General features: G+C 43.5%; 3 protein-coding genes across 4 annotated transcripts; all 3 read left to right on the top strand.

Annotated features, from left to right (window-relative positions):
- Nucleotides 1-9,488: 9,488 nt before the first annotated feature.
- On the top strand, nucleotides 9,489-13,393 carry SRGN (serglycin). Its single transcript, XM_064145669.1, has 4 exons — nucleotides 9,489-9,538; nucleotides 10,758-10,888; nucleotides 12,738-12,885; nucleotides 13,042-13,393. Exons 2-4 carry the CDS (start codon nucleotides 10,798-10,800, stop codon nucleotides 13,253-13,255), a joined length of 453 nt encoding a protein of 150 aa, XP_064001739.1. The 5' UTR covers nucleotides 9,489-9,538; nucleotides 10,758-10,797; the 3' UTR covers nucleotides 13,256-13,393.
- Nucleotides 13,394-14,607: 1,214 nt separating this feature from the next.
- VPS26A (VPS26 retromer complex component A) lies at nucleotides 14,608-29,122 on the top strand. Its single transcript, XM_064145096.1, has 9 exons — nucleotides 14,608-14,689; nucleotides 17,778-17,927; nucleotides 19,596-19,671; nucleotides 22,395-22,551; nucleotides 23,295-23,459; nucleotides 24,270-24,376; nucleotides 25,802-25,870; nucleotides 26,415-26,557; nucleotides 27,359-29,122. Exons 1-9 carry the CDS (start codon nucleotides 14,687-14,689, stop codon nucleotides 27,470-27,472), a joined length of 984 nt encoding a protein of 327 aa, XP_064001166.1. The 5' UTR covers nucleotides 14,608-14,686; the 3' UTR covers nucleotides 27,473-29,122.
- A 312-nt stretch (nucleotides 29,123-29,434) lies between these two features.
- On the top strand, nucleotides 29,435-54,984 carry SUPV3L1 (Suv3 like RNA helicase). Of its 2 annotated transcripts, XM_064145094.1 has the most exons (15): nucleotides 29,435-29,615; nucleotides 34,978-35,055; nucleotides 35,337-35,444; nucleotides 37,548-37,662; nucleotides 39,374-39,542; nucleotides 41,117-41,228; nucleotides 43,285-43,362; nucleotides 46,077-46,168; nucleotides 47,109-47,289; nucleotides 47,687-47,780; nucleotides 48,820-49,039; nucleotides 49,411-49,491; nucleotides 51,718-51,894; nucleotides 53,911-54,059; nucleotides 54,429-54,984. In XM_064145094.1, the coding sequence occupies exons 3-15, from the start codon at nucleotides 35,381-35,383 to the stop codon at nucleotides 54,922-54,924; spliced, it is 2,028 nt and encodes a 675-aa protein (XP_064001164.1). In that variant the 5' UTR covers nucleotides 29,435-29,615; nucleotides 34,978-35,055; nucleotides 35,337-35,380; the 3' UTR covers nucleotides 54,925-54,984. The 2 variants fall into 2 exon arrangements, with proteins under 2 accessions (XP_064001164.1, XP_064001165.1); XM_064145095.1 differs by lacking the exons at nucleotides 29,435-29,615; nucleotides 34,978-35,055; nucleotides 35,337-35,444; nucleotides 37,548-37,662 and having other exon boundaries at nucleotides 39,520-39,546.
- Nucleotides 54,985-56,727: the final 1,743 nt, after the last annotated feature.

Genomic DNA, 56,727 nt, shown 5'->3' with positions numbered 1-56,727 from the left:
GGTCCTGGAAACAAGAGGCAGCAAAACTCAATACTAGCCCAGCTACCTATGCACAGAGTAAGGCAGAGAGCATGTGCAGATGCACATTTGTGTTTCTGTTTTACTAAATACATGTCCAGTCAGCCTTTAGGAGTTTCTTTTCTGCTGTCAGATGTTTAATTCAGTTTTCCTGTGGCCTGAAGATAAGGCATCCTGTACTTTACACAGTGAAACAGTTCTCAGCAGGCTATATTGTGCATCATTTTTGTCTATAATTTCAGCCAAAGCTGGTGTGCACTTTTAGCACAAACTCAACATCTGAAAGTTAGAATTCTGCTACTAGCTTTGCATTCAAATAGAAGGTGACAATGTGTGTTTGTGGGTTTTGTTTCTTCTGCACTTTAATATCTCACTCTTGCAGGCCTTTGAGCAAATTTTCTTAGAACAAGGATTGGATGGTGTGATGGTTTGGGTGTTCCCCACCCCCCCACTCTTTAGAAATCACCCAGACTAGTCTCAGTTAGCTCTGGGAATATAAATGAAGCTATTTATTTACAGCTAGCACAATATACAAGCAGATATTTACAGTATATACAGAAATATACAAGGTAAAAGGTAATACAGAAACAGAACTCCCCTCCCAGAAACCTGAGTCCCCAGGAGGGGCTCCCAACCATCCCTGCACCTTCCCCCTGCCCCTCTCAACCTTACCCCAGTCCTAAAGAAGAACAGAGGTTCAGCCAAGAGGTTATGAAGCAAAGGTGGGTTAGTCCAAATGGAAGGTGAGGTTAGGGAGATGCAGTTCAGTCAGAAGCCCAAGGCAGAGAGAGACAAAATGGTGAGAGTGTTACCTAATGTTTTCGTTTCTTCTTCAGCAAGACTCTGAGGGGAGTAGACATCACCACTGTTTTCCTTTCACAGCCTATGATCCAGTTCTTCCTCGCCAAAACATTCTAGCTAGCTTCAAACTAGCACAGATGGTCAAATCTAGTCTACTTGTAATTTGGGGAAGGGTAGATTGTGGGCTACCCCAGCATATAAATTATAATTGTTTTCTTTTTCCTGTCTTAGCCTTCAAATGCTGGTCTGAAGTGTTAAAAGGAAAGGCAGCACCAAGTGAAGTGTGGGGTGATGCATCCCTTTTAACCCTAAATTCATGGAAACCCTAGAGAGAACTTAGAAGACAGGTAGGAGAGGCTTTCATAGTTGTCAAGTTCCAGAAATCCAAGGGATTGGAGGCTTCTTGGCACATTGGTTGGTTGGTGCTCTCCTCTGGGGATATCCCAGAACACATCAGCTTTGCAGCTACCCTTGAAAGCTGCAGAATGATGTAAATACACTTCATATAAACACATATGGAGTTGCAGAAACCCATGATGCTGATTCTTTGGTTCCTCTAGTGAATGTTCAAAATTAAATGTGTTTTGTTACTGTGTTGGGCCAGATGCTCAGAGCAGCATTGTGCCTTTTTAAGGAAGCTTGGTGAATAATTCCTGCTTGTTCTATGATTCAAGAGAAGTAAGATTGTGTATTTAGTTTAAAAAAAAAGAAAAAGAGAAGGGGGTGGAGAGCTTTTTGGATTAGGCAGCAAAGCTCCCTTCAGGAATGTTGAGTTGAATGTGTGAGGTCAGGCATTTATTTCAAAGATTAATTAAAGATTAGGTTCATGTGAACTCCCTTTAACCTGCAGTTCTGTTCCTCTGTGTCTTAAAGCTGAAACCTCCTTTCTGCTCTGTTTTTTTTTCCTCCTTCCCCAGCATAGAGCAGTGAGGTTTACAAGAAACCTGTGATTGTCTAGAATTGGTGTTGAACTTGGAGGCTATGACCTCAGCCTACTTCTTCAGAGAGAGCATAATACTCGGTGGAAGTAATTTGGTTTGATTAAAAACTCTGCTGTGTTTTCAGTTGAAATGCTCTTCATTCTCATGCTGGCTAGGGGTGTGCTGCTATGTTATAAAATGGGTCAATTGAGAAGGTTCTGCTATGCCTAAATAATTCAGGAGAGGAGAAAGAAACTGGTACCTTGTCTTCTGTCTCTTCCTACAAGCTCTTCAAAGGAGGCTCACTTTTTTTTTTTCCCCATGAGGGGACCAGACTGAAGGAGCATGGTAGGAGGTGACAGCTGTGTCCTTTGTCATTCTTTCCTTTTAAGTGAAGTGAAATACTTTGGCAGAAGTGAGCACTCACTTCCCCTTTACAGCAGGAAAGCAGCTCCCTGGTGTTGCAAGGGAAGCAGCTAGTGGTGGTTCATGCCTTGGTGTGGCAAAAGCAAAAGTTCACTATGCTTAGTTGCCTTTGTTCGTTTGCCCAAAAGCTCCTCTGCTGGGGGTTTTGGTGCTGTCCCAGCACCAGCTCGTGTGGTCCCGGCAGAGCAGATGTCTATCTGCAGTGTGGAGATGCGTCAATGTATCAGCACAGCACTTGTGCTGAGTGTGATTGCTGCTGCACTTCCGGAAATACTGCAGGACCTTGATTAAACTCAGCATCAGACAACGAGAGATAAGACTGATCTTGTTCACATGTGGCCTTAAGCATCTCAGTTTAATTTGGTGTTTTCCTTTTGCTCAGCACTGAGAGTGTAATGATGAGCTTTACTTGTGTGTTTGTTTGAAAAGATTGAGATGGTTTGTGTTGCCCAGGTGTTTTCCTGGGAACTTTTCTTTGCAAGATGCCCAAAAATAGTCCTGTGAAGGAGGACTTAACTAAACTGACCAACTCCTCTGTGTAGCCCTGAAGTTACAGAGCTAAAGACTGTTATGTTAAAATCAAGTCCATGAAGTTGTGGTGAGCAGTGTTTATCAACCCTCTTTCCTTTCCAGTTGCAACATCTTTGGCTGTGAAACTTGCCACAAGTGACTAATGCCTGCTTTAAATTTGGGTTTAAAACTTCTATTATGTGCTTTCCAGAGACTCTGACCAAAGTACTTGCTAACACTTCTTACTTTTGCAGTTTGGTTGGTGGTTTGTATCTCTTCCTTGTTTCTAGTAGGTGTACAAACAGTGGTTTCCTGATGAGGACTATTCGTCTGGCTGCCTTTTTGCCAAAGCCATTGTTTGATTGTGTCTTGATGGCAAAAGGTCTGGCTCACGTGCCAGAGACACTGTTGGGCAGAGAGGATGCTAAACACAGCACATCTTACAAAAATATTACTTCAGAAGAGAAAATGTCTGTGATATAATTTCTTTAGAGTGACAGACAACAGTGTGGTCCCTTAAGGGCACAGAGCTTAATTCAGGTAGTTTTAGCAGTGCTTTAGATATGTAGGCTTTGGCAATAAGGTGGCCTTCCAGTATCTGAAGGGGGCCTACAAAAAAGCTGGGGAGGGGATCAGGGAGTGACAGGACTAGGGGGAATGGAGCAAAGCTGGAGGTGGGGAGATTCAGCCTGGATGTGAGGAGGAAGTTGTTCATCATGAGAGTGGTGAGAGCCTGGAATGAGTTGGCCAGAGAGGTGGTTGAGGCCCCATCCCTGGAGGTGTTTAAGGCCAGGCTGGATGAGGCTATGGCCAGGCTGGTCTTGGGTAGGGGGGTTGGAAGTAGATGGTCCTTGTGGTCCCTTCCAACCCTGACTGATTCTATAATTTAGTACACACAATGTACTTGAAGTCTTTCGACATGCTTATTGTCTGTAGAAGAGACTTAACTAGCTGGCATCAGAGGAAGATGTAAAGATTTCAGGTTCTGAGGTTTTGAATGCAGTTTTCTGCTGAAAAAGAGCAATTGGGTGAGTGTAAGATTGTGACGGGCGTGTGATGGAGTGAGCTGGTGTGAGTCACTGAATGCCGTAAAAGGAGTGCAAGTGCTGTCAGAGAGCTTCTCTGAGGTCTCAGGGTGAAATGTGTGGGACAAAATGAAAAAGAAGGAATTGAAAAGATGATTTCCTGTACACTAAGTGTCTTGGAGGAGAGCAAAAGCAAGTGCTTCTCAGGCAAGGAGTGTTGGCTGTGACATTCCTCCTGCTCTCTTGGAGCACATCTTCACATAGCCAGTGGGTTCAGCGAGCATTAGTTTCACAGCAGGCCATGAAGGGATGCAAACAGGTGGGCCCAGAGCCTCCTTCCACCAGAAAGCCAGGACCTTATAAATAACAGAGGTGGTGACATCCTAGATGTGGTATCTGGGACAGAAAAGGAGACAGAAATTGTGATGCTGGATTGAATTGCCAGCATGTTGTCTGCAGACAAGGAGGGGACAATAACAAACAAAAGTCTACCAGCAGTTTATTCTGAACACCTGCTGGTTTGTCCTGCGACAGCTAAGGCTGCTTAGTGCCACACAGTGGTTTCCATCTTAGCCATCCACATCTGGAACTTCTGGCAAATAAGTCCTTTTCAACTTCTCCATGCGCTATGCCTTAATATCTCCATATGGCACTGACCTGCTGGTGTTACCTAGAGCTCATGGAAAGACAGACTTTGCTCTCTGTACCATAATGGTAGTCTGAGTGCAAGGGTTTTGTGTCTTGCCTCCCTGGTCAGCCTGGCCTGGCCTCCCTGCTGCACTCTGTTGCAAAGGTTAGATGAGATGAATCCTGCCCCGGGCTTCATCTCTCCCTGCTGGCTGACCTCTGCCCCGGTCCTCTTCTGCACTGAAAGAGATGGGGAAAAAAAAGAGCTATTACAGAGCCTGTTTCTTTCAAGTATAAAACGGCAGAAGATGCTTTTTCCCCCCGTAATGCAAATTGTATTTTCTAAAAGGATGTGCTGATCTTGAAATCCCCTGTGTTGGCAGGGGCCAAGCAGCTTCATGGGCAGCACAGGCTGTCTGGAGAGACAGCAGTTCGGATCGGGCTGCTTTGTGCCACAGCAGCGTCCATCCCGAGATCAAGGCGCAGATCCTCCCAGACCAGCTCAGTGGGCTGCAGCGTGAAAGTCCTGCCAGGGGGAGGCTTTTCCTGCCTTTCCTCAGTTTTCTGTGTGCCACATCTCAAAACAAAAGGCTATTTCTACTAAAAATAATATGCTTAAAACTAGCTTTGGTTGATAAGAAATACAACAAAGACCCATTCCCTTTAAAGGTAATTTCACCTCTTGCTCTAACATCTTCTTGAAGATCACAAAACTCTGACTGTAGGTAAAGGATGGGTTAGCAGAGGCCTGAACAGCAGCTCTGCTCCACTTCAAGCAATAAGTGGATCTGGTTCATGGGGAAACCTCCACAGGAGCATCCTTACTTCCTGTTCTCTTCCTGAATTTTCTGATGTCCTTTCTCCCTGTACATGGTGTGAGGCTCTTATTCGACACCAGTAGTTAGTAATATGTTAGCACTCACAGAGGGAGTGGAGGAAAGGTGAGCTGCTTGGGCTGCTTTATGGGAGAAGAGCACAGCGTTGATCAAAAGCATCTCAAAGTTGCTGAGCAGCTCATTCATGAAGTTGTCCTGGGGTGAAGAAACCATCATATGGAAAGATAGCTGTGTCTAAAACTCAACTAACCAAGCCTGAACCCACTATGTATACAGCGGCACCAACTGGTTTCCAATGAAAACATGCTCCCAGAGTAGCAGTGGAGGAGCAGGGCACCAGGTTTTGCTCTTCAAACATCACTGTGTGTCCCCCCCTACTCCATGCTTTTCTCCTTAGTTAATTCCTGATTTCCCAACAAGCAGCTTTGTGAAGGAGACTCCCTCCTTACTTCATTGTGTGGGCCCTGCTTCCAATGAGAACTGGACACTTCCATCACTGGCCTGCTGTGGCTCTGGGATGAGGTTTTTTAAGAAGGATGGCTACAGAAATGGTCTCTCTAAGCAGAAACTGGAGCTAATCTTGCTGTATTGTGTCTTGAAGTTGTTGCTTTTAGTTTATCGTTATCCATGTGTCAGCCAAAACCTCCTGCTGCTCTGGGCTCCAGTATGTGGAAGCAGCATGCATCACACCTCCTAGAAGGAATGAAAGCTGGTTGTTTTTTTAACTCTTGAAGGATAGGCCCATTGCTTCCTTAACTTCTTTTTGGCAGAGGAAAGACTGCTGATGGGAAAATGCTGTTGGCAACTTCCTGCCAGTCATCAGCTCTATTGGACCTTGATGCAGCTGTGGTTTTCCAGTGAACACCTCTCCATGTGCACTTGTTGACCTTCTTCATGGGAACCTCCAAGGAGCTGCTGTTCTGTGTGATCTAGATGGCAGCGATTCTGCTGATTTTGATGTAATGCACATGAGTGTTAATGGTTTCTTAGCAAGATCTGAATCTTATCTTCATGGGCCAAGTCCTGATACGGCACTTGGAGGCGAGAGGTGGCAGCACAAGAGGCTGAGGGATGCCATGTTCTGTCCTGATGTATGTGCCATGGTGCTCTGTGTGTGCAGGCAAGCGTAGGGGCCAGGCACTGAGCTCAGACATGACTCAAGTTAAAGACTCATCTTTCCTTAGGGATGGATTTAGACATTCCCCCAGGTCAACCCAAATTTCCTTCCCTATGTTGCCAGCTCTCTGCTATTTTGATGCAGGATGCATTTTTGCTTTCAGTCCTCAAGGGTTGGTTGGCTGAACAAGAGCTTGTGGCAGAAAGCATCCTTAAATCTATCTGGGCTGCTGGCCTGGAATGGAGCTCAATTGCTGAGGGAGGTCTGAATGGCTTTGGGGTGTTTAACAGGACAGCCTGTGAGGAGTACTGAGGCGGATGTATGATTGATGTCTGAGTCTGATGGATCTCATCCCACTTGACAATGAGTCTTGGGGAAGAAACCTGTTTTGCCTTCCCGAAAGACAAGACAGGCAAAAAAGCCACACTCCTTGTGTTCAACCCAGCTGCCATTCAGATGCTCTCCTTTGCTTAATCTGGCTCTATTTTTCTTCTGTTGCCATTGTCTCCTCCTGTAACTTTTTTTTGTACTGGCTGCCCCCAGGCTGGTGACTTGCACAAAATATGTATTCCAAATTTCCCCTGTGGAGCACTACAGGCTGGGCCCAGTGCTTTGGGAAGTGTGTTGGTGAAGTGTGGGGTCCAGCCACAATCCAGCTCCCTCTGGAAAACCTGATCCCTGAAAGCAGAGTGAACCCACAGCAGTTAGTGTTTATCTGATTTCCAAGCTGTTATGAAGGAGAGGCTTCCTTATTTCTCCGCCACAGTTTGGATGGATATCACCTTGCCTGTGTGCCTTGCTGATAAACACCAGGACTGTGGATGCCTGTGCACCCATGGGAGCCCATCCTCATGCAAATTACTCCTGAAGCCAGATGGGAGGTAAAACAGCCCCAAGACTTACAGCTACAGAGCAGTTCTTCACTTAAAGTTTTTGAGTGTTTACTATAGCTTGAGAGCTGATTCCAGATTTTTCAGGCAGGTAAAGAAGAGGGTGTCTGATCAAGGGGCTGAATGCACAGTACTGAGGCAGTCCCCTTCTTCTGCCTGCCCTCTGCTCCCCATATTAATGCCTTAGAAAAATGAAAAGCTTTTAATCTGCTTTGCATGTGACTTGAAAATAATGCCAGTGCTTCAGTGTGGCAGTTGTAAGAAACTCTCCAGGAGTGAGCTGTGTTCCCAAATACCTGCTTCTTACTCATCTTCTTTTTTTATAGCTTACTCTGTTGGAGCATTTATTCTTCCAGTCTAAACACAAAGGATCTGCACAAGAGGAATATCATCCTGTGACTCTTCCTCAGAGGTTATGGGAGGTAGATTTGAGGTAGCTGATCTGAATGATTGTCCTTTCCTATGTGGACTTAAAATACCTGATTTTTAAAAACCCTCTTTCTCTTAAACTCTGATAGGGATGCAGTGGCACATTTCAAGGTTGGTGTTCCAATATAGTCGAGCTTATCTGCTGTTCCCTGTTTGAAAAAAAAAAAGTATGTTCATTTCCAGTGATTTGTGGCCTCTAGCTTGAAATGAACATTTTTATATTTGCCCTGTTTATTTGCATTTTACATCCCAAGTGGTTAACAGAGAAGAAAATTGCAGCTCTTTCCTGGCACATCCTATGACTCTCCCCAAAAGACAGGCTTTACTCTTTAAGACTTGCACATCCTCGTTTGCTTCAGATCCAGGTCTCCAGTATGACCTCAGCATTCGTAAGAAGGTGGAAAGCTCTTTACTTCCCAATCTCAGTGGGGTGTGGACACTGGCAGAATCTCAGAATCAACCAGACTGGAAGAGACCTCCAAGGTCATCCAGTCCAATCTATCACCCAGCCCTATCCAGTCAACTAGACCATGGCACTAAGTGCCTCAGCCAGGCTTTGCTTCAACACCTCCAAGGATGGTGACTCCAGCACCTCCCTGGGCAGCCCATTCCAATGCCAATCACTCTCTCCAGGAACTTCCTACTAACATCCAGCCTAGACCTCCCCTGCCACAACTTGAGACTCTGTCCCCTTGTTCTGTTGCTGCTTGCTTGGCAGAAGAGCTCAACTCTCACCTGGCTACAGCCTCCCTTCAGGTAGTTGTAGACAGCAATGAGGTCAGCCCTGAGCCTCCTCTTCTCCAGGCCAAACACCCCCAGCTCCCTCAGCCTCTCCTCACAGGGCTGTGTGCCAGACCCCTCACCAGCTTTGTTGCCCTTCTCTGCACACTTTCCAGTACTTCAACATCTCTCTTGAATTGAGGAGCCCAGAACTGGCCACAGCACTCAAGCTGTGGCCTGAGCAGTGCTGAGTACAGGGCCAGAAGAACCTCCCTTGTCCTACTGGCCACACTCTTCCTGATCCAGGCCAGGATGCCATTGGCTCTCCTGCCCACCTGGGCACACTGCTGCCTCATGTTCAGCTACTCTCTACCAGCACCCCCAGGTTCAGGACAGGAGGAGATAGGCTGATGCTCCCCACAGGTTTCTGGTCACCATTACACAGGTGTACGTGAGATGGGGGAGTGGAAAATTTGCTTCAGTCTTCCCATGGTTACCAATTGTGAAGCAATCTCATTTCCTGAGGCACGCTGCTGACACAGAAGGAAATAACAAAACCGTGAGGCAAAACTGCCAGCACTACATGTTCCCCCCCCTTGGCTGATGGTACCAGACAGATAACTTGGCTCTGTGAGAACTCCTGCCAGAAGTGTGTGTGTGGGGAGGGGTTGCTGCTCCCTCTCCTCCTGAGGATCCCTGGTCCTCCACGACCATGTGTCTAAGTGGGCACTGCTCCAGCCAGATTCTGTGAGGGTTCCAGTGAGGTAGAAAAAGCCTCAGCCTGGTGGGAAGGGCAAAAATTGCCAGCGAAGGGGTGCTTTCACACATGAGGGGGTGTTTGCATGTGCTGGAGGGGTGTGGAAGGGGTCAGCACGTACCCGTGACCAGTGGAAAATGAGAGGTATTACTGCAGGAAAGGCTTCTGCAGCCTTCAGTGGGTGGAAACTGCCTCCCCACACACATTCACCTATTGATGGTGAACACTGCTTTAAAAAAGAAACAGCAGAGCAGAGCTGATGCTAAAAATACAGAGTAGAAATGAGGCTGGCAGGAATAACCACTGCATGCGAGTCCTTCTGTGCCTGCTTGGTTTGAGATCTTTTCTTTCCTGTGCCAGAAAACTCCACGTGTAAAGGTTCATAATAAACACCACTGCCTCAGCCCAGCAGTAAATCCCAGACTGGAGAGGGAGCCTCTGGAGGGATTTCCTTCATCACAGGTGGGGTTTTGGTGAAGCACTGTGCCATGGGGAAAGTCACTACTCAGTCCAGACCCTCACTGGGGGTGTCTATGGACTTTCCATCTTACAAAGATAGATTCACCACAGAAAACTTAACACTATCAGCTGCAGAGGCATCGAAGGTGCCGGCAGCACACCAGGCCTGTGTGTCAGTCAGTGCCTGAGTTAATCCAGCAGCTAATGGTATGACTAAGAAAGCCCCAGCACTTAGAAAACCTTGTTGTTTGTAACTTTGCCTAAGCAAACTGAAGCTTGGTTTAATCACAACTGAAAGGTAAGTGAAAAATAAGAGCTGCCTGAAAGGCAGTTTCCATGTGTCTGGGGCTTTCAGGGCTTTCCAGACAGGTTCTTCACAGAGCTGTCCCAACCCTTTGCCACGTTCCCTGTGGCACTGGCATCACACGGCAACAGTCTGGCTGAGCAAACCCCCTGTACCCTTTCAGGAAGGAGCTGACACCTTTCTACCAGAATACATTCTCTAATTGAGAACACATTTCCCCCCCCCAATCCTTCTGTCAATATCTAAGATCCTGCTTTAAAAACAAAAACCCCAACCAACAAGCAAACAAAAACCCCACAAAAAAACCCAAACCTGCCACGAGATTCTGGAGATAATTTACTTTTGTGGAAGAAGCTTATTTCCTGCTGGTGAAATTTGCACTGATGCCAAGCAGCTAGCTCGTAACCCTCCCAGTGCACTGATGTGAGCTTGAGGTTGGGGAAAATCACTGCCAGTGCCAATGCGAAAACGCAGCTGACTGAAAGCTGGGGGATGTGGAGTGCTACTTTTCCTCTCTGGAACTGAAAGCTGGGGGACGTGGAGTGCTACTTTTCCTCTCTGGAACTGAAAGCTGGGGGACGTGGAGTGCTACTTTTCTTCTCTGGAGCAAGCAGCAAATACTCTGGAGCCCTCTGAGCATCAGGCAGATGCCTGAACGCAAGCTGCTGTCAGCACACGCCTTCAGTCGGGCTGGTTGGTCCTGAGTTTGCATTTCTCCTTGGGCAAAACTAAAGGTGGAGGCAGTGGGGAATGATTTGTTCTGGAGTGATGAGGGCCAGGAGGCCAGAGCAGTGTTTTTTTTCTGTACATGTCTCACCGCTATCAATCAGGAAGCAGTGACGCAGGTTAGGGGTTGGGTTTGAGGTTTTGGAAACCTTTTCTAAACGTCGATCTTCTCACCCTGTCCTGTTTCTGAAGTGTGAAGAAGCTGTGGTGAAGGCTGGTGGCGAGCAGGGAGATGCCAGCCAAAATGCAGCTCCTTATCAGATGTAACGGGAGGATTTTCCTGGCTGTTTGTTTAATCCTCTTTGTGGGATACACGGCACAAGGTAAAAACGGGGTGGTTGTTCTCTTGGAAATCCTCTCTCTGGGCTGTGCAGCTTAGACCACATAGGTAGCTTCTGAATGTTTTCAACTGCCCTTCTTCTAGGGGCGATGAGATCTACTTGGAAAACCTGTTCTGCTAACATTTCATTTTCTGGAGGGGGACTGCTAAGAAAAAGGTGCTTTTTGCAAGGGAAGCATTTCCATGTCCCTTTCCTAGCCCGGATGAGAAAAAGGCTTCACAAAACTTGTTGCTTTGTGTATTTTCAATCCCTCTATTTCAAGCTGTTATTTTTTTTATGTTAGCCATCCTTTCATGGTGGTCTGGTCACTACTGTAAGCCAGTGATGGAGTTACAAAGTCTGTGGTCCAGTCACTACTGTAAGTCAGTTATGGAGTTACAGACAAAGTCTGTAACAGCTCCCATGTCATAACAACTGCAGTCTGATTTCTTGAAGGGAGGCAGGAAAAGAACCTGGTTGTAAGTGTGAGGAAATTCAACGGTTTATTTGGTGCAACATTGCAACAGGCAGTGCTAAAACAGCTAAAAGGAAATGTTGATTCACCATGACACGTACCCTGTAGACTTGGGGGTTGCCAGACAGAAGTGTTTTTCAAACAGGTAATAATATAATTTGCCCCCCAGACCAAGGCAGTAATAGAGATAGGCTTTCATGATGCATCTACCACTCAGTGGCTGATCTTTGAGGGATTCCAGCTTGCTTTTTTTTTTGGGGGGGGTGTATTTTGTTTATTTGCAAATTGCACAGCTGCAGTTTATTCTGTTGCCACTCTTATTATTATTTAAAACCTTCTTAATAATATGCTAAGTGAAGAAAATAAGCAGGAGAAAAGGAATATGCTGTAAAAGAAGCAGGAAATGTATGCCCATGAGATCTTTTTTCTCTTGGAGTGTAGGAGGCAGCTGAAAGTCATCTAGTACATTATGGAAATATATAAGGCAATAGAGAAGTGTAATTACAGAAAGATATTCCCAAGAAACTCAGAAAAAAAATAGATTAAAGTGCCAGTAGGGAGAGATTGTGCCAGGAGGCTTCAGAATAAATTAATTATGTGAGGCTAAGAGGAAGGACAAAATGTGGCTGTTTTCATCTTTACTGTGTGATGGTTATTCTCTGCTTCTGGTAGTTGAATTTCAAGTGCTGCTTTTCAGTGACATCCCTAATCAAGGAGCTGGGGGGCTCCAGGACTGAAACCATGGGTTTGCACAACCCTGAGTCGTGTCTAGGAGATGTCTAAACTGTTTCCTCTGGTGATGTAATCCCCAAATCTGCTCCCAAGGCAGGAGGCTCTTGGCACACCTTGAGTTTCTCATCTCCCCACCAAAGCTCACCCCATGGAACTTCAAGGGGCTGAGTTGAGATATGCAAAGCCAAAGTGAACTTGGCTGTGATGCTTGCTGGAGGCAACAGAGAAAGGGATATCATGAGAGCAAGCTCTCTCTTCGGGTAGCTTGACCCCAGGAGATTTTGAGATACCTCCACCAGCTTCAGGAAGAACTACACATGGCCAATCCCACAGGTCCCATACGGATGTGTCATACCCTGAGCTGGGGATGGGTCCTGCTGTGACGTCAGTATGAGGCAGTGGTTTCCCCTTCTAGTGCCTATGGACTTCCTAGTGCTGTGTTTGAGATGCACTCAATGTCTCTGATAGCAAAGATGTCAGGATATCAGTGGTCATAAAAAAAAAAGGGAAAAGCCTTCAGGGTTTAGTTTTCAGCAGTTGAGCAATCAGGGCCACACAAATTACCTTATTCTGCTCCTTTAAGCCTTACCAGGTGCTCATAAAGTGAATAGATCCTAGCGAATAATACATGGCTGATTCATTCAGGTGCTCCAATGCAGAAGGCAAGGTACAAGAGAGTAAGGTGCCGACCCGATGCCTGGTCTGCTAACTGCATCGAAGAGCAGGGACCCTGGTTTCACATACCCGCCGGGGGAGCCAACAGGATCCTTCCTCCCATGGCAGACCCATCCCTGTAAGTTCATTCCCTGCACTGTTGTCATTAACAGTAGCACCCCAAAGTGTCTGGTAGTCATGTCTTGATGGCCCTGTCACGGTGTGGATCACCTGTGGGAACGTAAGGCTTCAGTGTGGTCACTTAAGGTGAGAAGTTTGCCACTCTGCCTTTCAGGATGAAGCAATACCAGGAGCTAAGCGACATATTCCCTCTCTCAGATGATGAGTCTGGCTCTGGGCCTGACGTGTCAGTGGAAGCAGAGCCAGCCTCTGGGTCGGGGTTTGGTGACAGCGATGGCCTCTCCAAGGCAAAGCCACCCACCTTCCTACAGGGTCTGCAGAATGGCAAACTGAAGCAAAAGCTAACGGAAGAGGATCTGCTGCTGTAGGACTTGAGACATCAGCCTCCTCATCGTAGTGGTGGTCTCCTTTGCCTCCTGCATCCTTTCCTGGGCTCCTGACTCAGCTCAATGGGCATGAAGTGGTTTTAAGCCAATCTAAATCAATAAAAACGTTGCCGTAATATCTGTATTGCTTTCACGCACTGAACCTCATCGCTGTTTGGTCTGAATTCACTCTTTTTGCAGCTGCCCCAATGGGGGGAGAACAGGTTTGGAGCCCTGCCTGGTCTGCGTGGGGGTTACTGTGCTTCAGGGGGTTATAAATTAACCACCTTATAGTAGAATTATTGCAGTTAGAAAAGACTCCTAAGATCCTGCCTGGACTGTGGGGGGGGGGAGGGGTTATTGTGCTCCAAGAGTAAGAAATCAACAACCTTGTAATAGAATTATTTCAGTGGGAAAAGACTCCTAAGATCATCGAGTCCAACCATCAACCTAACACCACCATGGGCATCAAACCATGTCCCCAAGTGCCAGGTCTACATGTTTTTTGAACACCTTCAGGGAAAGTACCTGCACCACCTTGCCGAGCAGCCTGCTCCAATCAATGCCTGACCACTTTTTCATTAAGTAATTTGTTCCTAATGTCCAGTATAAATCTCCCCAGGTGCAATGTGAAGCCATTTCCTCTTGTCCTATTGCTTGTTACCTGGGAGACTGACCTTCATCTCCCTACAACCTTTCAGGGCCAGCGCCAGAACGAGAGGACACAGCCTCAGGCTGCGCCAGGGGAGATTTAGGCTGGAGGTGAGGAGAAAGTTCTTCATGAGAGAGTCATTGGACACTGGAATGTGCTGCCCGGGGAGGTGGTGGAGTCGCCGTCCCTGAGGCTGTTCAAGGCAAGGCTGGACGTGGCACTTGGTGCCATGGTCTGGCCTTGAGCTCTGTGGTAAAGGGTTGGACTTGATGATCTGTGAGGTCTCTTCCAACCCTGATGATACTGTGACACTGTGAGGTCTCCTCTCAGCCTCCTCCAGATTAAACAATCAATCCTAGTTCGCTCAGCTGTCGTGGCGGCTGCGCTGCACCCTTCCAGGACTCAGCTAATCCCCGCAGGCCTCCCCGAGCGGCGGCTTCCCTCCTGCAGGGAGCTACAAGGCACCAACCGGTCCAAACCCAACGCCTTGTGCGACCACAGTCCCGCACCTCCCTTCATCACATAGCCCCTGCGCTGCCGCCTCCCTGCCGCTAGGCGGTGCCCTCCCGCCGAGTCGCGCATGCGTCTTCTGTCGCCCCGGGGCCGTCCCCTCGCCGGGCACCGAGGCGGCGGCGGCGGCGGGAAGGCGGAGGAGGGGCGGGTGGGGGGGCGAGTGTCGGGGGAGGTCACGTGCGGCAGGGGGCGTGGCGTGGCAGGCTGCGAGGTCACATGACAGGGGCGCGGGTCGGCAGGCGGCGGCGGAGGGGCAGCGGCAGCGCACCATGGTGAGTCTGGGCTGGGGAGCGGCCGCTGCCGCGCTGCTACCGGGCTGCTTCTCGCCGTTAACCGCCGCTCCGCGCGTGGCCGCCGGCCGCTTCTGGCCATGGCCCGGGCCGGACCGGACGGTGCTGCTCTCCTCTTCCTCTCCACCTGTAGCTCTACGCTATCGGTGAGGAGAGCCGCCGCCCCGCGGGGCGCGGTTTGCGCATCCGGTACAGCCGGTCGCCCCTCCTCTCGTTCCCCAGCTTGGCCGCCGAGCGCCCGGTGACACCACCTTCATCCCCTGCCTCACCAGTGGCCTGGCCGCCCCCTCCCCGGCCTGCGTCACGCTGCCCGCTGCGTCCGGGCCTGGCGGCGGGTGGGGTTGGGCCGGGGAGTGGGGAAGGAGGCGGTGGTGTGGGGCGGGCTGCGGAGAGACCTGGCGAAGCACCAAGAGCTGGGGTGTTTTCAGTGTAAAGGCTCGGGCCATTGCCCCGCTGCTCGCCCGTGGGTGCGTGTGCTCTCGCCAAGCGTGGGACTCCGCTTCCATCTTCCCTACCGAGCTGCTGTGGGGCGGCTTGGGGGTGGTGCCTGTGATATTCCTGGAGCCACCAGTGAATCTTCCAGCAGTCCCGTAAGGCAGCGCTTGACATGACAGCGGTCGGTAGTAATCTTTCAGGGCTGAGGAAACAGCGGCCCCTTTGTGCTCAGCAGGCTCGGCCTGGGCAAAGTGCTCCGTGTGCCGTGAGGTGTAGAGTGAAAAAAAAGCGTGGTTTAAAGGACCAGCTCGATCTTCGGGTTTCAGAAGTGTGTGCGCTCCCTAACGCGTGTCTCTGGCTCTGCTGGGCACGCAGAAGCTTTCTAGAGCTCCGGCTGAGGCAGGCACTTCGGCACCGTTTGTCCGCTGCTGGAGTCCTACAAGTCCTTTAGTGCAGCTGCAACACGTTAGGACTGAAGGCAGTTTGATTTCCGTCCCGGTGTAGCACAGTCTTCAGCGTCTCTTTCACGTGAATTCAAGAGCATAGGCTAGTGTTTTCCCGGTTTCTCAAAACCTTGGTTCGGTGTCTTTGTGTTTTTCTGAGGCTGTAAGTTAGCAAGCCATATGAAGGCTTCTTAAAATACTTCTTCTTTTGCGTAGTCTCCCCGCAGCATTATTTTCGATAGCAACTGGAGGAGACACCAGCTGTTAATTTCTTTATTCCATATGTTCCTGTCCTCTCTGAATGAGATCGTGGCTAATCTCTAAGGGGTGCAGTTGAAATATTCATAGGCAGTGCCTTGAGAAGGGATCTGTTAGCGACGCTCGGTCTGGCTGTTTTAAATGATGGTACGACTTCCTAATTCGGAAGGTAACTGTGAGAACATGTCACATAATGTTTACTTAAAGGTGACTAACTTAGCTGGGGGGAAAGAAGTATAAGGCTAAATGGAAGATTAGTACAGTTTCTAAGGAAGAAAAATGGGCATGCTCAAAAATACCTTCAGTGGCAGTTTGAGATAGTCTAAAGATTTGGAATTCTGATGGAAAATACCTTGAATGGCAGTTTGAGATAGTCTAAAGATTTGGAATTCTGTTGGAAAATACCTTGAATGGCAGTTTAAGATAGTCTAAAGATTTAGAATTCTGAATGGAACTTCCTTATTTCTCTCTTTTTCTCCCCAGGAGCCAAAAGTCAAGAATGACTGCAGTGTGCAGTGAAGTTGATATAAGTAGTTTTCAGTTAGAGTTAGGTATGTGTTTGTGGATTAAGCAGGGCCAATTGCTATCTGAACAAATACAGAGCTGGTTTAGTCTTGTATGAATTGCTGTTTCATAGCTCATATTTGCACCATGAAGACATGCTTGACTTGAAGAGGTAAGCAAAAAGTTACTCAGCAGTCCTGCTGCTAGGTAGTAGCATTCAGATCAAACTTTCTTCTGGGCTGTCTGTTACTGATGCTGTATTTTAAACTTCAGGGCCTCAGGACGTCTTCAAATAACCAATTTTTGATAATTGGTGAAGTGAGAACAGGTTTCCCACATAACAAATTCGTCTAGTTGAAACTGATGCTTTTGTGGAAAGCGTGGTTTAATTTCTCCCTCAAAAACCCAAGTCACGCTGAATTAGTGAAGCGTTGCCTGCTTTAGCACATCAAAGCAGATTAGTGCCTAATTCTCAGGAGAAAATGTTGGCTTTTGTACTAATCTTGCTGAGTTTCCCATAGAGCCACTAACATGTTTTGCAGCTTCTTGTAAGAAGTGTTTGTGTAAGGTCAAAGGATGATCTTGTGTTTGGTGCTAGTCAGAAGTTGGTGCCTAGGGAGTGCTGTTGTAAGGTGAGGACTAACATTTGATGCTTGTAATGGGTTGGTGCCTGGAGCAGTATTACAGGTAAACGTAATCCACTCTGTCTGATGGTGGAGTTGTGCAGCTAAGGTAGGTGATACCAAGAGCTGCTGCCTCCTGAACCTGCTGCTGCTCTCCATTTTTGGTGTAGGGTTCTCTTAGCAAGAGGCAGTGTGTGAGAAGTCCCTGTGCCCCTTCACCAACCAGGCTTTAGGCCTTGTGTCATGTCCCCAATTGCTTCCTTTTGCCCTGCATTATTTTTTCCTTACTATTGCTGTTCATGCAGTAAGTAATAGTGAGTATAAAGCAATACATGTGTGGTTTCGGGGCTTAATATCTCTAATCCTAAACCAGACAACACATTTGTTAAAAAGATCTGTGTTTTTCCTTTGAAGTGTGGTTTAAAAGCAATTAATTTTCCAAGTGAAATTGGTGACTGGAAACTTTGCAGTGACGGAAACCAAAGCTGGGTTTGCAACTGTAATGGTTTAAATGCTTGTTAGTGTTTTAGTGTAGTAGTAATAATGGTACTTATGCTGTATAATTTTTTTTTATAAGCAGGCTATTTTGCAAGAGCTGTCACTGCTTGTTACTGACCTGATTTCACTGATTTGCTAGATGAAACAACTGTCTTTTGTCATCACTGGTTCTTGAGTCTCTCATACATAATGGCTTTGTAACTTCCTGAGGGCACAAATGGTTTTTCTCTGATGTATAGCTGCAAGTAGATGCCACATTTAAACTGGAGCGTCCACTGTGTAGTAACTTAGTAATTCTTGTTGTTCCAGAATTTCCTTGGAGGCCTTTTTTCTCCTGTTTGTGAGATTGATGTTATTCTCAATGATGCAGAAACAAGAAAAACAGCAGAAATCAAAACAGAAGATGGTAAAGTAGAAAAACATTTTCTCTTCTATGATGGAGAATCTGTTTCAGGAAAGGTAATTGTATACTTTTTAAAATTACTTAATTGCTTTATGGATTTTAGCATGCAAATGTGTACAGGAGGGTAAATGACAAAAAAAATAAAAGCAAGAGCTGGAATTTCAGCTTGTATTATTCAAAGGCAAAAGAGTGTTTTCCTATATTTGATCTTTTTAAACATAGTCATTCAGGCAGCTGGTAATATGAGATGTTTTGAAGAGTAGCTGTCTATGTGTTTCTGGTCGTCTTGTATTTATAAATAAGCTTTTTGGTGCAGTTCTTCCACTACTTCTGGTAATACAACTATTCCAAACTGGATCCCCTTCCTTCCTCCTGAGTTCCAGAATCACAGCTCGGCCTGTAACAGTAATTCCTGACTGGTGAAGCCAACCTGCTTTGTATACCCTGAAGCTAAGTCTTGCATTTCATGTGCTTGAGTGGTTTCTGAAATTGCATCAGAGGAGCAACATATAAAGTTCAGGTGGCTGCTGAATCAACAGGAGTTTTTCTTGTTTGAGGAAAAAAGAGTTCAGAGTACCAAAGGGTTTTCTCTATTTTCAGTATTGCACCTAGGAGCTCCTTGCCACCACTCTGGTTTTCCCAGAGCCGTTCTTACTCTGAGTATTTCTGTCATGATTCACTTTTCCCTCAAAGAACATGAGCTAGGTTCTGATACTGACTTTTAAATGCTTGCTTCACTCTTGAGAGACCTGTTACAGTCAGTGGGTATCTTCCTGCCCTTAAGATTTCTTTCCGGGCTAAGGTCTTGGTTCTCTAGAAAGATCCATTCATGCATATGAAACTAGTCTCACAAGATGGGCATCAGACACAAGGGACTTGCTTTCATATATCACCAGTCCAAGTTCTTCTCATCTGTATTGGTGATGCCTGATGAGTTTTGGCTAACAAGCACAATGGGATGACATCTGAAAGACCAGTAATTTATTGGGCAGCTTCTTTCCATCTCTACCTTCTTTTTCACCACAAAAATGGGTTATTTGGTGGTTTCCTTCCTACTCTAATATGCTCTCCTATATTTTTTTAAAGTACAGGTATTACTCTGGTCATCATTACCTCATTAAAGAAAAGTATGTGCTTAATTACATGTTTCCATAGAGAGGAACCTTATGGAATCCTCTTTTGTGAGATGAGGTCTCTGTGAGAATCAAATTCACAAATGCAGGTCTCAATAGTAGATTTCATTATCTGTTATTTATCATTGACTTCTCTAATGCCAATACTTGTCTGTCTGTTGAGGAGGACTTAAATTCACTTGCAAGGAATGCATCTCAGAAATGTTCTTTTTTGGAATTCCAAATATGACTGTCAGAGGGTGCTTTGAAGCTCTGTGCTCTCAAAAATGGCAAGAGGGTCATGACTAGCTTATGTGAACTCTGCATAAGCTCTGTCTTGGGTTCCTAATTTTGTGACTCAGAAATTTCAAGCTTGGTTATTAATTTCAGTCTTGTAGATGATTAGATTCTTCTTAACTGCTATAATGGTGCCTTTGCTTAATTTCATGGTCAGCTATTTCATTTGGTTGCCTTCAAGCTCAGGCAGCACTATTCAGGAAAAAGTCTGTTTCCATAAGCATGTGATAATATATTTTCCTTTTTATGGTGTCATATTAGACTGAAAATGTTGGGGGGAAAAAATAACTGATAAGGGTTTTTTTGCCTTGGTAGGTGAACATCTCCTTTAAGCAGCTTGGAAAGAGACTAGAGCACCAAGGAATTAGAATTGAATTTGTAGGACAAATTGGTGAGTTTAAGCTATAATGTGGTTTATGGATGTTGGCACTTGTGACTGTCAGCGGTGTGCCTCAGGCATTGTAACCTCATTGGGTTAGCCATGACAAGTGCCAGATGATGATTATATTGTCCTTATTTTAACACAAATGATGTATTCATTTGTGGCAGTGAGAATGTCATTGGAAAGGAAGATGTATACATGTGAGAATTGGGATGGTTAGGATTCTGTCTGTCTCATGCTGGTTTAAAGCTTGATTAAGAACCAGTACAGATTACTGAAAACCAACTGTGGGCTTTAGTAGTGGATCTCAAAGAGAAGAGAGATAGAAAAGAAATTGAAGCAGCCTATAGCAAAATGCTACTACCTGAAGGGAGGCTGTAGCCAGGTAGGGGTTGTCTCTTGTCCCAGCCAAGCAGCAACAGAACAAGGGGACACAGTCTCAAGTTGTGCTGGGGGAGGTATAGGCTGGATGTTAGGAGGAAGTTCTTCATAGAGTGATTTGCCATTGGAATGGGCTGCCGAGGGAGGTGGTAGAATTCCTGTCCCTGGAGGTGTTCAAGAAAAGCCTGGATGAGGCACTTAGTGCCACGGTCTAACTGATTGGACAGGGCTGGGTGCTGGCTTGGACAGGATGATCTGGGAGGTCTCTTCCAACCTGGTTGATTCTATGATTCTAAAAATTCCTAGTGGCTGGTTTTCCAAAACCTAGCTTTATACTGTTAATGTAAACCAATACTGACACTTTGCAGGTGATCTGTGGGGTTTTAGCAAGACAATATTGTATTGACATGAAAAATTCTGTTACCTGTATCTAAGTCTGATTAGAGTCAAGCTATGAAAAATCTTTATCATGTCTAACTTCTTACCAGTTAAGGTAATTTGTGCACATGTAGGTTGGTGCTAAAATTCCTTCCCTGTCTGTTAGAGAACCATTTGCATCATTATCCCCCTTGGAAGTAATTCTTGTACAGGTGACGTTGATTTGAATGTCACAAATTCTCTAATCAGCAGGCTTTAGTACCATGTGTCTGAACTGTTAAGTAGCAGATATGACTGAGTTGTGACACCTCTTGCTTCATGCTTTGAGGTTTTGATCAATGAGGCTGAAAAAAAGCAAGCATTCAGAGCAAAGCAGCAGTGTGAAGGGAGTGAAGGAATTTGAGGCAGGGAAAAGCAGTGCTCACATATGTCAGCTCCACTTTGTCTTCTAATAGCTGTACAGGCTGGTTTGCATCTGCTCTGTGTAAGTTTTTCTACATGGTTTACTTTTGATGTGGTGTGTTTGAGTTTTGTGTTTCTGAGACTTTACATCGTGCTATCGTTTAGAAGTCCTCACTTGTGCAGAAGCAATTTAAGCCACTGCTTTTGCACTTCATTCACGTGTTCTTGTATCCTTTCAAGTTCTGTTGTACAAAAATCGCCTCAGTGTGATCTTCTGGAGCAGTACTTGAAGACTAGCTGCAGCTGTATGTTAAAGGTGTGTTATAAACCAACTCTTAGGAGTGCAGCTTTTCTGTCTGGCACAAAGAGTATTGGATTTGCAACAGTAAATAAACTTTGTATTATATAAACACTTGTCATAGCAAACCAAGTTCACTTTAGATCATTTGTAGGCATACTAGAAAACATACAATTGCTAGTTAGTGTCAATTTCTACCAAACTGGCAATAATAAACTGTGGAATTGGTGTGTTAATGTTGATTTTTCTTTGTAAAACTCACTATCACTTGTGATCTTAGCTGGTATTTGACGTTCATGGATTCATAGAATGGTTTGGTTTGGAAGGGATCTTTAAAAATTGTTTAGTTCCAAGCCCACTGCCATGGATAGAGACATCTTTCAGTAGACCAGGCTGTTCAAGGCTTCACTCAACCTGGCCTTGAACACCTGCAGGGAAAGAGGCATCCACAGCCTCCCTGGGCAGCCTGTTCCAGCATCTCACCACCCTCACTGTCAAGAATTTTGTCTTAATCTTCAGTCTAATTCTCCCCTCTTCCAGCTCAGAGCCATTGCCCCTCATCCTTTTGCTGCAGCAAGAAGTTGTGAATTGTAGAGGAGCTTATTTTTTACATACTAAAGACTTTGGATATTTTTTAAATGGTAGTGTTAGGGTTTTTTTTAAAGCTTTTATCTGAGAATTATATGACATAGATCTAGGGATTAACAATAATGACACTGGCCTGGAGACAGGAAATGCTGTTGCTGGTGTCTATACTTATGTATGAAGAACTTGTTTCCAAATGACTTAGACTGTGGTCATAATAAGTTCTTTCACTGTAGACTAGTAGTAATAATAAACTATTTACTAGGTGTTGCTAATATGTGGAAAACCAATTAGGATCACTGCTTTGTCCTAAATGAGCCAGTCTTGATGTTGCTTAGGTTTTGTTCTTGCAGCAGTAAATGCTGAAAGCCAAAATCAGACAATACTAATTACAGGGAATGCAAGGCAAGAAGTACTTACTGAAGCTATCTAAACTATCATTAAAGAAAGAAGATGCTGTGCTAGTGAAGCTTCAAATCTGTCCTTTCCATTACAGTTATCTCTTTAGAATGCTTGCTGGAGGTTACTGAGGATAGCTTTGAAAAACTGGGTAAAACATTTGGTCATATTATGTGTAACTTCATTGCTTCTGCTTGTCCACTTCCACCTGCTGCTGCCAAATTAGAGATGGTTTCTTTTGCTAAAAATAAACACTGAAATGTTTTCCTTTTAACTTCCTCAACTTCAGAACTCTTCAATGACAAAAGCAATACCCATGAATTTGTCAACTTAGTGAAAGAATTGGCCTTACCTGGAGAACTCACCCAAAACAGAAGCTACGATTTTGAGTTTATGCAGGTTGAAAAGCCATACGAATCCTACATTGGTGCCAACGTCAGACTGAGGTTTGTAACTGCTAAGCCTTTACTCCTTCCTTCCTCACAGAAAACTCATAATTCAGCAATTATGCTGCCCTTTCCCAGATCTATTCTCCTTTTGGGTTTCAGATCAGTCATGGAGCAGCTAATATGCTGTGATTGAAGTCAAGGCTGTGTTACAATGTAGCCTTTTCTATTTTATTTGGAATTATTCAGTGTTGTTTGTACAGATAAAATTCAATCAAGTGAACACAGTCTGTCTCTCCTTTAAAATCTCCAACAACACAACTAAATGAAACACCTTCACATTTCTACCTGTAAGCCTTTTGTTTTGTTTTGGTGTCTTGCTCTTTTCTGTTTAGTCTTACAAGAATCATAGCCTGGTTTGGGTTGGAAAGGACCTTTGAAGGTCATCTAGTCCAACTCCCCTGCAGTCAGCAGGGATATCCTCCACTAGATGAGGTTGTCAGAACCCTGCTGAGCCTGACCTTGTGGGATGAGGCCTCTAGTACCTCTCTGGGCAGCCTGTTGCAGTGCTCCACCGCCCTCATGTTAAAGACCTTCCTCCTAACTTCTAAGCTAAATCTACTCTTCTCTAATTTCAAACACTGCCCCTTGTCCTATCACTCCAGGCCTTTATAAACTGTTCCTTTCTAGCTGCCTTGTAGGCACCTTTCTTGTCTTTCAAAGAATACTTATCCTTCAGAAGTCTGGGGTTTTATTTATACAATTCTGAGTAATTTTGGCCAACTTGGTGCTTGTTTCCCTAGGTATTTTCTGAAGGTGACAATAGTGAGACGACTGTCAGACCTGGTGAAAGAATATGATCTGATTGTTCACCAGCTTGCTACGTACCCAGATGTAAACAACTCCATTAAAATGGAAGTTGGGATTGAAGACTGTCTTCATATAGAGTTTGAATATAATAAGTCAAAGTAAGTGTCACTTAGGAAAAGAAAATCCACTCAAGTAAGTATCTTGGGAACGATGGGTAGAGTGTAGCATTGTTTTGAACAACCCTTGGTGTCTGGAGACTTAATGTAAAGCAGTGTTTTCAGTGACTGTGTTCAGCTTTTTTGGTTGGTAATTGCACAGTGGCCTTCTTTGAGGAGCACTTGTATGTTGTGCCCTCAGTACTAATAAGAAGGTCATTAGCTACTAGTTATGACTTGGATTTGTGCATTTCACAGGATGTCAGGGGCTGGAAGGGACCCAAGTTGATCATTGAGTCCACCCCCCCCTGCCAGAGCAGGACAGTACTATCTAACACAGATTACAGAGGAACACATCCAGACAGGCCTTGAAAGTCTCCAGAGAAGGAGACTCCACAACCTCTCTGGGAAACCTATTCCAGTGCTCTGTGACCCTCACAGTAAAGAAGTTGCTCCTGTGTTGAGGTGGAACCTCTTTTACTGCAATTTACACCCATTGCCCTTGTCCTATCCCAGGGAGCAAGTGAGCAGAGCCTGTCCCCCATCCCTCTGTCCCGGCCAGCCCTCAGATATTTATAAACATGTATCAAATCCTCTCATTTATGCTTTTTCTATATAACTATAATACTTCCTTTACTGATACTGGAAAGGTGTTAATTGCACTGGGTTGGCTGAGATGCTTAGCTCAGTGGAGAAGCTCGCTCTAAGGTGACAGGCAGATGAGGTAACTGCCTGTGTGACTTGTATTCAAGAAGGTGTAAAAGTTGTACTCTTATTTTCTTTAATGAAAACCCCCATTCTGTTCTTTTAAAGGTATCAGTTAAAGGATGTGATTGTTGGAAAAATTTATTTCCTCTTAGTGAGAATAAAAATTCAGCACATGGAGTTGCAGCTGATCAAAAAGGAGATTACTGGAATTGGTAAGAGAAACAAAGCCCAAAAGAAATGGCAACTTATCTGCCAGTCAAGCCTTATGCAAACCTGGAGTGAAGTCTGTAGAAGCAGCTTTGGCTAAACTGATGCTCCATGTGCTTCGTTCTCACTGGTGTTTGACTACCATTTGCATTTTGTGCTTTGGTAATCATATTTAGCAGCCAGCATTCTCAGGTTGTAGCATTCTTCTGGGACTGTGACTGTTGGGCTAGCTTCTCAAATGTGAACCATTGTAAATGCAACTTGGGCATAAATATGCAGCAACTTAATCAGCTTGGATAGATAACAAACAAGGGAAGAGGTGTAAAATGCATCCTGAAGACTCGCTTGCCTCTGCAGAGATTAGCTGTTAAAGAAGGCTTAGTTAAAGATTAGCATGAATCTCTCATGTTCTAGAAATATGCCATTTTCAGCTAGCATGAACCTAATACAAGGGAAATAGAATCACTTAGATTGGAAAAGACCTTTAAGGTCATCAAGACCAGTTGTTAACCCAGCACTTCCAAGTCTGCCGCTAAAGCATGTCCCTCAGCATCACATCTACATGTCTTTCAGATCCCTCCAGGAATGAGGACTCCACCACTGCCCTGGGCAGCCTGGGCAAGGGCTTGACAACCTTTTAATAGAGAAATTGTTCCTCATGTCCAACCTAAACCTCCTCTGGTGCAACATTTCCTCTCAGTCTTTTGTTTGCTATTTGGGAGAAGAGACCAGCCCTAACCTGGCTACAACCTCCTTTCAGGGACTTGTGGACAGCAATAAGATCTCCTCCGAGCTTTCTTCTCTCCAGACTAAACAAGAGGCTTTGAGGCAGAAACAGCTTGATTGTTGTATATGGGGCTTGTAAACCCTGGAGCTAGGAAGGCAGTAAGAGGCTGTGGCTCATGACTTCATTCCCCAGTGTCTGACTCTGTAGTGAGCTGCTCCTGTGGAGAATGATAAAGCTTCCATAGCAATAGAAGAAGGGAAAAAAACACTACTTCACTGTTGGCTTTTGTGGCTAAATTGGGTCCTGTCGTTTTTTTTCATCCTAGGCTCTGGAGGAAGGTGGTTCTTGTGCAGGCTTATAAATAACCCTTCAGTTTTCTAGTCTGATCATGGTAGCAGCTGCTAGCACTGCACACCAAACCAGACTTCTTCACAGGTCCAACCTGCATGTTTGTCCCTTATTTAAAGCCTGCATACCCAGGGTTTATTTGAAATGCTGGCTACTGCTTCCTTGTCAGTGTGGGGAGGAGAGAGTAGGGAGTATATGCTCTGAGAGAGTGTTTTGCTTGCTTTAGGTCTATGTAACTTTTATGCAAGAGAAAGGGGGGAAAAAAGGCAACACTATGTAATTCAAATGCTGTTAAAGCTTTGTAAATGATTAAAACTGAAGCATGTGTCCTCACAGTGAAAACTTGTTTCACCAGGACCCAGTACCACAACAGAGACTGAAACCATTGCAAAGTATGAAATAATGGATGGCGCGCCAGTTAAAGGTAAATAACTGTGTCTCTTTTGAAGAGTAAACATTTTGAGTTAAAACTACTTAAAAAAGGAATAGAAGAGATTATTTACTTATTTTTTCTTGGAGAAACCACACTTTCTAGGCTGCTGAACTGACAGTGAATTTTCATGTTCAGAGCAGACACTTTTAAGGCATTTCACCTGGGATCCTAGGAACTCTTGGCCTTATTTACCCTTAGAAATTCTGTGACTGATCCTTTAATCACTTTGGTTCAAGCATGACTCCATGGTGTAGAACAGCTCTGGAGAACTCAAGATAGTAATCCTTTTTGTCTTGCCTGGCTACCGTGCTTTCACTGAGAGCGTTCTTGTGTTTGATTTCACACTTACCTGTCTGCCTCCTCAGCATTGTTTATAATACTTTCTGGTGTTTTGTTGGTGGTAGCTTAACTGAGAAAAGGGTACAGACAGTGCTGAAGAAACTGCCCTTATTTTGTGTGCCTTCTGAAACGGCTTTAATGACATCCACTTTTAAGGAACTAATTGAAACTTACTTTTTTTTTTTTTCTTTTAAAGGTGAATCAATTCCTATAAGACTCTTCTTAGCAGGCTATGACCCAACTCCTACAATGAGGGATGTGAACAAAAAATTTTCAGTGAGGTACTTCCTAAATCTCGTGCTTGTGGATGAAGAAGACAGACGATACTTCAAACAGCAGGTACAGTCTATAGGAATCCTGTTGCAGAATTGTTTGGGCTGTCGTATGTATGAATGTTCAGCACATGAGAAGCCATCTGATTCATGTATGAGATAAACATTTCTACTGGCAGATGTGGTTTTGGAAGCTGTATAGAAAAATTTTAGCTTGCATAAAGAAGCTGAGGAGGGTGATGGGATGCTAAGTGCTGTAGAACAACGCTGTTGTGGGTATCCAGACAAAACACTTTGTGGGTTATGTGAGCTGCAGGTACATCTGTTTGCTTGCTTGAAACTACTGCAGATTTCCTGTCTCATCATTAGCCCAGGTTCATATTTGTAGTAAGGGCTAGGATGTTTGATTGACAACATAACAGAAGTTGATTTTGTTGAGGAAGGAAATAGGGAAAAGGATCATTACAATGAACCTTAGGTGGATTAGATCAGAATCCTCTTTTCTGAAGAATAGACAAGGCATCATAGTTGAAGATGGGAAACAAAACATAACTGGAGTGCAGAGTGACTTTGAATTTTGAGAAAAGGAGGAAGAAAAACTTTTTGAACTATTTAATGCTATCCAAGTTGGGATTAGGGTCATTAGGGCAAACTTGATAAATGGTGGTAGCTAAATATGTAAACTTATGTCCTCATTCTGTTACTTTCCACATGTGCTGCACTGCTGTGTAAGTAACAAGGATGCAGAAAATTTTGTGGTAGTGGTTTTTTTTTTTACAACATCTTTGCCTATCAGGATCTTAAGACATACAATGCTGCTGACTTAATAGTAAATGGTCGTTTAAAAATTGTTCCCTTCTTCAAATAGGAAATAATTCTGTGGAGAAAAGCTCCTGAGAAGCTGAGGAAACAACGAACAAACTTTCACCAGCGATTTGAATCTCCAGAGTCACAAGCGTCTGCTGAGCAACCTGAAATGTGAACTGGTCTAAGGTGAAAAAAAACTTTGCAGTGCTTCAGCAGGTTAAAGTTGGCAGCAGCCTGTGGGAAAAGAAGGCAAAAATTCCCAGTGCAACTGTCTTCCTTCATCTTGCAGTGCTGCATTTACCATACTACTAAAGCATTCTTCAGTTAAACATTCAAGTATGTATATACATTTAATAATAAAGTGCTTTCTCAAAACACTGGAACTTTAAGCTACTATTTTATACTGCACATTTTACTTTTATTTGATAATGTTATATGGATTTGGGTATGCATAAGCTTAAATCTAGTTATTTCCATGCATGGTAGGCTGGTATATTTGATTTTTATTTTTTTTGCTGATCACCTATACAGTGTAGACTAAAGCATTTCCCTGCTCTCATGTTTACTGCATGTTACTTTCCAACGTTTCTTATTTACATTTGTTTTGTTCTGAAACTGTTAGACAATTAGACACAGTTGACTAAATCACACTAAAAATCAAAGTTTACAATGAATTTATCCTAAGACTTCTGATGACCATGTTAGACAGGGATCAACTGAAACTGCACTATGACTGTGATAACTGTGGAGCCCTCAAGACACCTTACCGAGGTTTCCAAGAAGTTTTGAATCTGTTAGTAGCAAAGAATGTTAGGAAGCCTCTTAGCCCTCCCTCCCCCAGGTTCTTGCGCTACTGTGCTTCTGAGCTTATCAGGTGAGTCACTCCTGACATCTGGGAGTTCGTTGCCTGGTAACTAGTGACTGCAGAGATGTTGTTGTAATTTCATGTTCAGATGGTGAATGGGTAAAGTATTTGAACATAATTATCCCTTACTGGTAAATAAATGCTGATAACATTTATTATTTCACATATATATGTAACTGTGTTTCCTCCTGGCCTCACCTATCCACTGTTTTCAGTCTCTCTTCTCACTGTCCTGATAGGAGAGACAAAATGTCCTCAAAGGACGTTCTCTTCCTAATCTGACTGGGCCTGTTTTGAGGGCAACCAAGTTTTTTTGTGTTCTTCTAGAAAGGTGTTTTGAAGCCAGGTAAACCTGAAAGTTTGTTAGAATGTTGTCTGGCACAGCACATTGTTTGTCTTGATCATCTCATATGTGTTTAGTGCTTGAAGAAATAGTTTATAAAGAACTTAGTTGTCACCTGTTCCCAACTGAGCATGTAGTCTGTTATCAGACGTGTGGCTTGAGTGTAAAACAAAGCCTGCTGTGTGGAAGGCTACTTGCACTTGTAGTTCACTTGTCCTTTAAACCAAGACTTCTCAACTGTGGTGCAAGTGTCATTGGTTACCTTACTTTATGAGTAAGTCAATCAAATTACATTTCTGTAAGAACTGTTTTATTATTGTGGCACTTTGATAAAGCAAACACTCTGTACCTTTGTGCTGGGATATTTATCACATGAACTATTATCTTTGAGTGAGAGCAAATTTAACTCCCTCATGTAAGTGCCTGGTCAAAAACTTTAAAGAATAAAGTAAAAAGCCAAATATTTTCATGGTCACTTGCATGTTGTAATCTGGAAACGTTTCCAAGAGATGCTGAAAACTTGATTGTATTTAGCCTGAGATTGTGCAACCCTGTATAACAAACGGGAACCGTACCGAGCTGCTATCGGGGTGATTAAAACAGCTGTATTCTCACTAGCATCTGGCTCGTCTTTGATTGGCAGCTGCCCCGCGTGTAGCTCGCGGCTCTCCGTTAAGGGGCGCGGGAGCGGGGCGCGGCTGCTTGCCGCCGCTCCAGGTTGGCTCGCAGCCCGGTAGCGGTGCGGCGGCAGGGCAGGGCAGGGCTCCGCATGCGTGGCGGCTAGGCGGTCGCTGCGTGGTGACGCATGAGGTGCGCGCCGCCGCTGCCGCCCTTGCGTGCCGATGAGGCGGTGCGCGTGGCCCCTGCTGCGGCTCCCGGCCCGTGCGGGGCTCGTCCTCCGCCACGGCGGGGCCGCAGCTGCCCGCCCGCGCCCCGCCGCCCGCCCGCGCCCCGCCGCCGCTGCCGCCTTCTCTTCCTCCTCTTCAGTCGGCGGGGACGGCAGCTCGCGGGCCCCCGACACCTCTCTCTTCGTGCCCGTGCCGCTGAAACCCGTGGGTGACGCGGCCGAGGAAGATGTAGGCGCCGAGCTTACGCGGCCCCTCGACAAAGGTGAGTGCAGGCGGTTGTGAGGCGACCGCGGCCGTCGGGCAGGCTCCGCGAGGAAGGGGCGGTGCGGGCCTTGCTGACGCTCTTCCCGCCAGGGCTGGGGGTGTGCTGCCCTGCTGCCTTCCTGTGCAGGGCAGGGTCCCTTGAGCCGCGGCAACTGCGCGCTCCTGAGGCCTGAGAGAAATCGGCGGGCCCCTGTGGGCCGGCGGCCTCCGGCATCCCCGGCGGAGTCCGCCGTCCCCTTCGGGCTGCCCTCATCTTTTGGGAACGTGAGAGGCTTTCGTTGCGGGAAGCCTCTTGCTGTTCGTGCTCTGGAAGGTGAAAGTGTGGTGGAAGCTGTCAGGTGAGGTCATGCAAGCGGTTGGGAGGATTCTACCACAGCTCCTTAAGCGTGCCTTGTGTGGAGCGAAAAGTTTGTTGGCCTAGTCCTTCACTCCCTGTTTCAGCGCAGTCAGGGTGAGGATGCTAGATGTGAGGAGAGGTCTCATAGCTAAATCTTGTGTAATTTCGAAACTGTAGCCGCGTCTGAACCTGGAATTCAGAGCTTTTCTAACTCTTAATGTTATAAACAGAAGAGCATCGTATCATAACTTCTCTACTGAAAGGGTTATCGAAGACTGGAACAGGCTGCCCAGGGAAGTAGGGGAAGCACCATCCCTGGAGAGATTTAAAAGCCATCAAAATATGGTGCTCAAAGAAACGGTGTGCTAGTGTCCCTGGTAGAGTTAGTTAATGGTTGGACTTTGATGACCTTAAATCACCATGGTGACCTTAAGTCAGCATAGTGGTTCTGTGATTATCTGTGTATGAGTGTGTCTCGATAAAAACAGCAGAGTGTTCTGTACTTCTAGTTATTTGCCATCAGTGTTAGAAACTTAACTTTCAGTAGTGCAGGTCTGTTTTCGTATTCCTGGGTTTGCACATTTTAAAGTACAGTTAAATGTTCAAAGTATGGACTGGGAAAGCCACATCAAGAACTGTCTCCTTCAGTGCAGTTCATGTTGTGAGAGCTGCTGAGGATGTCAGAAGCAGAATAAGAATCTGAACTTTACTCTTGAGGCAACATCTTTGTTTCTCTTTATCTGTCTGCTAGATACATATCACATCGTTTTACTGTTCATTTTTTGACATTTAGTTTGAAACAGAAGAAATTGTGATCCAGACTATTAAATGCTCTACACTTCTGTTCTTTGGTGTCTTTACATGTAATTATAACTCAGGAACCGCAGAGTGAGTTGAAACTGCTTCTTCAGTGTCTCCTGTATAAATGCTACATCTTATTCAGTCTTCATCTTTGTTCTGCCTTTTGCTCAGGAAAGGCTTTATTTTGTCTAGCTGTCCCAGCACACTTGTCTTTAAAGACTTGATAAATAACAAACAAGTTGTTGATCCTAAAGCATTGAGAGTGTAAGTGAAAACTTCTTCACATGTTGTCCTAATTAAGTGTTCTGATGTCATATTGTCTGTATTACCTCCAGGTGTAAAAGGCATGCAAAAAATATATTAATTTGTCCAGACCCCTTGGGAAAATAATTCCCATCCCTGACAGCTAAGAAACCTAGCAAGGAGGAAAAAATTTCAACAGCTGTAATGCAGAAAAAAATGTGTGTTGTTTCAGACTTGCCTTTCATTATTGGCTTACCTTCTTAGTGTGTTCCTCAGGTAGTAATAAATAGGAATAGTAGGACCTTGTACATTTTTTTAGATAAATGGTTATGTTGGATTTCTTCAAAGGTGTGGTTAAGATGGTCTGGGAAAATAAGTAGAAACTCTTTTTGGTTTCTGCTGTCTTGTTGAGAAAGAACAGATTAATTTATGTTCCTGCAGGTGAAAATGAACAACCTGAAGTTCTTTCATGTGAGATTTGCTAGGGATACCAGCCAGGTGCTCATCTGACTCCTTGGCATGTAGCACCCTCTAAGTTGCTGTCAGTAACTTTGTATTTTGAAACCCATCGATAACAATGAAGCTGAATAAACCTTTCCTTAGCAAATATCATTCATTCTTTTTAATGAGATAAATAGCTTTCCTCTGCTTCTCTAAGATTCTGACCAAACACAGTGTTATGCACCTGATTCAGTTTTTATGTATTTTTAATAAAGGTGCTCTGTCAGATTCTGCTGTCAAATACTGAACTAGATTCAGCAGCAAAATTTATGCTTACTGCCTTTCTAAGTACAGCTTGTGAAGAAGTTTATTACTTGCAGTGCTCATCATTCCAGTGTGGATCATCATGTTAGTGTGTTACTTACTGAAGTGAGACAGTGATAGTGATTTTCATGCTAGTCAAACACTGTCGGCATAACAGAAGCCTTCTTAGAAGCATACTTTTGCAAATCCAGTTTTGTTGAACTGTTATAACAAACCTGCTGATTGATGGCTTCTAGCAGAAAAGCCTGGATGAGGCACTTAGTGCCATGGTCTAGTTGACTGGCTAGGGCTGGGGGATGGGTTGGACTGGATGATCTTGGAGGTCTCTTCCAACCTGGTTAATTCTATGATTCATTCACAGCTTCATAGGAAATGGATCCTTATGATGTGTGCTGCCAATTCTAGTGTGTCAGATAGGGTACAGTCATGAGGAGCTTTTCACTTTAGAGCTTTTCTTACAGAGATTATGGCAGAACGTGTCTTTGAGTAGCCCTTTGGTAATGTTTCTGATACATTTGTCTGATGATTATGATGTTTTTTTCATTGCAGAAGACCCAAATGCAGGAAACAACATGGAAATGTTGGGAATATTTTCCCAAATGGGTAGCAATAGAGCAATGTGAAGTGACCATATGATGGAATGATTTAAGATCTAAATAGGTGTTTGCTGAACCCTTTGTCTAATCACCCTATGAAACAAGATAATTGAGTGACTAGGTAACACATGAACTTATGATAGCAAAATATCGAAGGAGCAGTTATGTTAAAAAAGAATGAAGAAAAAAAGTAGCTGTGATATGAAATTTAGGAAAGTGGAGGGGAACAAGAAATTTGCTTATGCCTCTATAAGCGTTAAAATAAATGACTGTAAAGAACAGTAAGAGAAGATAGAGGTGTTGTAAAGGGAGGTGATCTGTTATTACTACAGGAAAAATATGGGTACCTGACATGATCGCCCATACTGGGCCAGTGGGCAGCACAAGTTAGGATTGATTTGATTGTGGACTTTCTGGTACAGAGATGATCTACTACCCATTATAAAACAAATGTCAGCAAACCGCTACTGTGTGAATGCTCAGCACTTCATGTCATGGTAGCTTCAGAGTCCTTGATGCAGTTGTTAATTTGGAGACCTTATGCTTAGTTGTCCTAGTGGATGTCAGTTCTGTGGCTTCAATTGTCAGATAATGGGACTGTGCTTACCAGTGAGAAATATAAGCTAGGAAAATTGAAAAGCAGGAGGTGCCTGAACAAGTGGTTTAATTGGATGCTCAAGGTCACTTGGACTTGGACCACTGCCCCAGTGTGAAGTATAGACTTGCCAAAATGGACTGTTGTCAAAGATGCAGAAACATGAATGAGAAGTATTCCTGCAAGTAGGGCTGGAACATCCAAATAAATCTGATACATTTGAGGCCAGCTGCATAGTTTCTGAGCTGTCTTTTTGTGCAGAACATTAAAAAATACTGTTGAGAAGTCACAATAGTTGAGGACTAAGAGCCAAAATAGTGCTCTAGAATGAGGAAATGGTAAGGATAGGGAAATTTCACCAGAGTGTGAATGGTGAAAAGGGTAGTGGTAGAGGCAGGACACAGGTCTGCCCAGTATGTACTCTAATTCTATCTTTTGCTGTAGAAGCACTTGATACTGAGTGGTGGGCATGTCATGCTGGACTGCAGTGCCAGCTTTGTTTTATTTTGATGTGTTTTCTAGTTAAAGCAAGTATTTGTGCTTGGGAAGGATTGTGACCTTGGATGCTGAGGGCTAAGATGGTCCCAATGTCATGTTGCTTTGGATAGTAACAAGTACTCTGGCATTGACCTTTTCCTCTTGCAGTAAGGCCAGTAGGTTATGGATTTAGCCAAGTGGCTGATGGTATTTTGTCTGCTACTGCTTCTTACAGAAGCCTTGAAGAGAGTTTTACCCTGCTCTTTCTTTTAGTGCAGTGTTTTCTTACATGTCTTTGCTATCCAGGCCCTTAAACTCTTTCTGAGGAGAGTATGGATATCTGTGTAGTAGTTAGAAGCCTGCTGACAGGCTTGCTTAGTTACTCCTGTGAACATAATAGACTACTGTAACCATGCACGGGGTGTGGGATGTAGCCACAGTTCTCCTGCTTCTGTCTTTACCTTCAGCTGAACTTTGCCATATTCTTGTCACCTGATGATTTTCATTATGCAAAGTGGGTGCTTTCTGTTCTGAAGTATAGTTTTTATAGTCAAGAGAGACAATCTTTAAATAATTTGAAGTTGATCTCTTAGTAAGCTTTCTGTGTCCTGGCAGAGACTTCAAAGAGTTGCAGAGATGGTTGCAGTGAGCAGAGCTTGGCTGTGTTGTGTTCAGTGACTTGTGCTAGCTAACCAGAGGTATGCTGCATTATGGATCAGTCCTAGAATTTTATAATACAGTGTTTCTAGACTTGGAATTTTAAGAGTAACCTAAGTTTAGAATAGGTGCTCCTAGTATTTTTGTGTGTTCCTGATCTGCTGTAGATGGGCAAGAGGCATGGTTTTGCCATTGTGATTTAATGAGCAATTAATTAATTATATTCAGAATGTACATTAGTAAATACAACTTGGTTGCAACTCTGAACTTGCCTTCTAGAGAAAGGAAAAGGTTAATAACTTTATAACAAGAGGTTTTATACAAACAAATATGAGTAACTTGTCATATGTATGACAAAGCTCTGTTTTCTTCTTCATTTCTTTAACCTGAGAAGAATAGTGCATCTAGTTTGCCTGACCTTTCTGGAGTCTGTTTTGGAAGCAGTGTGGAGGAAAGGAAGTCTCAGGATATTTAGTAAAAGCTGTCACTGAGTATTTTAAACAGGTTTACTTTTCACATTAAAAGCTGCTGTCTACCGACAGGTGCTGTTAAAAAAAACAACAAAAGACTTGCCCCAAACCCCTAATTACTTTGTTCTATAGTATATCAGCTGCAGGGACTCTCACCTTTTTGCTTCCCTATCAAGTGTCAGCGAGAGCATCTGGGATACTGAGCTCATCTTCAGGCAGTTCTTACTCTTCCACAATTTGTCCTTTTCCACAGGACATTCAGTCACTGATGATGTTTAGCTTACAGAGAAATCACGTGATTCTGTTCAACATGGCAAAGTTTCCCTCTTACCAGAATAAGGAGACCGTGAAGTATGATATTTGGGCTGAGAGAATATGATTTTGAGCAAACTGAAAAAAAAGTTCATCTTTTTCTACAGGTGAAGTTCTAAAAAACTTAAATAAGTTCTACAAAAGAAAAGAAATCCAAAGACTAGGAGCAGAAAATGGATTAGATGGTAAGAAAATATTCTAAGATATTTATATGTTTTTTAATGTGAAATCTGTTTTTATTCAGCTAGATCTGATCTTTTATGAGTCCTACAACATTGCTTGTTTAGGATATCTCTGTCACTTGGTTGAAATAACCTTTATATTTACTGATAATATCACATATTTAAGTATAGTTTTTTAATGGGCCACTTCAGTGTTTTGTTGGGTATTTACAAATGTAGTTTTGTGATCCCAGTAACATTCACCTTGTGTCTGTTGTTTGTTTGCTTGTTTGTTTTTTTCTCAGCCCGTCTGTTCCATCAAGCATTTATAAGCTTTAGGAAGTATATCATGGAATCCAGTTCTGTGAATGCTGATTTGCATATCATTCTCAATGATATATGCTGTGATGCAGGCAAGTATCTGTACTGCTTGTAAATTAAAATATGCTTTGTTTTGTTTTCCTTGGTTTTGACATCTATGCTTACCTGTGGACCCTCCCACTATGCTGTAAAAGAGATTTAAAATTACTGTTTCCCCATCAAATATTTGTGCCCATCCTACGGAGTGTTTTCCTCTTGCATTTTCTGAAGTGGGAACAAAAGAGGTGGAGGTTGCAGGAAGAAGCAGCCTTTTCTGTAGCACCTGTTTTCTGCTGAAATGCTAAACGGTACTGAGCCATTTCTCTCTCTTTAAAATGCAGTAGTCACTAGGGGGCACTTGGAGAGCTTTCTCCTGGCCAGCTGGCTCTAAGCACTTGGTAAGGCATCACTGTGACTGCTGTTCCCTGTGGCGTGAAGTGAGTGGTGTTTGCTTGCTCACTACATCGGAGTGTTATGAGTGGCACTTAATTAAGGTCTCACAGCGGAAAACCTTATTCTCGGCTTAAACTACAGAAGATGTATAGTAGATGAAGAGCTGTAGCAGATGTGTTTTTAAGTAATGGTAATTTAAAAGTTAAAGCCATCAGTCTTGTATTAAAGTGTAAATGTGTAGATTTAAAATATTTACCATTTTAGGAAACTTCATAGTAGACATGCATTAAATCTTCCACGTGATTTCTTCACTTCCACTCTTTTATTTCCTTATTTATGATCATTTTTTATGGATGCCTTAAAACTCACATATATAGGTGTGTTTACAGTGTTGTTTATAGTGTCAGGTTTGAATTTTTTTAGTTGAGTTTTGCTTGTCCAAAGATGATAATTGAAAATGCAACAATTTCTAAGTGCCTACAATTTTTCACAATAACTTTAGTTCATTGAATACTAGTTCTCAATTAAAACAAAAAGCAACAAATCACTGCTCTTTTTTTGGGGAGAGTATGTGTGCATGTTTAGTGCTAACAGGTTTTTAGATCCATCTAGCTCTGGAAATTGATGAGAGATGGACAATTGGAGTGTGAACTGAAGTGAGACCTTTAATACCAAGTGTCTACTGTGCAAACATTCACAAGAAAGAACCTGAATGCCTTTTCAGAGTTGATTTTTCTGTTCTTGTTTTCTCACCTGAGAATTGAGACTCACAATTGAGAGTCAGCATCCCAAGCCCTTCTGCAACGAAGGTGCAAACTACGCTATTTTTCTCTGGTTATTTGTAAATGTACTTTGCAAACTTTTGTTCCAAGGCAGCACATAAATTGAGGAAGAAAAGCCTTAAGTGTTCTTAAGACAGAAAAGCTGATTCTCATCCATCTTTTTCAGACTTTTTGTTCAGAAGTTCTCTAGCAATAAAGGCTAACCAACTGAGATTTTTTGTTCATGCTGTAGTGGTAGTGTTACATTGCTTAATGAGCTCATGTACACACATTTGTTTGCCTTTCTACCATTGAGATAATTACTGAACTTTGGAGAGCCAGAAGCTGAAAGAATCACATAAGTGTGTGGTAGAAATCTTCTTTTAAAGAAGATTATTTTACTTTAATTTGCCCTAGTGAGACCTCACCTGGAGTACCGTGTCTGGCTCTGGAGCCCTCAGTACAGGAAGGACATGGACCTGATGGACCAAGTCTAGAGGAGGGCCACAAAAATGATCAGGAGGCTGTAACACCTCTCCTACAAGTACAGGCTAAGGGAGCTGGGGTTGTTCACCCTGGAGAGGAGAAGGTTCTGGGAAGACCTAGTAGTGGCCCTCTGGTACCTGAAGAGGTCCTACAAGAATGCTACAGAGGAACTGTTTCCAAAGGCCTGGAGTGATAGGATGAGGTCAGTGCTTTGAAATTAGAGAAGCAGAGATTTAGATTGGATGTGAGGAACATTTTTTTTAACGTGAGAGTAGTAGAACACTGCAACAGGTTTCCCACGGAGGTAGTTGAGGCCTCATTCCTGAAGATTCAAGAGGAGGCTTGACAAAGCTCTGAGCAGCCTGATCTAGTGGAGAATGTCCCTGCTTGTCTGCAGGGGAATTGGACTAGATGACCTTTGGAGTCCCTTCCGACCCAAACCATTCTGTGATCATTATGAAGATGCTTGCTTTCAGACAAGCGTGCACATTTATCTTAAAAGGGTTTCTCTCCTAGGTCATGTGGATGATCTCTTCCCCTTTTTCCTGAGGCATGCAAAGCAGATCTTTCCAATGCTGGATTGTATGGATGACCTGCGCAAGATCAGCGATTTACGGCTGCCGCCCAACTGGTCAGTGTGCTTAAATGGTTGCAGTATTTGCTTTTCTTAATGTCATAGAGTTTCATAGTCTGTGGATGAGTTTTATGAGGTGTAATTGCACTACGTTTTCAGTTCCATTTCCCTGTTTTTACAATAATTCACATCAGATACATTGTGTGGAGGTTTGGGAGTTACCTACCCTCCTACGCAGTTAGGAATGTACCCAGACTAACTCAGCTTGAAGTTAAGGAGTGAAGCTGTATTTATAGCTTGGCACAGTTTACAAGCATATATATAGAATCAAGTCAGGGTTGGAAGGGACCACAAGGATCATCTAGTTCCAATCCCCCTGTCATGGGCAAGGACACCCTATCCTACCCTTATATACAATATATATACAGATATTTACAGCTATATACAGTAATATACAAGTTAAAAGTGATACAGAAACTCAAAACCCCTTCCTGAGCAGCCAGACTGCCCAAGAGGGGCTCCTGACTCTGGTAGTTTGAAGCAGGGTAGAATGTTTTGATGAGAAAAAGTAGATCATAGGCTGTGAAAGGAAAACAGTGGTGATGTCTACTCCCCTCAGAGTCTTGCTGGAGAAGAAAGGTAAACATTAGATAACACTCTCGCCATTTTGTTGCGCTCTCTGGCTGGGCTCTGGCTGAGCTGCATCTCCCTAACCTCACCTTCCATTTGGACTAACCCATCTTTGCTTTATAACCTCTTGGCTGAACCTCTATTCTTCCTTAGGACTGGGGTAAGATTGAGAGGGGCAGGGGGAAGGTGCAGGGGTGGTTGAGAGCCCCTCCTGGGGACTCAGGTTTCTGGGAGGGGAGTTGTGTTTCTCTATTACCTTTTACCTTGTATATTTCTGTATATATCTGTATATACTGTAAATATCTGCTTGTATATTGTGCTAGCTGTAAATAAATAGCTTCATTTATATTCCCAGAGCCGGGTGAGTCTAGTCTGGGTGATTTCTAAAGTGTGTGGGGGCGGGGTACACCCAAACCATCACACTGACCAACCTCTTCACCTTCTTTCCACTCCCTCTCTTATCTCAGAATCCCCCTTACATGCAGGGTGGACTGGGGTAGGTTGGCAAGAGGTGTTAGAAGAAGAATGATTAGTTCGAGTTACACAGATTGAGGCAGAAGAGTTACTATGGCAAGCAGGCAGCAACAGACTGACCTTATCTTTGTGTTCTTGTTTTTATATGTCTCAGCAGAATGAGTGGGTGATATAGATATGACTATTATTTTCTTTTCACAGCCAATGATCTAATTTCTCTCATGAAAATATTCCAGTTAGCCTCAAACCAGCACACATTGCAATCAATTAAAAGGAAACTAAGATTATATCAGCTATGAAAATTGCTGGGTTGGTATTGCCTATCCAGAAAGCTGTCTTATGGCTGTACCTGTTGGGGAGGCAGCATTCCAGGACATTAAAGTGTTAACATACCCAAGGAGAGAGGCCGCAGTAATGAGAATGATCTTGAACACGTATGTGAATTCCACTCTTAAGTCTTTGAGAGCATTTTATTGTTTAGAAGATGAGTGTATAAGACATAGTAACCTCTTCATACTGTATTTAAGAACTTGATCTTTCAATGCACATTAAAAAGTCTATTTATAACTAGATGTTTAAGCTAATTTGCAGCTTTCTATGGATCAGTGTCCAGAATGCCATATCAATGTTCAACAGATCTGCTTTTTTTGTGTGTATGTTTCAGGTATCCAGATGCCAGGGCTATTCAGAGAAAGATAATATTCCATGCTGGTCCTACAAACAGTGGGAAAACTTACCATGCTATCCAGAGATTTCTGTCAGCAAAGTCTGGAATATACTGTGGTCCACTAAAACTTCTGGCTCATGAGATCTTCCAAAAGAGTAATGATGCTGTCAGTATGTTATATTATTTACCTCGTAGTGGGAACAGTGTCATGAATGTGTGTTTGTGAAGTGCTGTGGTTGTATAAGGTGGTCTGTGAAGCAGTGTGCTTGCAGTAGTGTCAGCTCCTGAAGACTAGTTGTGTGTTTCTGCTTTAGGCATGCAGAGTGGAACATGATTTCCCCAAATGGAGCATCACTTTCCCCAAAGCACATGCCATGCAGTCATCCTTCTAACCTGCCTCCATATTCCTGTAATTTTTACCTCCAGGTTTAGCCAGGTTCTATTGTTAGCTTTTTTTCAGTGTGGAAACCATTGCTGCTTCTGCTCATGACCTTTATTTTAACTTGTACACAAGAAATTACCCTTGCTGAACTCCCCTCTTCTGTTCTAATGTTTAAACTTATTTCACTCAACCACCTTGTGAAAAGTTCCGCAACTTCAGATATGTTGAGTTGAAGAGTGGTGTCCTGTATTGAGTCTCTAGAGGAAGCTTTCAGTAGTACTTTAATTGCTTCCATCATCTTTTTGAAGGCTCCTCAGCAGTGTGTTTCCAGATGCACAGAACCACACTAGTTCTGAAGCATTACAGTAACACATCATGTTAATGTTGCATGTGCAGTAGTGTTTACCAAATTATATAGTAAGGATAGTGAGATATTGGAACAGGTTGCTCCCTCCCTGGGGTTGTTGAAAGACAGGTCGAATGAAGTCTTTAGGTCTAGTAGAAGATTTCTCTGTCCATGGCAAGGGAGCTAGAACTAGGTGATCTTTAAGGTTCTTTTCAACCATAACCATTCTATTAATCTCGTTATTTCTCTTCTTTTGGTCAGTCCTTGATTTAAAATTTGTAATTCCTGTTACTGATTTCTTAAAGCAACATGTAAGAAAGATTGGCTTGACCTAGGAGGTACCTGTAACATGTGCGGTGGTGAATGTGGGTACCCTGTAGTGATGTTCCTTGTTAGCAGGGTTACTGCATTTTTACCCTGTGTGTGAGGACTTTTCATTTGGCAGGTCATGGATCATATTTAGCCCTTAAGGCTTGAACATGGCTTTCCTGCATGGCTCTATAGATGGCTGTAGATATGGAGGGAGCAGCCACCTGGCTGGGATTCAGTGAATGTGCAGTTCACAGAGGATGTTGGCCTCTGCTGTCTGTCACAGCTAGTCCTCTTGCCATGTGAGTGTAAGGCAGTAGATGAGACACTTGCCAGGGCAGCCAGCAAATGGACTGGCAGAAGCTAAAGCTTGCCAGGCTCCTTCACTGCTGGGCTGTGCTTTATGGGCCCCTTGGCACTACAGCTTTTCTTTTGTTGCAGGTGTGACAGCCCTGAAATGATCACAGGAAGACATAATCTCGGAGGACGCTTAATTACAGTTACTACCTCCTCATTAAACCCTTCAGCCTGACAGGTGTTAAGGGTAGGGCACAAGTCTCAAAAGGCTGAGTTATTCTTTTCTGGATAGCTTCCATTACACTGTCTTAGAAGCTGCTTTAAGAAACTGATTTTTTTTTTTCCTTTGGGAAGGAGATTTTGTTATGTTACAGAAACTTAACATGAGTTTTCTGAATTCCTTTAGAATGTGCCATGTGATTTGGTGACAGGAGAAGAGCGTGTCTATGCCAATGAAGATGCCAGACAAGCCTCTCATGTTGCTTGTACCATTGAAATGTGCAGCACCAATACGCCTTGTATGTACACGTAACTGTTTCTGTCACATCTATGTATCTGTGTGTGTATTACTGCTTGGATCTCTGAAGTACCCAAACTATTACTTTTCACTTTTATTGGATCAATTTCTGGACTATGTTAGGATGGTTAATTTTATTCATCTAAATTGATGCTTGAATATTTTAAGGGCAGAAAATAACTACCATCCTTTTAGGGCTGTGTTACTCATTCCCATGAAAAGTTTTCAGCTTTGTTTTTGGGTTAAAACCTACACTGCAGTCCATCAGGTAAGGAAGACTTAATTTCTGGAAGGAAATAACAGTTAATGTCAAATTGCTGAGTTCTTTCTAAAGACAAGTGATTTAAAATGCATAACTACTGTTTTTTCCCATGTGTATGTCAGTACTTTTTGTATTGCCTCCTGTGGATTTCAACAGATCTAACGTTTTTCAAAATATGAAATCATAACATTTATTTTAAAAGGCTAGACAGACTGTAAAGGAGAATAAAAGATACTTTTCAGTTGGGTGTTTTTGGTTCATTAAAAAAAAATAAGGAATCATTAAGCATAAATAATAGAGGGTTTAAGTCCACCACCAGTAAGCTTGCAGATGACACCAAGCTAGGAGCTGGCGTGGATCTGTTGGAGGGTAGGAGAGCCCTGCAGAGGGACCTTGACAGGCTGGATGGGTGGGCAGAGGCCAATGGGATGAGATTGAACAAGGCCAAGTGCAGGGTTCTACACTTTGGCCACAACAACCCCAAGCAGCACTACAGGCTGGGGACAGAGTGGCTGGAGAGCAGCCAGGTGGAAAGAGACCTGGGGGTATTGGTAGATAGTAGCTGAAGATGAGGCAGCAGTGTGCCCAGGTGGCCAGAAGAGCCAATGGCATCCTGGCCTGGCTCAGCAAGAGTGTGCCCAGTAGGACAAGGGAGGTTATTCTTCCCCTGTACTCAGCACTTGTTAGGCCGCACCTTGAGTGCTGTGTCCAGTTTTGGGCTCCTCCATTCAAGAGAGATGTTGAGATACTGGAACATGTCCAGAGAAGGGTGATGAGGCTGGTGAGGGGCCTGGAGCAGAGCCCTGTGAGGAGAGGCTGAGGGAGCTGGGGGTGTTTAGCCTGGAGAAGAGGAGGCTCAGGGCTGACCTCATTGCTGTCTACAACTACTGAAGGGAGGCTGTAGCCAGGTGGGGTTGGTCTCTTCTGCCAGGCAAGCAGCAAGAGAAGAAGGGGGGACAGTCTCAAGCTGTGCTGGGGGAGGTCTAGGCTGGATGTTAGGAGGAAGTTGTTGTCAGAGAGAGTGATTGGCATTGGAATGGGCTGCCCAGGGAGGTGGTGGAGTTGCTGTCCCTGGAGGTGTTCAGGCAAAGCCTGAATGAGGCACTTGGTGACATGGTCTAGTTCAGAGGTCCTGAAATTTTTTAAATGGGGCTGGTTCAGTCCCTCAGACACTGTCGGGGGCCAGACTATAGTTTGTTGGGGGCCGGACTATAGTTTGGTTCCAGCCCAGTCCCAGCGGGTGCTTGGGGGCTGCGGGGGCCAGTGAGCAGATATAGTGGCAGGAAGGGGCTGCTTGGTTTCCCCCCCAACCCCTGGCAGGGGGAGGACAGGGAGGTTCTGTATATATTGGCGGGCCAGATTAAAGACCCTGGGGGGCCATATCTTTCCCACAGGTCGTAGTTTGAGGACCCCTGTGTTGATTGGCTAGGGCTGGGTGATAGGTTAGACTGCATGATGTTGGAGTTCTCTTCCAACCTGGTTGATTGTGTGATTCATTTCTTGTTTGTCCTTTTTCCTTGAGCTTGGAACCCTGTTATTTTGAAACAGTCCTGTTGAATTTCGTAAAGGGTACCAAGAAAATGAAGTTTCAATTCCACTCCTGTTCCCACTGAAATCAGTGGCAAAGCTGCCAATGAGCAGTTATTGAAACTTGGATCATCTCTAAATTGCTCTTTGGTGGTAGAGGATTAACTTGAGAAGCCTTTTCTAGGAGGCCTTTGAGTTCCTTTCTGTGTGGTATTGCTATTCTAGATGCTTTTCCTTGGTATAACATGTTTGTCTTTTTTTTTCTAAGATGAAGTTGCCGTGATTGATGAAATTCAGATGATCAGAGATCCTGCCAGAGGGTGGGCTTGGACAAGAGCTCTTCTAGGTAAGCATGTTTATGTTTAATGTGACTGTGGTTCTATAAATGGCACAGGAAATTCAAGCACAGCAGTCAGTGTCTTCATCAGTGGTTACAATATGTGATGAAAATTAGAAGTCAATATTGTTTCTTGATGTGTTCTCACAGCAAAATGGACATAACTCTGCCTCAAAGCATTTGTCTATATGGCAACAAGTTACCTGCCATCTTTTACTTAGTGTTTTTAAAATGCTTTGTTCTCTTAAGTTACATAGTTTGACTTCCTGGGATAATAATGAAGTCTTTTTTCAGTTCAGTTAACACAATTTTCCATCAATTTTGTTATGAAGAGATACTGTGAAATGTGTGGCAACACAACATGTTAAATATTTGATAGTTTTAATCCAAATGGCTCATTTATAGAGCTCCATTGGTCTACTAAATTTTCAGAAGAATGCTTCTTTCTATAATTTAGGACCTTTTCAGGAGGAATTTTTGAAACTCCTTTTGCCTCAAATTTCAAACAGAACTTCAGAATCTGAATTCTGTTCTGTCTCCTCCCACCCCATTCCCTTCACTGCTTTTGATTATAGAATCACTAAGGCTGGAATAGACCTTGAAGATAATCGAGTCCAACCATAACCCACCAACTATCCTGACCACTAAACTATGTGCTGAAGCACCACATCAACACACTTCTTGAACACCTCCAGAGATGATGATACCTGGGCAGCCTGTTCCAAGGCCTGACCACTCCCTCAGTAAAGAAATTTTTTCCTGATGTCCAATGTAAACCTCTGGCACAGCTTAAACCAATTTCCTCTCATTCTGTTGCTAGTTACTTGGGAAAGGAGACCAACACCAGCCTCACTCCCATCTCCTTTCAGGTAGTTGTAGAGAGCAGTAAGATCTCTCCTCAGTGTTTTCTTCTCTGGGCTAAATAACTCCAGCTCCCTCAGCCACTCCTTGTATGACCTGCCCTCCAAATCCCTCACCAGCCTTGCTGCTCTTCACTGGAAGTGCTCCAGGACCTCGGTGTCTTTCTTATGCTTTGGTGCCCAGAATTCAACACAGCACTCAAGCCTGTGGCCTCATCAGGGCTGAGTACAGTGGCACCATCACTGCTCTACTCCTGCTGGACATGCTGACTTTGATCCAAGCAGGATGCCACTGGCCTTCTTGGCCACCTGGACACACTGCTGATTCATACTCAGCTGGCTGTCCATCAGCACCCTTAGTTCCTTTTCTAGTGGGCTGCTTTCCAGCCACTCTTCCCCAAGCCTGTAACATTGCTTGGGGTCATTGTGACCAAAGTGCAGGACCTGGCACATGGTCTTGTTGAACCTCATTTCACTGACCTCAGCCCATTGATTTAACCTGTCCAGATCTCTCTGCAGTGCCTTCTTGCCCTTGAGCAGATCAAAGCTCTTGCTCAATTCAGTGATCCTTCACAGGATGAATTGTTGCTTCTTATTTTTCAACCTTTTTTTTAATTGTGATTGCATGTAATTTTAGAAGGTCACAGGCTCACAGGATGTTGGGGGTTGGAAGGGACCCAAAGAGATCATCGAGTCCAACCCTCCTGCTGGAGCAGGACAATACTATCTAACACAGAGCACAGAAGAACACATCCAGACAGGCCTTCAAAGGCTCCAGAGAAGGAGACTCCACGACCTCCCTGGGGAGCCTGTTCCAGTGCTCTGTGACCCTTACAGTAGAGAAGTTCCCCCTTGTGTTGAGGTGGAACCTCTTTTGCTGCAACTTACACCCATTGCTCTGGAGTACATAGAGGAGTTCAGCCTTAGGCGTAAAGACTGAAGCAAAGAAGGCATTCAGCAACTCTGCCTTCTCTGCACCCTCAGTTATCAAGGCTGCCCCCTCGTTCAGTAGTGCCCCCACACCTTCCCTGTTCTTCCTTTTTCAACTGATGTATTTGAAGAAGCCCTTCTTGTTCTGTTTTACTTTCTTTGCCAGCTTCAGTTCCAAGAGGGCTTTGGCCTTCCCTGTTGCTTTCCTACAAGCCCTGACTACTTCTCTATAGTTCTCCCAAGTGACCAAACCTTTCTTCCATGAGCTGTAAGATTCCTTCTTCTCTGAGATTTCCTTCAGGAGCTCTTTATTCAACCATGCAGGTCTCCTAGCACATCTACCTGATTTTTTATTCAGGGGAACACACCTAGCTTGGGCTTGGAGGAAGTGGTCTTCAAAAATTAGCCCTCCAGAGTCTTAGCTCATGGGATTTCTGCAAACATGTCCCTGAAGAGCACAAAGTTAGCTCTGCAGAAGTATAGGGCTGCAATTCTACTTGTTGCTCTGATTCTACCCTTTACAATACTGAACTCCACCATGTCACGGTCAAACATGTCATGCTGAAAACCAAGCTCTTCACTTTTACTGTGGTTTGCAAGTTAGTAAAGTAATATTTAAAACATGCTTAAAGCTTTGCTCCATTTGTTCATTGGTTAAGGCTACCTATTTTGGCTGAGAGTGCAACAAGCTCCTTTGCTTATACTAATGGATTTCCAAGCATCACTTGCTGATATGAGACCAAGATCAGCTCTAAGGATCTTGTGTGTTGTGAGAGAGGCCTTAGGTACTGATTTGGGATGTTGGAGGAGGTGAAATACAGACCTCAGTGAGTTTAGCAAGCAAAATGTAATTTTTGGGTAAGTTGAGTCAGCTGAAGGTGCTGTTTGTAAATGAGTAACATTCTGCATTTTATTTCATTGGATTCTGTTCAGGACTCTGTGCAGAAGAAATCCATGTTTGTGGAGAGCCTGCTGCTATTGACTTGGTGACAGAGCTCATGTACACTACAGGGGAGGAAGTTCAAGTAAGCTTTTTAATTCTGTAAAGTTACAAATAGAACATAATTTTCTTTCTGCTGGAAAACAAGCTAAAATTGAGGGTCTTTTGCAGGGTATCCCTGGTCAGTTATTCTTGCAGGAGTTCCTACTAAAATGTTTTTGAATTCCTATCAACTAAAGGAGATGTTTCAGAGTAGGGTTCTTTTTTTTTCCTTTTGGGTTTTTTGTTAGTTTGCTTTGGGTTTTTTGTTATTGCTGTCATAGTGATAGGATTTTGCTTCAAGAAGGTAAGTGCTTTGCTGAGGAACAACTGTTAGGGGCTTCCTTTTCTATTCTTCCTGGAAGCCTGCTGAAGTTACTGAGTCTATTGATAGTTAGTCTCCATATGGTGAGGAAGGCACCCCTAGGAGACAGTGACTGGAAGATCTCTGAAACTTGACTTTGCTGTCATCATTTTTTAAATTTAGGTTTTTGATTGTTTTGCTGTTTGTTTTTTTTCCTCTCTTCTCAGGAAGGTTCATTTGTGAAGAGTCTTCAAAAACATACAATTTGATCCTCAAAGTCCAGCTTGCCTGATTTCACTGTAGCTTTATATGTCTATGTGTAATTCTGAGTGTGTAATTCTGAAAGGAGAACAGTTACAGCATTCAGATGACCAAGCAGAAACAGACTCTTGTTTCATGATAGAGTTACTGCAAAGCCTGTATACTTCTTTTATATTTCAACTTCTTGTTTCTAGATAAACAGTTCTTTTGCTTCAGAAAGCTGTGTCATTCTCAGCTTGGGAAGTGCTGCAAGTATGCTAGAGTGTGAGCTGTATATCACCTTCTCCCCAGGAATTATCCCTTCAGGCTTGTGAGAAACCCCTTAGTGTTTCAATCAGTTTTGATAATAACTGTGCTGGCTGATTCTCCATGGGAATTTTTTGTTTCAAAACAGCGTCTTTGACAACTTCTTTGATTCTAGGTTCGAAACTACAAGAGACTTACTCCTCTTACTGTGCTGGATTATGCCTTGGAGTCTCTAGACAATCTCCGTCCTGGGGACTGCATTGTGTGCTTCAGTAAGAATGATATTTATTCTGTCAGCCGACAGATTGAAGCCAGAGGATTAGAATGTGCTGTCATATATGGCAGTCTGCCACCAGGTAAAGCACTCTTCTTGTTTTTGAGGGAACATTCTGCTTCTTAGTGCCTTAAAAAACCTTGTAGAAATGAAGCAGTACTGGTTCTAGAAGCTAGAACTCTTAGTTCTGCTAGAGAAAGTAATCAACTTGCTCCGACTGGTGTTTTAATCTTGAGATTAGACCCTTGATTATGTGCTTAATATTGATCTTCAGATAGATGTCATTAAATGAGGTCTCACCATAGCTCTGGAAATTATTTAAATCCCTCCTGCTCTCTTCCCCCAACAACAGACAAATGCCAATCAAATAGCAATTTAGTTTTTTTTTTCCTCAGTCTATTGCAAAGGCATTTGGCTTAGTGTTATGTTGTTTTGTAAGAAGAGATTACTATGTGGAGTGTTCTGTCATTCTATTTCAGGAACAAAACTTGAACAGGCAAAGAAATTCAATGATCCTAATGATCCATGCAAAATTTTAGTTGCTACAGATGCAATTGGAATGGGACTCAATTTGTAAGTACTTGGTGCAGGTTATGGGCAGACTCATACAATACATTTTCTTCTTTTATCTTTTGTGGTGTGTGCATTTCCTGCAGTGATTTTCTCATTTTGTTTCTCCCCACTTTGGTTAATGTGGCTAGATTTTTGCTGTCTAGATACCACAGTACAAACTTCTTAATTCTAAAGGAGTGATCAATTTGAGTAGAACTAGGCTTTAATTTTAAAACTGATTCTTAGAACGAAATTGCTCACTCGACCTGACTCTGTGATCATAGGCACTGTAAAGATCCTTTTGATTCACTGGAGTCAGCTGTGCTAGGTTGTCAGACTGAGTCTCTTGCATTTCTGAAACTAAGAGCAAGTTCAGTCACAGTATCACAGTGTCATCAGGGTTGGAAGAGACCTCACAGATCAAGTCCAACCCTTTACCACAGAGCTCAAGGCTAGACCATGGCACCAAGTGCCACGTTCAATCTTGCCTTGAACAGCTCCAGGGACGGCGACTCCACCACCTCCCCGGGCAGCCCATTCCAGTGTCCAATGACTCTCTCAGTGAAGAACTTTCTCCTCACCTCCAGCCTAAATTTCCCCTGGCGCAGCTTGAGGCTGTGTCCTCTCGTTCTGGTGCTGGCCACCTGAGAGAAGAGGGCAACCTCCTCCTGGCCACAACCACCCCTCAGGTAGTTGTAGTCACCTGTTTCAGGTGTGTTTTGTTGCTGATGGCAATGCAGTTCTGTTGCTAGAAACTGCTGGGGCAGATGATGATGAGTGGATTGGGACCCTCATTAACACAGTCACAGAATACTAGGGATTGAAAGGGATCTCTTGAGATCGAGTGATGCATGTAGGGATGACAATTCTCCTGCAGCTAATCAGTAGTTCTGTGCTGCCCTTTTGAATATGCTTTGTCCAGAAGTGTTATCTGTGATCCCCTAATTTATAGGGAGGGGAATAAATGAACGCATGGCTTTCATTTTTTTGTAGTAGGTTATATATTGGAAATTATTTGTCAAATAAAGCATTCCTCTTTGGTTTTGTTCTGATATTTCAGGTGTATAAGAAGAATAATATTTAACTCTATAGTAAAGCCAACTATCAATGAAAAAGGAGAAAAGGAAATAGACTCCATTACAACCTCTCAGGCCCTGCAGATTGCAGGCAGAGCAGGGCGTTATGGCTCATCTTTCAAAGAAGGAGAAGTCACTACCATGCATCGTGAGGACCTCATGCAGCTGAAGGAAATTTTGAGTGATTCTGTACGTCCTGTGAAGGTGAGAGACTCAGTACCCAGTTTGTATACCAGCTCTGGAGCTGGTTTACTGTGTTCTCATTCCAAATTATTTTTGCCTTGTGCTTTTTTACAAGCTAGTAATAAAAATGAATCATGTCATGTTAGAGTGTCTTTGAATATACATCCCTTTTGGAGGCTTGCAATGTTTCATTTATGTTAAGGCTGCTCTTTTACAAACTGAAAGCTCAAACACAAGTTTTCAGATTCCAGATGAGGATGCCAAATAAGCTGGACTCTGTAGAGTGCTTTGGTTTCTTGCATTTTGTCTTTCTAGATTTTTGTTTCTGATGCACCAACTTTAAAAAATACTGAGAATTAATGGAAATCTTTGTCTTTATTTTTTCCCTTTAGGCAGCTGGCTTACATCCTACTCCTGAGCAGATAGAAATGTTTGCTTATCATCTCCCAGATGCCACTCTATCCAATTTAATTGTAAGAATGATTAAAATACTAGCTTCTACTTTAAAAATCAAGTGATAATTTTGTAGAAACTTGAACTTAAGAGACATAACAGCCATGTGTGTATCTTTTCTCAGTTGGATTCTTCTCTAGCACAGCAGTGCCTGCAGATATGCTTAAAATGCTTAACAACTTCTGTGTTAGAATAAACTTGGAAGCTATCAAAGTGTGGAGATACATTTGCATGTCTTGAAAAGTGTATAAGCATCTTTTGATTTCAGTTTTTCCCTGTTTTCATAGAATCACAGAATGCATTGGGTTGCCAGGGACCTTTAAAGGTCATCTAGTGCACTCCCCCTCTATGGACCTTCTGGTCTGAGGCTGAAAATATTAGAGATTACTAAATTTATGTGAAAATTCCTGGGGAAACTGGACTGGTACTGTCAGATTTCATAGAATCATAGAATCAGCCAGGTTGGAAGAGACCTCCAAGATCATCCAGTCCAACCTATCCCCCAGCCCTATCCAGTCAACTAGACCATGGCACCAAGTGCCTCATCCAGGCTTTTCTTGAACAGCCCCAGAGACAGTGACTCCACCACCTTCCCGGGGCAGCCCATTCCAATGCCAATCACTCTCTCTGGGAAGAACTTCTTCCTAACATCCAGTCTGTACTTCCCCTGGCACAACTTGAGACTGTGTCCCCTTGTTCTATTGCTGGTTGTCTGGGAGAAGAGACCAAGAGACCCCCAGCTGGCTACAACCTCCCTTCAGGTAGTTGTAGACAGCAGTGAGGTCACCCCTGAGAGCAATGAGCTACCTGATTTTTTTTCATCATTCTGTTGACTTTATGGAAAAACAGTACCTGCTTAACTTTGAGAAAACAGCTTTTATGCAATCCACTGGATGCTATCATGAAGCTGGGCAGTAGAATTTTTGGAAAGGCCTAAACCTTTTAAGGAAGAAATTAAGCTTCCCATCCTGTATTTTAAAAATCGTATCATGGGTGTTAGTACATTGATGAATTCTTAGCAGCTTCCATGGATCATTATTGAAAATTTCTAGGCTAGCATTGAAGTATTAAGATAAACCCCCATGTTAACTGCTGATCTTTTAAGTATTCAGTCACATCAGAGGTGGTTGGAACACCTCTGCTATGAGGATAGGCTGAGGGAGCTGGGGTTGTTTAGCCTAGAGACAAGAAGACTCTGGAGGCGAGTTTTATAGCTGCATTGCAGTACATATGATTCTGTGATCTTGCAGGAATAGAGTATCTAGTAATAGGACAAGGGGGAAATGAGTTTAAGCTGAGGCAGAGTAGGTTTAGACTGGATTTTATGAAGAAGTTCTTCAGTACAAGGGTGGTGGGACTCTGGAATAGGCTGCCCACTGCCGCTGACCCAGTTGTTCAAGGCCAGGTTGGGTTAGACTTTGAGCAGCTGAGTCTCGTTGGGGGTCATCCCTGCCCACAGCAGGATGTAGATGATCTCTGAGGTCCCTTCCAACCTAAGCCATTCTCTGATGCCCAGTGTTTCTTTAAAGATATTTCAAAAGATCTGTCAAATATTTACCCTAGAGAAGTAATTTTGGAGGCCCATAAAAATTCCACCTGCAATGTGCAGTGGCATCTAGTTTTTCCCCAAACCTTGGATATATTTCAGGTGTTCTTTGAACTCCTCTGTTGAAATACTGTATTTGTCTTGTGATTTCTTCCTACGATAGATCTTTTCCTGACATTGGGCTAAAAATACCTCAACTATTGAATTTTATGCTGTAAAATTGGCTTTTTGGGTCATGCTGAGTGATAAAACCTGAAGCAGATTCTAAATATAGTAGTAGCTGGTTGCTGTGATGGTGTTCTTCAGACTTCAAATGTGCACACTTCCAGAATTTTGTTACTTCAGACTTCAAATGTACACACTTCCAGAATTTTGTTACTTCAGACTTCAAATGTACACACTTCCAGAATTTGTTATTTAAAATTTCTTTTCCTGAGTAACAGGAAAATGCTCTTAAAAAGCACAGTGCTGTGTCTTCTTCTCTGATCCTGTGTTAGAAAACTTAATGACAATTCTGTTACTAGAGAAGAGGGAACACTCCTGCCCCCCTCTTTGTTTTCTTTTATTACTGGTCAAATTTGGTATGTTAATCTCTCCTTTCAGTATAACTAGCCTTGGAAACATTGTTTGGTTTGGTGGCACGAAGTTTAACAGGCCCTTCCTGCAGTAACAGTCTCTTTATCTGCTTCTGTTTTCACAGGATATTTTTGTGAGTCTCTCACAAGTCGATGGGCTTTACTTTGTCTGCAATATTGATGACTTCAAATTTCTGGCAGATATGATTCAGCACATTCCACTAAATCTGCGATCCCGATATGTCTTCTGCACTGCACCCTTGAACAGAAAAGAGCCTTTTGTGTGTACCATGTTGCTGAAGGTTAGTTGTTTGCTGGGGCTTTTTCCCTCAAAAAAGAAAAGGTGGCATTTATATTGAAGCAAGTGGGTCTTGGGGCGTTGAGACTGTGTCTTGCTGCTAGTTTTTATTGTGGGTTTTGTCATTGAAGAATTTGAGACCATTCTTAAAGTGTTCAGAGGTAGAAATATGAGAGAGGAGATGGTTACATATAGTATGTATATAAACATTGAAGATACATATAGAACTATAGAATGATCAAATTATTTGGGTTGGAAGGGACCTCCAAAGGTCATCTAGGCCAACGCCCCTGCAGTCATCCTGCATTAGACCAGGCTGCTCAGAGCCCTGTCAAATCTGATTTTGAATATCTCTTAGGGAAAGGGCCTCAACTACCTTCTTGGGCAATCTGTTGCAGTGTTCCCCCACCCTCGTGGTAAAGAACTTGTTCCTCACATCCAATCTAATTCTCCTTTATTTCAAACCATTGCCTCTCATCCAGCCACTGCAGGCCTTTGTAAACAGTCCCTTTGCAGCCTTCTGGTAGGCTCCCTTCAGCTACCAGGAGGCCGCTACTAGGTCTTCCTGGAGCCTTCTCTTCTCCAGGCTGTTTTTAATTGCATATGTATTTTCTGTGAGAAGTGATTGTTATTTTGTGGTATAAACCAAAGTTTGGGATAACATTTCAGCTGTTTGCCTCAAAGAATACTACTGTTTGCCTTGCAGGTGATCTTTGAACTGAGAGAGGTCAGAATTGTGTTATGCAGTCACTTGTTTGGTTTTCAGCATTACACTACAGCATGCCTAAAAGTAGTCCTTAAAACCCAAGCTGCTTCAAGGTGTTAGCTTGTTAATAGAAGAAAAGAGTGTGGAACTGAGTGTGACTGCTGGTGTTGTGGTAGATTTACATCAAATTAAAACCTCAGAAAACACAGCACTGCTAGTTGCTCTCTGAACGATGTCATTTCACTTGTCAGGACTGGGTGAACTGTTTTCCACTCTGTCCCAGAGTTGTTATTTTGAGGAATTTGTAGTCAGCTGATTTCAGTTTTTGAGGATTACTAACTTGCTTTGGGACTGTTACTTTGTTAGACAATATCACTTCTGTCCCATTTTAGAGACTGCAGTATACATCTTTAATGTGTAGAAAAAAAACTGCTGTGGTGTCCTTATGTCACAGATATTAGACCTGTGCTTTTCAGAAATGGCTAATAAGATTATTTTATTATTTTTATTATTTAAAATAAAATTATTTTAAATTGAGTGCTTGATTTTAAAGAGTTAAAAAAAGGTATCTCTTAAAAAATGCTGAGCATTCAGATCCTAATTAAGGAAGTTGTGGAGGAGCATAATGTGATGTCAGAAGGAATTAAACTGTTACAAGTGTCTGTATGAATTTAAGCCTCAGTCTTAACCCAGGAAACCTTCTGGTGTCAGCCAGGTAAGAAGCAGTTAGGGTGCTGTGATGATCTGTGAGGTCTTTTCCAGCCTTGTTGATACTGTGATACACTGTTACTCCAAGTCATAGATGCTCCTGGAAAATCCCAATTTAAATCTTATTTGGCTTGTTTATGTGTTAGAGCAGTGATTTCTAGGTTTCAGAAAAGCTGGTTTCTAGTGCAGATTAATCTGTTTGGGTTGTGAATTGTGTGTTTCCTAAGTCAGTGAACACACCGTTTCCTCAGCCCTGGAGAATGTGAAACAAGGCTATGAACAGAATAGGAGGAGGAGAAGGAGAAAAGACAAAGTCCATCTGCATCACTAGATGAAATCATATGCCTTCAGTATTACTCTTTCCCAGATAGCTGTACTTATGTTGCTTAACTCTGTGCATGGCCCGTGGACAAATTGTCTTAATGAGGCCTTGGAAAGCAGAGGCGATTCTTGTGTTGAGTAATTAAGTAAAAGAATGTGTGGCATTTGGGCTGTGCAAAACAAAGCAGGTGTTTTCAAAGCAGTGTTCTATCTGTACAGACTCAAGGGAATTTCACTCATTTGGATTTCTTCTTCCCAGACTAACTGGATCTGCTTGTTTTTCAGTTTGCAAGACAGTTCAGTAGAAATGAGCCCCTGACGTTTGACTGGCTCTGTCGGCATACCAAATGGCCTTTAGCTGCTCCAAAGAACATCAAAGAGCTTGTACACCTTGAAGCCGTTCATGATGTTTATGACCTCTATCTCTGGTTGAGGTATTGTCCTCTTGCCTGAATATTATTTTTACTCTGGGGTTGGTTTTTTTCTTCCCTAATGTTTGTGACTTACAGTCCTAGAAATGCAGTGTCTTCAAGCCTGTGTGTATGGGCTCCTTTGGCTTTAGAGGATCTTGTTAGATGGAGGTGTAGCTATGTTGTGGGAGCAAGTCATAGATTCTGCAGAGAACAGTTTGTGACTAATAGAGAGAGAAGGTTAGAAACAAGGTGATCCCTGACTTGTGCAGCTGAAATGTCACAGTGGCCTTCCCATGCAACACGTAATAATCATTTATTTTACTTAGCACCTATCTCATTTGTGTCCTTTGGATTAAAAGGTTAACTGTGTGTTGTTTTGCCTCTTCTCAGTTACCGCTTCATGGACATGTTCCCCGATGCTGTCCTTGTAAGGGATATCCAGAAGAAGCTGGACGACATTATACAAGTTGGTGTCTCCAACATCACGAAGCTGATCCGAGCTTCGCAGTCTGCAGCTGCTCCTGGCATAGCAGAAGCTGTGTCAGAAGACTTCCCTATTTCAAGGACTAGGAGGGATAGCAGGGTGGTTTCAGACAGTCACAGTGCGAAAGCCCCAGAAGCACTCTCTGTTGCGGTTGAGGTCCCAGGAGAAAGAAGAACAAGGAACTTGAAAGCTTATCGATCTGCTACAAGGCAGGTGGATCTGAAAAGCCATGGACGTGGATCTCTTGCCAACAGGTTGCTGCGTGAAGGACTTTTAACACAGGAAATGCTGAGACAGCTGGAGAGTGAGTGGCAGGATCAGCACAGGAACGGTAGATATGGCCATGGTTCTAAAAGAGATGATCAGAATAGCTCAAAGGAAACTGGGAGAAAGAAAAAATAGAACCTTGTCCTGATTCTGTTTAGCTTTTATTCATAAAATAAAATACTATTTTAATAACAACTTTGACATTTCGTGTTTACACTGCTGCAGCTCCTTGATGTTTTTCTTTCTCCTGTGACCAGTTACATGGGGCAGAGAAATGGACTTCTAAAAGCTCGGAGGCCACAGGTTTCCTTTTACCAGTCACGGTGTTAACCATAAGTGTACGATCTGCTGCTATGTGAAAATTTGAACTTGATACCCTCACATCGCTAATAAACGTCCGATACTTCACTAGTCGTGAATTAGCTGCTCATTCCAGCCCTTCCCAAAGGGCAGAGTTTAACAGATAATGACCAAGTAATGAACAACCTGGCAGGAAATTGGGTGGGAATGGTGATAGGAGTCATGCGCCTCTAACCTTTGTGTCCTGTGAAAGTGTGGAAGGAGGCAAAAAGCATTTGTGTTTAGTGCATTGAGGATGGCTACATTCTGGCTGCAGGAGCTTTTGAGTAAATTCCAGTTCTGTCATTTAATGGGTAATAACTGAAACAAAGCAAAATCTGTCCTTGCTCTTTAAATTGGATTTTTTTTTTCCTCCTGGGAAAAGCTCATCACGATTTTTGGTGAAGTTTGGGAAGAGAGGAAAAAAGGCAAACAGAGACTGAGATTTCTTTGAGGGAGGAGGAGATGTTAGAGGCATAGGTATAATTTACCTCCTGTTGAGAAATTCAGATGTCTGTTTCTCCTTGACTCTTCTAATTTGGTTTCCTACAAATTTATTTTGTTGTACTGCACTTCATAAATGTGGTGGTTTTTTAATTCACCTGCCAGTTTCTGACACTTCAATTTTGAGAGGAGACCTGAAATACTTAAGCTCATGTAACAGCTTGTAGTTGAAGTAAGAGCTTGTGAGTTGATACTTGTGCTAGTAGTATTACCACATACATGTTGAGACTATCATAACAGTTAAGCATTTAATCACTTGGAGGAAGGTTTAATTTGTTGGAACCAAATACCTGGGTAAAGAACTTTTTTCTCCTGATGAAGTGTCACTAAATAAACTTTAAGGCAGCATACTGCCAGGCTATACCTCTTCCATACACCTGCAGAGGCTCTGTCATTTGCTTTTGGTGTGAGCAGCTTTAAGGCATGTGTTTTTGCTCCCAGCAGGGATACTGGAGAGTGGAAAGAATCAGATGCTGAAACTGCTCTGTATTCACAGAAGATGAGGAGACTCAGAGGGGACCTTACCACTCTCTACAACTACCTAAAAGGAAGTTGTAGTCAGGTGAGGATCAGGCTTTTCTCCCAGGCAACCTGTAGCAGGACAAGAGGGCATGGTCTGAAGCTGCCCCAGAGGAGGTTTAGGTTGGATATTAGGAAGCTCTTCCTCACAAAAACGATGATTAGGCACTGGAATGGACTACCCAGGGAGATGGTGGAGTCACCATCCCTGGAGGTCTTTAAGAACATTGGATGTGGCACCTGGTGGCATGGTTTAACTGATGTTGTGGTCATAGGCTGGACTTGATGACCTCAAAGGTCTTTTCCAGCCTCAATAATTCTGTGATTCTGTGAAATGGATTTCAGTGCTAGGATGTGTTGCTGGGGGTTGCCCAAGGAGAATAGTGCTGCAGCAGCCCTTATTTCTGGGCTTGCTGAGTCTACAGATCCCACTAGTGTTAATGCTGGGATACTTGTCAAAGCCAGGATGAATTTCACCCTAACTCTAAAGTGATCAAAAACAGTTCCTGTAGATGGAAAATTAGCTCTGAATCTTTTTTGCATCTTCCCAGTATCAACATTTTAAGCTTCTGTCCA

This window comes from Pogoniulus pusillus, chromosome 6 (genome assembly GCF_015220805.1).
Source record: "Pogoniulus pusillus isolate bPogPus1 chromosome 6, bPogPus1.pri, whole genome shotgun sequence".
Lineage (NCBI taxonomy): Eukaryota > Metazoa > Chordata > Aves > Piciformes > Lybiidae > Pogoniulus > Pogoniulus pusillus.
The sequence above is the reverse complement of the archived record's forward strand: the minus strand, read 5'-3'. Positions and strand labels throughout refer to the sequence as shown.

Coding starts and splice junctions, on each gene's coding strand:
- SRGN (XM_064145669.1), top strand. CDS start 10,798: ATGCCAGCCAAAATGCAGCTCCTTATCAGATGTAACGGGAGGATTTTC. Junction 10,889..12,737: donor TGTGGGATACACGGCACAAG/GTAAAAACGGGG, acceptor TGATTCATTCAG/GTGCTCCAATGCAGAAGGCA. Junction 12,886..13,041: donor CCCATGGCAGACCCATCCCT/GTAAGTTCATTC, acceptor TCTGCCTTTCAG/GATGAAGCAATACCAGGAGC.
- VPS26A (XM_064145096.1), top strand. Junction 23,460..24,269: donor TTTGAATATAATAAGTCAAA/GTAAGTGTCACT, acceptor GTTCTTTTAAAG/GTATCAGTTAAAGGATGTGA. Junction 26,558..27,358: donor GACGATACTTCAAACAGCAG/GTACAGTCTATA, acceptor TTCTTCAAATAG/GAAATAATTCTGTGGAGAAA.
- SUPV3L1 (XM_064145094.1), top strand. CDS start 35,381: ATGGAATCCAGTTCTGTGAATGCTGATTTGCATATCATTCTCAATGAT. Junction 43,363..46,076: donor TTGGACAAGAGCTCTTCTAG/GTAAGCATGTTT, acceptor GATTCTGTTCAG/GACTCTGTGCAGAAGAAATC. Junction 47,290..47,686: donor ATATGGCAGTCTGCCACCAG/GTAAAGCACTCT, acceptor ATTCTATTTCAG/GAACAAAACTTGAACAGGCA.